Source organism: Pelodiscus sinensis, chromosome 30 (assembly GCF_052426305.1).
Source record: "Pelodiscus sinensis isolate ZL-2025 chromosome 30, ASM5242630v1, whole genome shotgun sequence".
Lineage (NCBI taxonomy): Eukaryota > Metazoa > Chordata > Testudines > Trionychidae > Pelodiscus > Pelodiscus sinensis.
In genome coordinates, this window is record NC_143081.1 from 2,796,886 (window position 1) to 2,866,941 (window position 70,056).

The 70,056-nt window shown below is 50.6% G+C and overlaps 3 protein-coding genes across 3 annotated transcripts; all 3 read left to right on the forward strand.

Annotated features, from left to right (window-relative positions):
* Nucleotides 1-6,868: 6,868 nt before the first annotated feature.
* On the forward strand, nt 6,869-16,833 carry LOC102450790 (duodenase-1-like). The gene is made up of 5 exons (XM_006126700.4): nt 6,869-7,050; nt 8,174-8,312; nt 12,173-12,308; nt 12,644-12,898; nt 15,289-16,833. Exons 1-5 carry the CDS (start codon nt 6,972-6,974, stop codon nt 15,433-15,435), a joined length of 756 nt encoding a protein of 251 aa, XP_006126762.3. The 5' UTR covers nt 6,869-6,971; the 3' UTR covers nt 15,436-16,833.
* Nucleotides 16,834-31,643: 14,810 nt separating this feature from the next.
* On the forward strand, nt 31,644-34,884 carry LOC112547170 (mast cell protease 1A-like). Its single transcript, XM_075911811.2, has 5 exons — nt 31,644-31,766; nt 32,654-32,801; nt 33,346-33,484; nt 33,803-34,060; nt 34,235-34,884. Exons 1-5 carry the CDS (start codon nt 31,709-31,711, stop codon nt 34,376-34,378), a joined length of 747 nt encoding a protein of 248 aa, XP_075767926.2. The 5' UTR covers nt 31,644-31,708; the 3' UTR covers nt 34,379-34,884.
* Nucleotides 34,885-41,554: 6,670 nt separating this feature from the next.
* LOC102455738 (duodenase-1-like) lies at nt 41,555-49,658 on the forward strand. Its single transcript, XM_089774339.1, has 5 exons — nt 41,555-41,702; nt 43,024-43,168; nt 44,605-44,740; nt 45,019-45,273; nt 48,127-49,658. The coding sequence occupies exons 1-5, from the start codon at nt 41,654-41,656 to the stop codon at nt 48,271-48,273; spliced, it is 732 nt and encodes a 243-aa protein (XP_089630465.1). The 5' UTR covers nt 41,555-41,653; the 3' UTR covers nt 48,274-49,658.
* The last annotated feature ends 20,398 nt before the right edge of the window (nt 49,659-70,056 follow it).

The following is a 70,056-nucleotide window of genomic DNA, read 5'->3' on the forward strand; positions in this document are numbered from 1 at the left end:
GCTGCTGTGTGGGGCCGTTTGCTCTTTCCTGAGCCATGCTGGCCATGGGGCAGGTGCAGAGGAACCCGGATCCAGGGCTGTCTGCTCCCCTGAGCCCCTCCCAGCCCCCGTCTCTCCTGATACCCTGCACCCCAAACACCCACCCTGCACCCACCCTGCCCTGACCCCTTCCCACACCCCATCTCCTCCCCAGAACCTGCTCCCCAACACCTGCCCTGAGCCCCTCTCACACCCCATCTCCTCCCCAGACTCTGCACCCCAACTCCTGCCCTCAATCTCTCCCACACCATGTTGTCTACCCAGACTCTGCACCCCACATCCAGCCATGAGTCCCCTCCCACACCCCATCTCCCCCTCAGGTCCTTCACTCCAACTCCTGCCATGACCCCCTCTCGCACCATCTCCTCCCCAGACCCTGCACCCCATCTCCCCCCACATTCTGCACCCCACTTCTTGCCCTGAGCCCCTTCCACACCACATCTCCTACCCAGATGCTGCATCCTCAGCTCTTGCTCTTATTTCTGCCTGTGTCTGAACCAGACACTGTTAGAGAACAGGATTGTGGATCTGCTCAGTGACTAGCACAGGAAGAGGTCCCTGACCTGGCTCTAGGTCCCACAATAAAGCCAATCACTGCCATTCCTTAAAGGGGAGATTTTTCCAACACTGCCGCCCGCCCACCTGGAGACTTCTCCGGAGAAGACCCCACACATTTTTTTTCCTTTGGGATATTTTCCTGTTGCACCTTCAACCCCCAAACTCATTTTTTTCAGTCCCCATAAATGTAAGATTGTCCCAGCACGGGAGAGAAAGAACCAGGAACAGAGGGGAGAAAAATCAGCCTTGTTCTAGGGCAGAAAGGGCTCCCTGGGGTAGGATTCATTCAGTAAAAACCACGTCCCCTGGCACCGGTATTTCGGTGAGTCGGGCGAGGAGCAGCCTGGCCTGCTCCCTGTGGGGGGATGGAGAAGCAGCCATGGAAGAACCGTCCGTGCCCTGCTGGGGACGGGCTGGACCGGCCTGGGGTGACTTTGGCCCACGGAGCTGTGAACATGAGGTAGGGTGATTAGTGCCCCATTCCCGGTGTGTTTGGCACCGACTCTCCACCCAGTCTGGTGGCAGCTGCAGATTTACTCTCCAGCCCAAGGCGTGTCCAGTGTGAGGAAGAGCTGAGCAGGGGGAGGGATCCAGACACAGGGGTCCCCCCTGGAGGTCATCACGGGGGTGGGATGCGTCTGAGGGCTCCCCTTTCGGGGTGGGGAGCTGGGTCCCAGCCTGGCCCCGGGAAACAACAGGGTCTGATCTAGGAATCTGACTTTCCCCCAGGGGAGATCATCGGGCGAAGGGAAGCCCAGCCCCACTCCAGACCCTGCATGGCCTGTCTGCAAATACAACATGGAAAGGATGAATGCGGCTGCGGCGGGTTCCGGTGAAGCCAAATGTCATGCTGATGGCTGCTCACTGCGATGGAGAGTAAGTGCCTCTGGGCTGGGACGTGGGGGGGGGGGGGGGAAGAGGGGAGCTAGAAGCTCTGGGGCAAGGAAGGGGTAGGGGGTGGCCAGGATGGGGCAGAAGAGCCCAAGGGTCTGACCTGCTCAGGGGGTGTTAGTGAGTCTCTAGGGACCTCTCAACCAAAGGCCCAGCCCCAGCACTGGGTAAATCGATGGGCAGTGGCCAGTGACCCCAGCTGGGGTCTGGCCCCTTGCCCAGTGTGGGGCAGCTCTGCAGGGTGCTGGGGTGAGGGCTGGGCATGGACCCTGCCCTGGATCAAGCTGGAGGGGTCACCCCCAGTGACCTCACCCTGGTGCAGGTACCGCCCCCATCCCATCCTCCGCCCCCAGTGACCTCACACTGCTGCACGTACCGCCCCCATCCCATCCCCCACCCCCAGTGACCTCACACTGCTGCAGGTACCGCCCCCATCCCATCCCCCACCCCCAGTGACCTCACACTGCTGCAGGTACCGCCCCCATCCCCTCCTCCCACCCCGAATGGCCCCATGGCCACATGCAACTTGTGTCTCCTTGGATTCCGTCTCCCCCATCAGCTCTGAGCTTCAAATTGACCTTGACCCTTTTGCTCTTCATTTTCTGTAGCTGCAGCAGCTCGCACACCTGGATGCCAATATCAGTCTCCCCTTGCCTCTGGCCCATCAGGAAGTGCCACCCGGGACCGAGTGTAGCATCTCTGGTGGGGGCCGGCCAAGTGCCAATAGTAACATGACGTCCAGCATCCTCCAGGAGGTGGATCTGAAAGTGCAGGATGATTGGGTGTGTCGGACTATTCCTGGTGTGAGACATCTTTAGCATAACCCCTCCACTATGATGTGTGTGGGGGACCCCAAACAGCATCAAGCCTCTTTTAAGGTGAATGAAAATAAATGCTCTTTTGCCAGGGCTAGCTGAGACCAGCTGTGGGCTGGCACACATGACCCACGAGGAGAGGCTGAGGGATTTGGGCTTGTTTAGTCTGCAGAAGGGAAGAGTGAGGGGGGATTTGAGAGCAGCCTTCAACTCCCAGAAGGGGGGTTCCCAAGAGGCTGGCGAGAGGCTGGTCTCAGTGGTGGCTAATGGCAGAACAAGGAGCAATGGGCTCAAGTTGCAGTGGGGGAGGTCTAGGTTGGAGATTAGGAAAAACAATTTCCCTAGGCGGGTGGGGAAGCACTGGGATGGTTTCGCTAGGGACGAGGTGGAATCTCCTAGAGGTGTTGAAGTCCTGGCTTGACCAAGCCCTGGCTGGGATGCTTGAGCCGGGATTGGTCCTTCTTTGGGCAGCGACTGGACCTGATGACTCCTGAGGGCTGTTCTTGCCCTGGGGTTCGATGGTTCCATGTCGGGTTGGGGCGTTGCTGAGATGGGCGAGGTGGTGGGGGGGGATGAGCAGACACAGCAGGGGCTGGGGGAAGACATCACAGAAGTGCTCCTCAGCGTTTGAAGAACACGAGCGGCTGAGCCGTTCTCCATTGGTGGCTTGTTCTGTGTTGCAGGGCGACTCCGGGGGACCCTTTGTGTGCGAGGCAATATCCCAGGGCAGCGTCTCCTGGGGATCTCCCTCTGGGGTCCCACCCAGAGTGTTCGTCCGAGTCTCCACCTTCATCCCCTGGCTTGAAGAAACGATGGGGAGGCTGCAGCCTTGACTCCCACTGACAATCGCTGCCTAGGCGGGACCGGTATCACTTCTGTCCTTTGGTTTGGCCCAGAGATATGGCCTGCTTTGCAAAGCAACTGAGGCCACCCTCTACGAAACAGAATCCCTTATGCTTCAGCCCCCATGCGAGAAGCACTACACCAGGGAGCCTAGGGGAGTTAGGAGCCACTTTCAAGTCCCTTTCCTGTTTGCTTCCTTGGCCATCCCAAGCCAGAGTTTCCCCCGGGAACAGACATGAGCCTCAGGCTGCCAATTCTCCTAACAGGATGGAACGGACGCCCTTTGTGGTGTGCAGTCTGGAAGAGTTGGCAAATTTACATGAGCCAAACCCAGGGCGTGCCTGGTGGTTGGTCACTCACCCCTCGTGTCAGCCCGTCATGTGGGTGTTTAGGGGAGATCCTCATCATTTCCTGAAAGGCTGAGTTGTGTAAAACCTGCCCCCCGCCCTGTGTTCTCTGGGGCTCTTCCACATCTTGGTTCCCGAGGGCGGGTACCCATTCCAAACACAGCTGTTCCCGGCGGGGCCCTGGGAGTTAGCTCACAGGACGAGAACTGAGCAAGGGGATCCACAGAACTTATTTCAGGTGCCGTGACCTCTCTGAGGGTCTCCTTCTGCCCTGCCCTGCCGCACGACCTGCTGCCTGTCGCTCGCTGCTTCAGAGCCAGCAACGAATCAACACGAAGTTGCAAAATGATGAGTGTGTGTCTTTTTGGGTCCTGAATGAACAGCACCAGCCTCCGAGCCCCCTGTTGTACCTAGGAGTTGTAACCAGGCGTTGGTTTGTGTCCCGTGGGGAATTCACGCCAAGGCTGGAGTAGTTCACACTGGCTACGTCTAGACTGGCGTGATTTTTCCGAAACGCTTTTAACGGAAAAGTTTTCCATTAAAAGCATTTTCGGAAAAGAGCGTCTAGATTGGCATGAACACTTTTCCGCAAAAGCGTCCATGGCCCATCTAGACGCGCGTTTGTGCAAAAAAAGCCCCGCTCGCCATTTTTGCGATTGGGGCTTTTTGGCGCAAAACAAATCTCAGCTGTCTACACTGGCCCTTTTGCGCAAAAGTTTTGCACCCAAGGGACTTTTGCCCGAACGGGAGCAGCATAGTATTTCCGCAAGAAGCACTGATTTCTTACAGTAGGAAGTCAGTCCTTTTGCGGAAATTCAGGCGACCAGTGTAGACAGCTGGCAAGTTTTCCCGGAAAAGCGGCTGATTTTCTGGAAAAACTGGCCAGTCTAGACTCAGCCACTGGGTCTGATAAAACACCAAAGAAAATGATAAGCACGAAAGAAAGAAACAGTTGTCGTTAGCTCTGTGACTCTGGATTGGCACAGCTGGCCCCCGGCCCACCTCCCTGCCAATGTACTTTAGGCCAGAAGACTGGAAAAAAGGCAAATATAATGCCCAAAAAGGGGGAAAAAGACTATCTAGGATGGTACAGACCATCAGAAGATAACAACAGCCATACTGGGTCAGACCAAAGGTCCATCTCGCCCCCTCTAAGCTTGCTTGTCAAATTTCCTGCGTAGCTGCTCCTGTTTCCTTAGGAGAAGGCTTTTTAAGGCTCTGGCATTCTTGAATTCCTATGCCCTCTGGTTAAGGCTTGATGGGCGTTAAAAGGATTCAGTCTCAAAGCCTCAGAGATTCAGGAGAATATTTCATAGCAATATTTTTGGGAATTGAAGATGGCTACCATGCCCCCCTGCTCTCCGTCGGCCTTCTCTGCTCCAGACTAAACAAAGCCAGTTGTTCTTTCCAACGTTCCTCGCAGACCACACATGCCAGACCTTTCGTCTTTTCTCTTGCTCTCCTCTGGCCTTTCTCCCGTTTCTCCACATCTTGCGTGTCGTGCCGTGCCCCCAGCTGGACACAACAATCCAGATGAGTCCCCAGTCAGTGCTGAGTCAAGCAGAAGAATTTCTTCTCGTGCCTTGTTGACAAGTCTCCTAGGAACCCATCCCAGGTTGACGTTGGCTGGTTTTGCAACACAATTATATTGTTGGCTCATACTTACATTGTTGGCTATGATCCCCAACTCATTATCTGCAGTCTTCTTTCCCAGGCAGTCACTTCCTCTTTCATATGTGGGTAACAGGCTGCCCCTTCCAAAGGGCAGGGATTTGCCTTTGTCCTTAGTGCATTGTGTCCTGTTTATTTCAGACCATTTCTCTGGTTTGTTGAGGTTCAACAAGGACAAGTGCAGAGTCCTGTCCTTGGGGTGGAAGAATCCCAAGCATTGGTACAGGCTGGGGACCGACGGGCTAAGCAGCAGTTCAGCATAAACAGGCCTGGGGATTCCAGTGGATGACAAGCTGGAGATGAGCCAACAGGGTGCCCTTGTAGCCAAGAAGTCTAAGGGCATATTGGGGTGCATTAGGAGGAGCATTGCCAGCAGATCTAGAGAAATGATTATTCCCTATTTTACTTCACTGGTGAGGCCACATCTGGAGTATTGCATCCAGTTCTGGGCCCCCCAGTACAGAAAGGATGTGGTTGCATTGGAGAGAGTCCAGTCGAGGGCCATCAAAACGATAAAGGGGCTGGAGCCCCTGACCTACAAGGAGAGGCCGGGGGATTTGAGCTTGTTCAGTCTGCAGACGAGAAGAATGAGAGGGGATTTGAGAGCAGCCTTCAACTCCCTGAAGGGGGTTCCCAAGAGGCTGGAGAGAGGCTGGTCGCAGGGTATGTCTACACTACCACCCTAGTTCGAACTAGGGTGGTAATGTAGGCAACCGGAGTTGCAAATGAAGCCCAGGATTTGAATTTCCCGGGCTTCATTTGCATAAAGCCGGGCGCCGCTATTTTTAAATATCCGCTAGTGTTCATTTATGCAAATGAAGCCCGGGAAATTCAAATCCCGGGCTTCATTGGCAACTCCGGTTGCCTACATTACCACCCTAGTTCGAACTAGGGTGGTAGTGTAGACATACCCGAAGTGGTGCCAGAATGAGGAGCAGTGGGGGAGATCTCAGTTGGAGATTAGGAAAAATGATTTCCCTAGGCAGGTGGGGAAGCGCTGGGCTGGGTTCCCTAGGGCGGGGGTGGAATCTTCATTCCTAGAGGCTTTTAAGTCCCTGCTTGACCAAGCCCTGGCTGGGTTGATTGAGTTGGGTTGGTCCTGCTTTGGGCAGGGGGCTGGACTCGGTGCCTCCTGAGGTCTCTTCCAGCCCTGGGATTCTAATATTCTATGATGGGGTCAAGTTAATGACGGGAGGGCTGAAGAAAACGCCTGGCAGGTTGCCGTTTTTGGCTTCTCCGTAAGACACGGGGAAGGCACCTGAGCTCGGGGTGCAAGGGCCGTCATGCGGAGGCTGCAGGGGACTCTCAAGTGCCACAGGGGAAGTCCGAGCAAAACCCCAGGGGGGAACCTCCAATCCACTGAGAAGGGAGGCCACTGGGTGGGACAGGGAGAGGGATTCATCTGGGCAACCGGCTTCAGGCTCTCCAGCCAGGGTCACGCAGATCAGCAGAATGTACCCTGCTGGCCCAGAACCCCTGTGGATCTAAAGATCCACAGAGACATGGGCAGATTCCTCCATCTGCAGCTGGGAGGCCTCAGCACTGGCCCCAATCCTGGACCAGAGCCAGGAGAACACCACTGCAGGAAGGAAGCACCCGGTGATGCAGGCGGGGATGTGGCAAGAGTTTTCCTCTAGAGGAAACCCTCCCCTTGACACATCACTGCTGGGAATTGCTTGGCAGCTGAGGAGGCAACTTGGCATGTCCCAGGTCGCCTCTTCCGGGGTCCCCTCCCCGCCGCCTGCTCTATATAAACTCCAAGGCTGGGACAGACCCACCAGTCCCGGCGTCTGGATTAGAAGCAAGGATGCTGCTGGTTCTTCTCTTCTCCACGGCCGTCCTCCCGCTCGCTGTGGACTCTCTCCAGCCTGAGCAACCTCATACTGGTGAGTACGGCTGAGCCACCAGTTCATGTCTTGGGCTTTAGTGGGGTTGAGGTGTGGGTTCAAAAACCTGGGCCAAAGCGAGTTTCATCCTCAAATGGATTTCTCTCTCACTGGCATGAAAACCCTAAGAAGACATGGTTCCAACGCTGATCGTTTTTTCCCCTGTGTCTTTTGAATTGTATCCTTCAGTTTGATTTTTCCCCCCTTTTTGGCTTCATTTGGGGTCCCATTCAGGTTTTTTGTCACCGTTATTTTCCTTCGTTAGCTGAATTTTGAAGCTATTTTGATGCAAAATGTGGTTCCGGGGCCGTTTCATTTAATTTTCATTTGCTTTCAGGGGCTTACATCTATCACCCAAAAACTGTCATTTTTATTTTTGGGGTTTGTTTCCATCCCCACCCCAAAATGAGGGGTGTTTTTTTTTCCATTTGATTCCAGGTTGATTTAGAGGCTTTATTACCACTGCTGTAAACATTTGTTTTCAACCAATAATTCACTCCATTTCTACACAAAACATTTCAAAACTAAAAAGTGTGATTTTTTTGTTTCCCACTGCCCAGAACAAAAGCTAATGAATTTTCCCAGGAAAAAAAAAATGTTCCCCCCCATTTTTGCAACCAAAAAAGCCAATCTGGGGAGGCCCCAAAGTTGCATTGTTTTGCAAATTTGTCAGTCGCTTAAAAACCTTTCCCTCGCTTTAGAGGTGAGACCTGGGTAGTTGGGGACCGCGAGTGATGCAGCCCACATCAGGGTAGTGGAGAAGAATTAGGTGCCAGGAGATGGGACTATGGGCTTGGGGAGATGATAGGGAACCCCTGGTCTAGTTCATTAAGTGGGGAGATGGCCATGGGGTGGCCCCACAGCCCAACGAATAGCTGGATGGCTCTGGATGTATGGACAGGTTCATGCAAGAAGATGTAGATTATAGCGGGGATGGGATAGACAGAATGGACTGGTGGAGGCCAAGCTGAGCAGGACTCCGAGATGCTGATCCCGTGTTGAGGCCAGGATGTGGGCCCAAGGGGCTGACCCAAGCCAGCAGAGATACTGAGGGATGAGGGTCTGGGTTCCACTTGTCTCCTGGTCCAGCCTCTCTTCTGACCCCCTCCCTGTTTCTCCCCAGCTCGAGTTATCAGCGGCCACGAAGCCTCGCCCAGGCCCTACATGGCCTATGTGCAAATCGGCTCCTCAGGAAGCTGCGGTGGGTTCCTGATCCGGGAGGACGTGGTGTTGACGGCGGCTCATTGCAACTGCAACCTAGGGTAAGACATGCCCCTTTCCCCCCTCCTAGTGGCCCCCGAAAAGGACCCATGCCAAGTGCCATTTCCCGCCTGCTGGGCCAATCATTCTCCCAGTAGGGGGCGCCATCCCTGATCCGACCCGAGGCTGGGAGTAAGCCCTGTTTCCCATTCTCCATCCCCTGAGCAATATGTTGACCAAAGACTAGACATATATGGAACATGAAAATTGTGAATTTCCCCAGGTGTCTTTTCGATGTCAGAGCCCAAACCCACTAAACACTACCTGCCCTTCCGGGAGAACATTCCAGCTGATGATTATTTTCAGTCGTATAACAACAACTCCTGTCACTAAGTCCACTCAGTGGCAACCTAGTGTCTTCTCAGGTCTTTTCCCTCAGCCGTTACTTCTCAAACTCTCGGCACTCGGTTGTTCTTAGCCAATCAAGAACTCTCCCAGTTGACTTTGGGGATTTGAAATCTTCCGAACAGAATCATCTTCTAGGCAATTGATATACATCAGGGATGGAACTTAATGGTTTTACCAGAGGTGGATCCAATCCTCAGGGTTTCCTGCTACCTTCGCTTATGATCCTCAGCCATCTATCCTTTTGTGCATCTAGCACATTTCTCATGCTGCCTGTCATTCATTCTCCAAGCACGAAAGACACCCTTTGCCTTGTTCTCCACAAATGTGGTTCTTGATAGTTCTCATTTGAAGGTCTCCTGAAGTCTCTTCCGGCTCTATGATTCTATGGTATCAACCATCAAGAGCATTCCCCTCGAGTTATCATTAGATGTTCTCGTAGGGTCCTCGATATGGGGTTGGGCTACATTACCACGGGAGATTGACCTAAATTAGAATCATAGAACACTAGAACTGGAAGGAACCTCGAGAGGTCATCGAGTCCAGTCCCCTGCCCTCAAGGCAAGACCAAGCACTGTCTAGATCATCCCTGACAAGTTATTCAACTGCAGCCACATAGACAACATAGCTGAAGCCAACAGACTTCAATCTACTTTCCCACAGGGCTTCACTGTGGTGTGCTGATGGGAGATATTCTCCCGTAAACTCCCCTTCTGTGTCTCGTTGAGGTGGAGAAACGTAGTCAACAGGAGAGCAATTGTCAACCGATTTATTGCATCTATGCTAGACCCCTGGATCGATTGCTGCTGTGTTGATCCGGCATGTAGTGAAGACATTGCCTTAGGTTACATCTACACTACACACTTATTTTGGAAGAAGCTATTCCAGAAGAAATACTCTGAAATAGCTTATTTCAAAATAGCATGTCTACGCTACAGGGAAGCCTGGAAATTAGTCTAATATGAACGCACTACCTCGATTTAGCACCCCAGGGAGCTCTGAGGAGTACTTACTGTGAATGGCCTGGGGGAGGAGCTATTTGAAATAACAGCAGTGGAGCGATCCCGCTACCGCTATTCCGAGATAACTATTTCAGAAGAGGCGTTATTCCTTGTGGAATGAGGTTCACAGAATCCGGAGGAATCCGCCCATTATTTCAACATTATTTTGAAATAATGGAACTGCTGTGTAGATGCTTGCAAAGTTATTTTGGAATAGTGTCCATTATTCCAAAATAACGCGTTGTAGACTCATCCTTAGCCACAGGAAGCAGAAAAAGACAAGGAGCCTGGGTAGGTAAAAATCCATGGTATGGTTCTTTCAGGTCTCAGTAGGCTAAGAACGGCGTTAAGAAGGGAACACCCAAGACTGTGATGAAAGGAAGACAAAACAATACAATCTCTGCTGTCAACTTTCACCACTTCCTCTCACCTCCCGCTAACCCCGGAGGGGGGAAGGGTCTATCTAGAGGGGCTGGGCCAAATATCTCTGGACCCTTCTGGACTTCCATATCTTTTGTGATGCACTCAGCAACCACTTCTGTCCCACACGGTGACCTTTCCTCCAGGGTCATCGGCTCAGCCAGGGCTACTTTCTGCTACTTTCTTGCACACCAGTAGATGGCGGTGGTGCACCAAAACTCCTTGAGCCTTTTCTTATTTGAATATTTCTGCCCAGCGTAGTCATCTCGGATTCCACCCTCCTCCCTCTTTGTAACTAACTCCGCACAGTGCCTCTCGGGATATTTGCGGTGGATATCCACCATCTTCATCTCATGTCTCCATACGTGGCCCAGCTATGGTGGTACGGCAGAGATCAACGAAAGCATATTGTCTTCCAGTTCGCACTGATCCAAGAGCAGACACGTCTGAGTGAGTCAAGGATGGAGTCTCAGCCTTCAGCTTCTATTTTTCATACCTGTCAGGTGGTTTCACCCTGACTCTTAATGATCATAGGACCACAGAACACTAGAAGCAGAAGGGTCCTTGAGAAGTCACCAAATCCAGTCCCTTGCCCTCATAGAAGGACCAAGCACCATCTAAATCATCCCCGACAGGTGTCTGTCCAACCAGCTCAAATATTTCCAGGGATGGAGATCCCACAACCTCCCTTGGCAACTTATTCCAGTGTTGAACCACCCTGGCAGGTAGGAAGTTTTTCCTAATGTCCAACCTAAATGTCCCTTGCTGCAATTGAAGCCCGTTGCTTCTTGTCCTATCCTCAGAGGCCAAGAAGAGCAATTTTTCCTCCCTCCTCCTTGTAGCACTGTTTTAGATACTTGATATTGTAAAATTTAATATTTCAAAGATACCCTCAAGTGAGTATCTTAGGGGTTTTCTTTCTTGCAATCAAATCAAAGATTTCTAGATTTCAAGATCGTTGTATGATCTTCTGCAAAACAGGCCAGAGAATTTGCTTCTCATAGTTCCTACTGATGTACACCAGGGCTACGTCTACACTGGCACCCTTTTCCGGAAATGCTTAAAACAGAACAGCAAAAGTGTTCCAGAAAAGTGTCCATGCCAATGTTGACGATCAGGGCTTTTTTGTGGAAAAGCAATCTGTGCTGTCTACACTGGCCCTTTTCCGGAACAGTTTTCCGGAAAAGGACTTTTGCCCGAACAGGAGCAGCATAGTTTTCCCGGAAAAACACTGATGATTTTACATTGGATCATCAGTGCTTTTCCGGAAATTCAAGGGGCCAGTGTAGACAGTGGCAAGTTATTCCGGAAAAGCGACTTATTTTCCGGAATAAGTGGCCAGTGTAGACACAGCCCAGATGTTTTCAAAAAGCCAACCTTGATTAAAACTGGCCAGCGATGGACAACCCACCATGACCTTTGGCAAATTGTCCCACTGGTTTGCTACTGTCCCCGTTAAAAATTCGTACCATGAAACAATCATCGAGAAAGGAAAACAAACAGAATCCTTGATAGACCCTTGGAATTTGAACTGAATTGAGCTTGAGTTTCTCCATGTAAGGCGGGTTTCCCTCTTTCGATCCGACTCCTGGTTTGTCAGTGACCTCTCTCCAATATATCAATGACTTTCTTGAGAGACGGACAACAGAGCTGGATGATCGGTAACACCGAATAGGAGAGCAGGGCACCGGTCAGTCTTTTAGCATCTCTTTGGCCAACAAGGAGAGGGAGAAAGTCTAGCCATAAGGAGATGGTCTCTGTGTTACTCAGTCACAGAGCTTTATGTAGAAATTGTCACCAGCCAGCAATGTTCTCCCTCTATTTTTTCCATGCATGTGTGGAATAATTTTATATATGCACCCAAGCATGTGTAAATGTGCACCACCGAGATAAACACCAAGGGAGCTGTGGGAACTCTGCTAATCAGCTGGGCAACATTTCACTCTCTCCTGAATGGCTATAAAATGACCAGCTTAGAGGGAACACTGCAGGACAAGAGCAGGGATGGAGTCCCTCCACAAGGGGATGTGGCATCCCCATCCTGCTCCCCACAAGACCTAATGCCCCTTCGTTCCCCTCCCCCTTGTCTTTTCCAGTCACATCTTTGTCTATCTGGGTGTTAAAGACTTTATGAAGCCAGGACAGGACTGGCAACGGATCCGGGTTCGTCGCTGGGTCCAGCACCCCGACTTCAACAACGAGAACTATGACAATGACATCATGCTGCTGAAGGTACCGCCCCCTGTGACCTCACACTACTAGGGCACCACCCCCATCCCATCATCCCATCCCATCCCCCAACCCCAGTGACCTCACACTGCTGCAGGTACCGCCCCCATCCCATCCCCCACCCCCAGTGACCTCACACAGCAGGTTCCACCTTCATCACATGACCCCACCTGGAGTGACCTCCCACTTCGAGGGTACTGCTCCCAGCCCCTCACCCTGCCTCCCGTCCACCAACACTCATTCCCTGGACAGAGAGCCAGGCTCCGGCTGGCTGGTGTTGCCCTACAGCATTTCGGAACCTGCCCTGATCCAGGTCCACTCTCTATTGTCCCCGGCAGATGACACACGGTGCGGATCTGAACGAATGGGTAGGGACCATTCCCCTGCCGGAGGCCAACGACCACCTCCTCCCAGGCGCCAAGTGCAGCGTGGCCGGGTGGGGTCGGACCGGCGTGAACACCAGCACCGACAGGCTGCAGGAGGCGGAGCAGGAGGTGGTGTTGGGGGATTTGTGCCAAAAGCAGTACCGGCATTACAACCCCACCACAATGCTGTGCGCCGGAAACTCCCAAACCAACGAATCAGCATACCAGGTACATATCCCCCTCCCCACCACTGGAGGAGCAGCAAGGTTGTGGGAGGTTGTGGACTCTCCATCTCTGGACATATTGAAGAACAGGTTGGATAAATTTCTATCAGGGATGGTCTAGACGGTATTTGGTCCTGCCATGAGGGCAAGGGACTGGACTCGACATCCCTTCCGGTTCTAGTGTTCTACGATTCTAAAGTTCTCCAGGGAAAAGAGCTGGGGGAAACCAATATGGCCATGCCCCTGGGACGATTCACTTCCCCAAGGAAGCATCCCATGGTGCATCACGGGAAATACAGCCAGCCAGGGAGACCAGCACCTAGGAGGTCCAAGCTGCTCAGGGTGGAAACGGGTTCAAATTTAAGTGGGGTTCCTGCGCCTATGAACATGTCGCAAAAGTTGCTGATGTGAGCTGGGGGCTCATCCGTTGGTAACCACAGGGGGAGAACGAGTCACAGGATGACTACAGGACACCTGTGGCCCACGTCCACACCCAGAAGAAAGGCCGAGGTGCTCCTACGATGGAGCAGGCGAGGTGCCTCCAGTAGAGAGAAGGCTCTGGACAGATCTCAGCAGGAACTTGGTGTAAAAATCTGGGCAGTCCCATTCCAGGAAGAGGGATCTCGGCTGTAGTAGGGGCGAAGAGTGGATGGAACTGTCTGGAGAACGGGTCTAAGGAGAGGGAAGAAATCACCTGGGCTAGGTTAGCCTAAATTCATCCTGAGAGGGGTCTGATCGGGCTATAAATACACCAGAATGGAGAGGACTCGGCAGAGGGAAATGAAGATAGAAATTAAAGGAGCAATGGGCTCACATTGCAGTGGGGCAGGTCTAGGTTGGATATTAGGAAAAACCATTTCCCTTCGAGGGCAGGGAAGCAGTGGAATGGGTTCCCTAGAGAGGGGGTGGAATCTCCATCCCTCAAGGTGTTAAAGTCCTGGCTTGACTAAGCCCTGGCTGGGATCATTGAGTTGGGGTCAGTCCTGCTTTGGGCAGGGGGCTGGACTCGGTGACCCCTGAAGTCTATGCCTGCCCTATGATTCCGTGATTCCATAAAGGATAAATCATACACCTCTAATTGATTCCATTAGAATTCACCTCCCTCCATTTAACAACCTAAAGACACCGGGTTTAACAGACTAAAAGGGTATGTCTACACTAGCCACCCTAGTTCCGACTAGGCTAATGTAGTCATTCGAACATGCAAATGAAGCCTGGGATTTAAATATCCCGGGCTTCATTTGCATGTTCCCGGGTGCCGCCATTTTTAAATGACCCGTAGTTCGAACTACCTGCCCGTGGCTACATGCAGCACGGGCTAGATAATTCCAACTAAAGCTCCTAATTCCAACTACCGTTACTCCTTCTGCAATGAGGAGTAACGGTAGTTCGAATTAAGAATGTTAATTTGAACTACCTAGCCTGTGCCGCGTGTAGCCGCGGGCAGGTAGTTCAAGCTACTGGGTATTTAAAAATGGCAGCGCCCGGGAACATGCAAATGAAGCCTGGGATATTTAAATCCCGGGACTCATTTGCAAGTTCAAATGACTATATAACTACCCTCGTCCAAACTAGGGTGGCTAGTGTAGACATACCCAAAGTGAATTAAGTCAATTAACCAAGTGCACGGGAATAAATAAAATGTGTCACCCTGGCATTTAAGCCGGCCCCCAGTTATTCTGTCATCCCTCTGGATCTCAGCGCCCAAACACTGGCTAGTATCCATGTGCTGGGAGACCAGCAGCTGGAGAGGAGACAGCCCTGGGCAGGAGGTGGTGTTGCTTGGACTGATGCACACACAACTGCACAATCCCTCTGTCTCTGGAGCAGGCCCCACCAGACACCAGCAGCTCTGGGGCCCTGAGCAGCTCCCTTGGCCACTCTCCGGCCCCACAGTCAGCCTGAAGCACTTTGCCAACAGCCCCGGTGACTTCCAGCACCTTCTCTGCAGGCCTCTCTCCTCTAGGGACAATGGCCACCGGCCCCTGGCCTGGAAATGGCCCCTCCCACTCTCTCCCTGCACTGCTTGGGAGAGAGCAAAAGTTTCCCTCCTTTTCTCCCAAGGCATCCTGGGAGTTGTAGTCTGTAGGCTGGATGGCAGAACCAAGGACCCTCCCAGGCAAAGTCGGTGGCTCCTACAGCAATGGAGGCCCATGCACAACTAGGGAAAAACAGCTTAACATTTTGCAGAACGGATTCCAAATGAAATGTTTCAGGCCCTTTTAGGAGAAACATTCTGATTTGAGTGGGACAATCCTGAAATGGAAAAAAAACACCCTTTCGATTTCCTGCAAGGGAAAAGGGAAAACGGATGGTTTTCTATGGAAAATTTCAATTGTATAGAAATTGCCTTTTCTGTTGGTTGATCACTGATGTTTTTCACCTTCCTGGCAGGGTGATTCCGGCGGGCCCCTGGTGTGCAATGGGACTGTCCGTGGCATCGTCTCCAGTGGCGATCTGAATGGGCACCCCCCCAGCATCTACACGAGAATCTCCCACTTCATCCCCTGGGTCAATGAAATGCTGCAGAAACTGAGTTAAAGGCGTCCTTCCCCTTGACAAGGCAAATTTTGCCCCCGGGGGATTTGTGTCTACGTGGGACCCAAGATGCTTTAGATCACAGTATTTTATATTTTAGTGTGAGAGAAATGTAGCAAAGGGCTCAGTTCTGAGATCCTTGAGCACCTAGCAATGCCCCGTCAATGTCGGAAACTTTATTCTGTTCTCTTGTTTCTCCACACGGCTGGTCAACATTCGGGACCATGAGGGTACTCGGGTTGGGAGCAGAATTGGACAATGGAGTCTGGGGTTGGCTTTGCTGTGCTCCAGTTGATTCACAAGGAATAGCTCAAGTCCTGTTTCCCTGACCACGGATGGAACCAAACAGCAGCAGACAGCGCCTCTGTTCACAGTCCGAAGCCCGCCTCTCCAGTCAAGACTCTGTGCCCAAAAAGCCACCGCTCTTAGCTGTTTCTCAGGGCCGCGGTACTGTGTCCCCCAGCTTGGTCAGCCTGGCTTTTTACTTTGCATCTGTCTCTCTTCTAGCCCCAGGTCGCCCTGCACCAGACCCACATACTCCACTACCCCAGAACAACATTTGGTGGCAACTTTTCCTTCTGAGTCATTAGAATTCCCCCCATAGGTACAGGGTTTTCCCATCAGCCTAGAGGATTCTGGAGCAAGGGTGACAAGTATCGAAAGGGTAGCCATATGAGACTGTATCCAACTGTGTCCTGGGACAATAGAACATAAGAGCAGCCATACCGGGTCAGACCAAAAGTCCATCTAGCCCAGTATCCTGTCTGCTGACAGTGACTAATGCCAGGTGACCCAGAGGGAGGGAATCCTCATGCCATCCCTCCTCTATCACCCACCTCCAGAGAAACAGAGGCTGGGGACACCATTCCTACCCATCCTGGCTAGTAGCCATTGATGGACCTTACCTCTGAATTTATCTAGTTCTTTCTTGAACCCTTAAAGTCCTGGCCTTCACAACCTCCTCTGGCAAGGAGTTCCACAGGTTGACTGTGCGCTGTGTGAAGAAAAACGTCCTTTGGTTTGTTTCATTCCATTGGGTGTCCCCTTAGGGTCCTTAAAGACTAACAGATTTATTTGGGCATAAACTTTTGTGGGACAAAAAGCCACGTTGTAAGCGGCATGGAACTAGACTGGAATTTTCCCTGTTGAATTATATAAGCCCTCTACAAATGTTGACCGTTTTTATATCCGTTATATTCTTCAGGAGTTTTCTACCCTCCAAATCCCTAATCACCCCTTGTCATTTTATTATTTATGATTCCGAGCCAAAGGACGGGAACCCTGGCAGTATTGCGGAGTGATTCTGGGGCCAAAACAAAGAATTGTGTGTTTCCAAATATTTGGGGGGAAAAAAACAGACACTTGTTCGAAAAAGAAACAGTCGAAACGGGGGGGGCGGGGGGGGGGGAGAAGCACTTTTTAATAAAAACTGTCTTGTTTGAACAATTCTCTCTACCGTCTCCCTCCTGGATTGGATGTTGTTGAAGTGTATGATCCCGGACCGAGCCTACATGTGTATGAGCATCTGAGCCCCTAGCTCCTCCAGTTAGGGCATCTCAACATGTGTAGGGTCATTAGCTTCAAATGGGGAAACTGAGGCACAGAGAGGGGCCATAACTTCTCCAAGGTCACCCACTCGCAGAGCTGGGAACACAACCTAGCCGGCTGGAGGCGCAGCCCCGTGCGCTCATCACTACGCCATACTGCTCCCCGGCAGCACACAGCACGTCGGTCAGGGCAGTCGCAGGAAAGGCAGCCCCATAGCTCCTCCCCCCAAACTGCTTGTTAACATCAGCGGCTGTCTCCTCTCCTCTGTGGTTTTCAGGGGCCTGACACAAATGCCCCCGGGTGAACAGGAACAGCTAGGGAAGGCCACAACTGTGTGTCAGACAGTGACCACAATCCAGAGATGCCGAACTGGTCGAAGGCCCCCATATCATTCCACATCCCTGAACCAGACAGACCCCTGCCATGGGGCCGGATCAGAGATGTCTTCATAGGGCAAAGACCCCCATGTCAGTACATCCCCCATGGCAGGGCTGGTGTCAGGTTCACCAATGCTGCAGCCTCTCCCTGCCCCAGTGCCCCTAGTTTTACAGCACTGCCTCCGCTCAGTTTTGCCCCACCAGTGTGTGTGTGTGTGTGTGGGGGGGGGGGGGGGGATCATGGTTCTGCATGCTCACTGTGTGGAGAGTCCCAGTTCACTCTGAGCCACACAATATCCTGTGTAGGGCCCCAAGTCTCCAGGACACCACCTTGGTTTGGAGCAGGGGGGGGGGCTATGTGTTGGGCTGGGTTCGAGAAGGCTACATCAGCTGGATTCACACGCAAGGGTGTGGCTGGACCAAGCTCACCCAGCACCCCAGATCGCTCCCCACACCAGCCCCAGAGGTGTCGGTATTTTCCACTCTTCCAGGAGCTCATCTCATGAGAACTTCAGCTGGGACACTGGAGTGACTCTGGTTTGGGTGTCCCACCTGAGACATGGTGTTTAGTCAGGACTGTCAGAGACCCAGAATCCCATCCTAGGATCCTAGAACGGGACCGGACCTTGAGAGGTCATCCAGCCTAGCCTCCTGTCCTCACGGCAGGACCAAGCACCATCTAGACCATCCGACAGGTGTCCGTCCAACCTGCTCTTAAATATCTCCAGAGATGGAGATTCCACAATCCCCCTGGGCAATTTATTCCAGTGTTTAACCACTGTGTTTAATGTCCAATGTCCGGTGTTTAATGTCCAGCCTCAACCTCCCTGGCTGCAGTTTAAGCCCATTATTTCTTGTCCTACCCTCAGAGTCCAATGAGAACAATTTTTCTCCCTCCTCCTTGTGACACCCTTTTAGATACCTGAAAACCGCTATCCTGTCCCTTCTCAGTCTTCTCCTTTCCAGACTAACAAAACCCAGTTCTTTCAGACTTACCACATCGGTCCCATTTTCTTGCTGCTGAGCGTGTTTATTTGTGTGACAAGTAACGGAGGGGAGACCGTGTTCATCTGAATCTGCATAAGCAACGAGGAGTCCGGTGGCACCTTCTAGACTCACAGATGTATTGGAGCGTGAGCTTTCGTGGGCAAAGACCCACTTCATCAGATGCGTGGAGTGGAAATGGATTTCTGTGGCTGTCCGTGTGCTGAGCGGGTTTGGAGGACCGTGTGCTGAGCGGGTTTGGAGGACCGTGTGCTCCGGCCAGCAGCCTGCTACATACGGCAGAGAGCTTCTTAAGGAGGCTTTGCGATCTCATCATTTTCACACCCATCAGGCCTTAACCAGAGGGCTATTCAGGAAGGTGAGGGCTTTAAAAAGTCTACTCCTGAGCAAACAGAGGAGCTAGCAAACAGGAGCAGCGAAGCAGAGAGTTGGGCGAGGGACTTTATAGGGGGCAAGTTGGACCTTTAGTCTGACCCAATATGGCCGTTTGTGTCTTATGGTCTTCCAGGGTTGTCTTTATGGGCTTTATGTCTTTATGGCTTGGTCTAGACTATAACCTTTTGTTGGAAAAAGCGACACCAATTGCTCTCCGCAATTGGAGCCGCTTTTTCTGATTCCTTTTCTGGAAGAGGCTTTCCCACCATTTGGGCCAAATTATGGAAAAGACTCCTCTTTTGGAGGAGCCCTTATTCGTCCTAGAACGAGGTAGACAGGGATCCCCGAAAGAGCGTCTCTCCTCTTCTGCAAAAAAAAGCAGAAGGGAAAATGCATTTCCTGGACGTGGCGGGGATTTTTCCGGGCTACATCTGGGATCCCAGAAAACCCCACAGTTTAGACATAACCTATATTTGCCCCTTTTTAGTCTTCTGGCCTAAAGGGTGTTCTGTTGGCAGGGCGGTGGGTCGGGGGCCCTCAGTGGCAAACCAGAGTCACAAGCGCTGAGCAGAAGTGTTTTATCCTTTTCACATATGAGTTTCTTTTTGGTTTTATCAGACCCCGTGTGAACTGCTCCAGCCCTGGGGTGAATTCCCCCCCAGGATCCTAACCAACTCCTGGTTACAGCTCCTTACTAGCGGGGGCTCAGAGGTTGGCAGCGTTCAAGAAGCTACAAATTTGCTGTTTGGCAACTCGGTTTTTATTCATTGCTGGCTCTGAAGCAGCGAGCGATAGGCAGCTGGTTGCTCAGCGGGGCAGGGCAGAAGGAGACCCTCAGAGCAGTTACTCGACTGGAAATCACTTGCGGATCCTTTGCTAGATTCCCTTCCTTTGAACTAGTTCCCAAGGCTCTGTTCAGACCGGGCCAGGACTGCCTTGGGGGGATGAAGATGGAGAAGATGGGATGGTGTAGACGGAGCTTAGTCCTGCCTTGAGGGTGGGGGGCTGGACTCGATGACCTCTCGAGGTCCCTTCCAGTCCTATTATTCTATGATATGATTCTAAGAGGCCCAGGGAGCACAGGGCAGACAGAAGGTTTCATACAACTCAGCAGGTCAGGAAATGACGAGGATCTCCCCTAAACAACCGCTCAACGGGCTGACATGGGGGGAGAGCTACAAACCACCGGGCCCCCTTAAGGTTTGGCTCGACTGAGGTTCTCACCTCTCCCGGACTGGATGCCACAAATGACATCCAGTCCATCCAGTGAGAAGACTTGGCAGCCCGGGCCCATGTCTGACCCTGGGGAAAAGTCTGAGATGGGATTGCCAGGGAATCGAACAGCAATGGGATTGAAACTGGCTCCTAACTCCCCTAGGCTCCCGGGCATTGTGCTCCTCGGTTGGGCACTGAAGTGTGGGGGGTTCAGCTTGGGGCGGTGGATTAGCCTTAGCTGTTTTGCAAAGCAGGCCATATATCTGGGCCAAACTTAAGGACAGAAGGGTACATCTACACTAGCCCTCTAGTTTGAACTAGGGAGGCAAATGAAGGTGACCAAAAATGCAAATGAAGAGCAGGATTTAAATATCCCGTGCTTCATTTGCATGTTCCCAGCTGGTCGCCATTTTGGAAATAGACTAGCCCGGAAGAACGGCCCGTGTCTACACATGGCAGAGAAGGGCGATTCCAAAATAAACCCCTTACTTCGCATGGAATGAGGTTTAACTGGTCATTCAAAGTAAGGGGTTTATTTCGGAATCGCCCTTCTCTGCCCTAGTTCTTCCGGGATAGTCAATTTCCAAAATGGCAACCGCCTGGGAACATGCGACTGAAGCATGGGATATTTAAATCCCGCACTTCGTTTGCCATTTCGGTCGCCCTCATTAGCCTCTCTAGTTCGAGCTAGGGGGCTAGTGTAGACATACCCAAAGAGACAGAGCTCCGGGTCTAGGTTGCGATTCCTAGTTGGATTAAGGGTTGCAGCCTCCTCATCATTTCCTGAATCCAAGGGATGAAGGTGGAGACTTTGACGTACACTCTGGGGGGCTTCCCAGAGGGAGATCCCCAGGAGACGATGCCCTGGGCTACTTCATCGCACACCAAGGGCCCCCCGGAGTCGCCCTGCAACACAGAACAAGCCACTGATGGAGAATGGATCAGCCAGTCGTGTTCTTCAAGCACTGAGGAGCACTTCAGGGATGCCACCCCCTGTCCCTGCTGTCTTCACATGGATCCCCCACATCCTAGTCTGTCTCAATAGCATCCCAACCCTTCATGCAACCATACAATCCTAGAGTTGGCAGAGACCTCAGGAGGCCATCGAGGGGGAAGGACCCAACAACTACTCCAGCCAGGGCTTGGTCAAGCAGGGACTTCAACACCTCTAGGGATGGAGATTCCACCCCCACCTAGGAAACCCAGATCCCTCAGCTTCTCCTCGTAGGTCATGTGCGCCAGCCCCCAGCTGGTCTCTCCCTCCCTGGCAAGAAGAAAGCTATTGTCAATTCATTTGTACAGCACCTAGCGCAGTGGAAACTGATCCCGGATTTTCCTCTTGGACCCAATGGCAGCAGAAAGACCCTCACTAGTAATAACAGTGTATCAAGGTGGCGGGTGAGTTTTACCTTAAAAGAGGCCTGGGGCTTCTTTGGGTCCCCCACACACATCATGGTGGTGGAGTTGTATTTGTGATTTTTCACTTCAGGAATACGCTGACACTCCGAATCATCCTGCACCGTCAAATTCACCTCCTGGAGCATCTCTGAGCCCCCTTTTCTATTTGCTCGTGTCCGGCCCCAGCCAGCGACGCTGCACACAGTCCCGGGCTCCACTTGCTGGTTGGCAGGGGGCAAGCGGAGGAGTCCGACTTCGCTGTTGAGGTGTGCGGGTTTCTGCAGCTATGGAAAAGCAAGAGCAAAAGCACCAGAGTCAATATGAAGCTTCAAGGTAATAGGGGAGACAGAATCCAAGGAGAGACAAGTTACAGCTAATGCACGGCCATGCGGCAGTCCGAGATCAGAGGGGATGGGACTATGGCTACCTGCAGCCGTGTGAGGTCACTGGGGGTGGGAGATGGGATGGGGCGGTACCTGCAGCCGTGTGAGGTCACTGGGGGTGGGGGATGGGATGGGGCGGTACCTGCAGCCGTGTGAGGTCACTGGGGGTGGGGGATGGGATGGGGTGGTACCTGCAGCAGTGGGGTGGGGGATGGGATGGGGGTGGTACCTGCAGCAGTGTGAGGTCACTGGGGGTGGCGGATGGGATGGGGGTGGTACCTGCAGCAGTGTGAGGTCACTGGGGGCGGGGGATGGGATGGGGGTGGTACCTGCAGCAGTGTGAGGTCACTGGGGTGGGGGATGGGATGGGGCGGTACCTGCAGCAGTGTGAGGTCACTGGGGGCGGGGGATGGGATGGGGCGGTACCTGCAGCAGTGTGAGGTCACTGGGGGCGGGGGATGGGATGGGGGCGGTACCTGCAGCAGTGTGAGGTCACTGGGGGCGGGGGATGGGATGGGGGCGGTACCTGCAGCAGTGTGAGGTCACTGGGGGCGGGGGATGGGATGGGGGCGGTACCTGCAGCAGTGTGAGGTCACTGGGGGTGGGGGATGGGATGGGGCGGTACCTGCAGCAGTGTGAGGTCACTGGGGGTGGGGGATGGGATGGGGGTGGTACCTGCAGCAGTGTGAGGTCTGGGGGTGGGGGATGGGATGGGGTGGTACCTGCAGCAGTGTGAGGTCACTGGGGGTGGGGGATGGGATAGGGATGGTACCTGCAGCAGCATGATGTCATTGTTTCCAGTCTCACTATTGTGTTGCCGGTGGCGGATCTGCCGTCGCACGGGGATCACTTGTTGGCTTGATTCTTGTTGTTTGACGTTCTGGGCTCCCAGGATAACAGTGATGCTGCTGTAAAAACCAAGAGCAGCACTTGGGGCATTAGGGGCAGGGGTTGGACACATGTTGGTTTGGCTCATCCATTCTGATCGTGGGGTTGGGGTGGGGGCAGGGCAGTCTGGGACTCAGATCCCTTCATTCCCCTCACCCCCTGCAGAGCTGCCCTAGGGCTGTGAGCCCCTCCCTACCTTACTTTGCACAATGGGGCAGACCCCAGGTTGGGTCACTGACTTACCCAGTGCTGAGTCTGGGCCGTAATTTGCAGAGGTCTCTGGAGACTCATCGACCCGTGAAGCTGATCAGATACCTTGGCCCTACTCTCCCAGCCTGTCCAGCTCCGTGCCTCAGAGCTCCCGGTTCTCCCTGTCCCCCGACCTGCCCCCACATCCCCATCCCAGAGGCACTTACTCTCCCTTGCAGTGAGCAGCCGTCAGCACGAAGTTTCTTGTCACCAGGAACCCTCCACAGTGCACGTTCTTTATTCCACGTTGTATGTTCAGATAGGCCATGTAAGGTCTGGAGTGGGGCTTGGCTTCATGCCCCCCGATGATCTCACCTGTGGGGAGACCAGGCTCACACAAAAAGCCACATCCTCTTGCTGTGATGGGAGCAAGTTTCCCATTCTGAAATAAAGTCCGTACAACCTTAACCTTCACCTTAACTGTTATCCTTAACCATAACCTTAACCCTCCAATGCTGTCCATGGGGGATACTTGTGTTTGGAAACCTGCTCTCTCATCAGCTCTGCCACACCTTGGACATGACATGGGGCCAGAGGGTAAATTTACAGCTCTCACCAGGCTGGGCGTAGAATCGGTGCCCAACGCAAGAGGAGCAGGGCAGTAATCATAATGACTTGTGTTAATATCTTTGGGGACCAACTTCCACCAGAAGGGGACCATTACATCCCCTGTTGTTTTTTTGTCTTCTCCTTCAACCCCAGTGACAATCAGGGCTGCTCCAAACCCAACCGTACTTTTTGGAGCTAATGAACGAAAGAAAGAAACTGATCCTGCAGCTCCAATTGATCGGTACTGGAGAGCTGTGTGTGGCGGGTGGGTCTGGGGCCTGTTGTGGATGTGCGGTGGGGAAGGTCATGGAGCCACTGCTATGTATGCCAGGTACTTACAGGGGTAGGGGTTAGGGTAGAAGGCGGCCTGCCTTCAGTCTGCTGCTTGCTGTCCCACTGCTCCCAGGGTTGGTGGGACTTGAATCCACCACCCTGCACTCCCCAGGGAAGTGCCCTATCCCACTCCAGAAAGAAAGAAAGAAAATGGGATTTTCTACACCATGAAACATTTCCCAGAAAGCGTCTCTTTACCTCCCACATTCTGGCTTTTTGCTTGGGAAAATGATTTTGAAAAGTGCTCGTTTGGGGCAGTTTTCAGCAGAAAATGTGTGGTCATCATAACCGTTTTCCTTTGGGTCATTCTGGAGCGGAAGGAGGGGCGAGGTGGGCACCGGATACACCCAGAGCCTAGGGGGCCTCACAAAATCTAATAGCCCTGGGCCCTCAGAATCCGACCCTTTTCCGCAATCCTACTTGAGATCCTTCGTGTGTCTCTGCTGCTCTCAGCATCTCTCTCTCAGGGGCTCTATGTTGTTTCTAGCTCTACCACCCAGGCTCCCTCACCCCCACCTTCAAACCCTCCCCTAGCTGGATTCCAGGAACCACCCATCACCCTGGCAGAAACATCTGACTCTGGGGAGGAGCCAGAATTTGCAGACAGCCCAGAGAGCTCCTTGCTCTGTTCCCCACAAATGCTGATCCCCCCACACTCACCAGCCCCAACCCCAGGGAGCAGGAGAAAAGCCACGGGCACCACGATCAGGAACAGCATCGTCACCGTCTGTGGAAAGCAACAGGGCTGGTGTCTCAGCCCTGGGGGATTTATAGACCTAGCAGCAAACCGCAAGTCACGTGCGGTCTGCTCACATGGGACACGAGGACCTCACAAGGACTCTTAGAAAGCTCAGCATGGCCTTGCTGTCATGTTGGAGGCGGGAGACCAGCCTCTCTCTAGAGGGAGAGCAGGGCAGATCCTTTTTGGACAAAGCATCCTCCATTCCTTGGCGCCTGCCTGGACCCCATTCACTCTTCTGCAGCTCACCCACCTCCTCTCCTCCAGCAGCACATCTGGTGGAGAACGCGGGCGATGCTGAGTCACCCGCTGGCTTGGCTGGGCTCCCTACTTCCTCCCCAGAGCGTGTCTCACAGCTGCAAGCAGGGGACAGGGACTCTCCTGGGGGTTCCTGGATCCCGGCCATGAAGCCCAGGGCAGAAATTCTCCCAGAGGGTGGGGAGCACGTCACCCATAAAGCGGTGCACCTGGGGGAGCACAGTTGCCATGGTGATGGGGCAGGCCCTATGTGTTCAGTGCTGGAGCTGTGCACTTCTGGGTCTGCCCCATGGCTGGCACAGCTCAATACAGAACACACACACAATGGGCTGAGCGCTTGGAAACGAGACCCTGCCTCTCCAGATCGTCAACTCTCTCTCATACCCACAATTCTGGGCCCCAGAAAACCGCTTAAAATCACCGTGAAGCCCTGGCCCAATTTCTCCACCAAGATCTGAGCCCCCTGACATGGCTGCATGTTTTTTATCCATCTGCAGTGTTGGGACTCAAGGGGTCACTTGCAAATCTCGGGTTTTCTTGTGGTAAAATAGCGTGTTTGAGTCCCTCCAGGCTGTGGGGCAGACGTTGAAGACCTGACGCCTAATTGCATAAAGCACCATAGCCTTCTCCTCCCCCGTCCTACTCCCTTGGGGTGCCTCTGTACCCCTAGAATGGCAACCACAGAGCGTGAGAACCTCCAGTCTCTCCCATGGGGTATTCTCCAACTCCACCACACGTGGCATCTTCATGGCTCATATAAGGCTTATATCTGGTCCAGGGTGGATGGGGGTAGAGGGGTGTTACTTGTGGGGCAAGAAACCTCATATGTGTGTATCTGGTCATTATTCACTTTTTGGTGACCATGCAAACAAACCCCACATTAAATACATCAGTATGGTCATGCAATGGGTTACTTGTTCTCCTTCGCAGGTCAGCAGTGGGACGACACTTTCCTGGATCTTTCTTTTGCTCCTCAGGCATTTCAAGACCCTCTTCCCATTGCCTTTTCTGTCCCTTAGTTGATGAGCCTCATTTTGTGCCCTCGTCCGTCTCATTTTGTTCCTGTGATCTTGCCCTAGGCTTCTGTACTCCCCTGACGGGCCATTGCCAATAGATTTCCCTGCACCTCCGCAGGTATGGGGGTTTGCAACTCCCATTGGCCAGGAATGGTGATTTGCAACCAATGAGAGGTACAGCTAAACACCGTCATATGGAGACCCACCAGCGGCTAACCCTGCCAGACCCAATCTAGCCCCTGGGCTGATGTTTGCTCAGCTCTTGGCTAGTATATCCTAAACATATTTATGCCCCTGAACTTCTAGAAAATATTCCTAAACAAAAATCTTTGTTGTGGTACGGCCCATGCAAAACTGGTCTTTATGACTTCCTCAGGGCCTATGTTTCTTCAGCCAATCAGGGTGGAGGGTTGATTTAGAAGAGGTGTCTCCTTTTTGTAAATAATAAAGTTTCCCCTTGAATGTTTTTTTAAAAATACCCGTTTTTGGTATCAGCTGCATTTTTAATGCCCTCCGATATAAAAACTGCTCCTGCCGGTTCTTTTGAACTTTTATTGTCCACGATGAGGAAAAGGACATGCTGGAAAAAGTTAACAGCTAGTGTCATGTTGTGGTGTGCGGCCTTGCAGAAGGGTTGTGTTTTTAGGACTGGGCTCATCGGGCTATAGCTTTATCTCCAAAGAGGGATCTTTGGTTAAAAAAAAAAAATCTTTACACAAGTTCTCTTTTGAGCAAGTACAACGTCCGTTGTTAGCAGCTGTGTCTTTGTGTACATGGTTAGGCAAAAAATTAAGAAGCGGGTTTATCTTCAAAAACGGTTTGATTTTATCTTTTTTCTTTGCACAGTTGTCTACTAGGTCTAATTTTCTTGCTAGATAATTTCTCCCTTTTATAGTAAAATATCTCATTGAATGTTTACTGTATACGAAATCTGTACTAAATGTGAACATACGCTGGGATATACTGTTATTTCTTCACAATTGACATGTCTGCAACAGGGGTTGATCTTGTAAAATTGTGACTGCACTGAATTAAAATTGTTGTGTGTTCTGTAAAACTTGGCAGCCCTGTAGGATTACAGATATTTTTTTATGCAACACCTATACAAATTCCCCTCAATTGACAGCTTGCATATACTACTCATACATTCTGAGTGTTCACTACAATTTGGCATTGCAATTTACAGCTAAATTTTAAAACTGGACTACTCCTCTTAATGGACAGTTGTTTAAGGTGAGTGTATCTTAAACATGTTTATCTCATCCAACTTCTGGTAAATGCTCCCCAAAATATACTTGTTGTGTTACAGCAGTGTTCATCTTGGAACAGATGTCTTCTATTTTAAAATTATGATGTTTTCCTTTCAATTTTTTTGGAATAAGTAGCTATTTGTTGAATAAGACACCATCTTGGTGTCATGCAATATACAAACATGCTCATATAGGGTACATCTAGGCTACATGCCTCTGGCGACAGAGGCATGTAGATTAGGCTACCCGGCAAAGAAAAATGAAGCAGCAATTTAAATAACTCCTCATCCCAGGAGGCATACCTGGGAGGTCAACAAATGCCTTTGATGTCCACCACAGAGTGTCCTGACTACCGTGCTGAGCCAAACAGCTGATCGGCTCAGCGCAGCAACCATTTAAATTTAAATGAAGCTGCGATTATTTAAATTGCCGCTTCATTTTCCTATGCCGGGTAGCCTAATCTACATGCCTCTTTCACCAGAGGCATGTAGTCTAGACGTACCCATAAGTTGTTGTGCATGTTCCTTGTCAGGGATGGGAAAAGGACTTTTACAGTTTACAAAGTTTAGAGGGTCTGTGTTGTTCAAGTTGAGATTGTCCTTCTTTAGCTTTATCTTAGCAGAGGGCTTTTGGTAATCAAAGTTGTACAATTGCTCTACAGAAGTTTTCCTTTAGCAAAAGTTGAAAAACGGAGCTAGGGTTTTATCGTGGGAAGGAGGCAGTTTGTGGTTAGCACGTGTATTGTCGTCTTCACTGTTAATCTTGTTTCTTAATTATTTGGTTATCTTACAAACTGTTCGAAGGGAGTTTTATCTATTTCCCTTCCGTAGAAGAACAAAAAAGGGAAGAGGACCTAGTATCTAATTTCTCTCCTTAATTGTAAAAGAACCCTTTAAATGATTTTATATGAAACGCCGTACGAAATAACTTTTAATGGGGAGTACTGTGATTCCTTCAGAGCTGACGTATCTGCAGACAGGTGTGGCTCCTTTAATTTTAATTAGATCATTACGATTAAATCCTGCTCAGTAAAATCTGGCAGCCCTTTAGACCAACCGCTATTTTTTTAAATGACACACAGATGCAAGCTCCTCTGAGTGCTGACAGTTTTCATGTTCTCCTCACTTGTTGTTCACACAACTGTTGAACGCTTAGGCTAGTGCAGAGGCGGGCACTAGAGGTGGACTCTGGCGGCAGGTATGGACTCTTGCAGCTCCCATTGGCCAGGAAGGATCTCCTGGTTCGTCAGTTCTGGTTCCTGATCATTTTCCTGTCCCCTGACTCCGGGACTGTCTCCTCCAGCTATGCGTTCCTTTCTTCCCTAATCGCTCCAATGGGCAGACACTGGACATCAACTGGGTTTGATGCTTCCTTCCACAGTGCTGAGGACCCCAATTTACTTGTTTATGTGTCTGGAGATGGAGCAAGAATCCTCCCTGCACAACTCCATGAAGCTCTCACAGAGGAACTCTTTCATCCTTCTCACAAAGTTTCTGGGGAGGCCTTTCTGCCTCCTCCCTCCATCGTACGACACCTTGCCATGCCAAGCCAACAGTATGTGGTCTGGCAACACTGGAGTACAAAGCATATCAGTGAAAGTCTCAAGTGGGCAGAGTCACCAGTGGGTTTTGTGCCAGATGGACAGCAACCAGAGCCAGGGCAGTGCCCGTCAACCTTGCTGCTGTTCCCACTATGTTGAAAAGTGATGAGCTAACGTTTCAAGAAGTACGTCGTGGTGGGTAAAAGTGAATCTGCTAACAGAGAATGAAGGCCTTTCTACAGACAACAGGGATGTGTTCTGCGCAAAGCTACCAGTATGCTTTTAAGCGACCACCATGCAGCAGGAACAACCCAGAGTTCTCAGGGGAGCAGCTGGACTTTGTTTCTAGGCAGCCACATTATTGGACAGGCTGGGGCATGAGCCTGTGGGTGGGATGGGGGACAGAGTCCAGACATGGCCCACCAGAAGTGCCTGTGCCAGGTTAAATGCACGACTGAGAGACATTCTGAGAGGTGAGGACTGTCTTCAGAAGAATGAAAAGTTCTTGGCTCTTGGCAACATAGGTTGCCCCGGTTGACTATTGACTGCCGAGGCTGTCAGTGAGTCCTTGGAAGAATCTGCCGCCTGGCCTTGGAAGCTTATTGGGTCCCCCCCTAGGATCCCACACAGGTGGTCACAGAAGTGGCACATTTGCGATGATGCTCCTGACCATACGTGTGCCTCCTTTGCTTTCTGGTAGGTCTGCCTCACCACATTTGTTTTAATGCAGCATTGTTCGCCATCCCGGGCATATCCTTTCTCCTCCATGCTCTTGGGTATCTTGGCATCGAGATCGGCATTCCTTTTGCTCAGCTCTAGCTCTGGAAGAAAGGATTCCTCTTCCCACACAATGATGAGGTCCAAGATCTCCTGCACGCTCCATGCTATTCCTCTCCTTCCCCCCTCTAGCTCTGGAAAAACAGTTTCCTCTTCCCACACAATGATGAGGTCCAAGATCTCCTGCACGCTCCATGCTTGTCCTTCCCTTCCCCCCCCCAAGCTCTGGAAGAACAGTTTGCTCTTCCCACACAATGATGAGGTCCAAGATCTCCTGCATGCTTGATTATTTACAAAAAGGAGACATCTTTTGTAAGATAAACAGACACCCCGGCTGTCGGAAGAAAAACAGGCCCTAAGGAGCCACAAAGAACAGGACTGAATAAGCAGCGTCTCTTATTTAGGAGTACTTTGTAGATGTTCAGTGACATAAATATGTTTACGATACACTAGCCAAGGGCTGAGGGAATCCCAGGCAGTAGGCTGGATTCGGTCTGCCAGGGTTAGCCCCAGCAGGCGGGGCTAACATGGCCTTATTTACTTGTGCCTCCACCGGCATAGGGTATCTCCGCTCCCATTGGGAGACAGACTAGGGCACAACATGAGTTTCACCTACTAAGGAACAGAAAAGGAAACGAGAGGAGGGTCTTCAAATGCGTTAGGAGCAAGAGAAAGATACAGAACAGTGTCAGCCCACTGACAAAAGGGGAACAAATAACCCATCACATGACAATACTGAGGTGTTCAGTGTGGGGTTTTCTTCCATGGTTGCTAAAAGCTGAAGACTGACAAGATACATGCCACACTTATATGAGGTTTCTTGTCCCCATATAGATGGGGCTGCAACCCCCAGGACCAGGCCACCTCCTATGAGACATGAAGATGCCATTTGTAGGGGGGTTGGAGAATACCCTATGGCTACATCTACATTGACATAATCTTGCTCAAATACTCTTTAATTAAGAATTCTTGCGTTAAAGTATTTGCGCAAGAGAGCATCTACACTGGCATGTGCCTTTGAGCAAGAGATGTGCTTTTGCTCAAGAGCATCTGTGCCGGTGTAGATGACCTCTTGTGCAAGAAAGCTCAGGTGTCCATTTTAGCTATCAGGCTTTCTTGCGCAAGAAATTCATGTTGCCTGTCTACACTGGCCTCTTGCGCAAGAACAGTTGCTCAAGAGGGCTTCTTCCTGAGCGGGAGCATCATAGTTCTTGCTCAAGAAGCACTGATTTCACACATTAGAACGTCAGTGTTCTTGGGCAAGATCTCGCGGCCAGTGTAGACAGGCAGCATGTTTTTGTGCAAAAGCGGGCGCTTTGGCGCAAGATCGTGCCAATGTAGACACAGCCTATGGGAGAGACGGGGTTGGGGGGGTCTCATGCTCTGTGGTTGCTGTCCAAGGTACTGGGGTGGCCCAAGGGAATGGGACAGGGAGAAGGCTACAGAGCTTTACGCATTTAGGTCTCGGGTCTTCAACTTCTGCCCCACAGCCTCGGGGGCTCCAAACACGGAATTTTACCCCAAGAAAAGCTGAGATTTGCACAAAGTCCCTTGAGCCGAGCACTGCAGCTTTATGAAAAATAACGAATCATTGCTGGGGTTAAGGACTGGATGGAGAAATAGGGCCAGGGCTGAGGGTGATTTTAAGTGGCTTTATGGCAGCCAGAATTGTAGCTATGTGAGCGATTTGACAATCTGGACAGCCAGGGTCCGGTTTCTAAGCACTCAGCCTGTACCGTGGGGATGTTTGCTCTGTATTTAGCTCTGCCAGCCATGGGGCAAGCTCAGAGGAACATGGCTCTACCCTGTCTACTTAGAGCTTTTTCCATCACCCATCACCATGGTATCTGTGCTCCCCTAGGTGCATCAAATTGTGTGTTATGTGCTCCCCACCCACGGAGAGAATTTTTGGTCAGGGCTTTGTGGCCGGGCTCCAGGAATTCCCAGAAGAGTCCCCGTCCCCTGCGCACTGCTGAGAGACAGGCACTGGGGAGGAAGCAGGGAACCCAGCCAAACCAGCAGGTGACTCAGCATCGCCCGCGATCTCCACCAGATGTGCTGCTGGAGCGGAGGAGATGGGTGAGCTGCAAGTGAGCCAGATGCCAGTTATGCAGGATCTAAGGAATGAGAGGTCGGAGGAGAAGGATGCTCTGTACAAAAGTGACCTACCCTGGGCTCCTTCCTCTAGTGAGAGGTTGTTCTCCACGCATCAGCTCTCCCTTTTGTCTCCCCCTGCAAGTGACAGCAACATGACACTGAGGTTTCTGTGAGAACCAGCATTGTGTCAGCTCCCCACGTGATGTCCAGTTTGCAGCTGGCTCTATAAATCCCCCAGAGCTGAGACACCAGCCCTGTCGCTTTCCTCAGACGGTGACCATGCTGCTCCTGATCCTGCTGCTCGTGGCTTTTCTCCTGCCCCCCGGGGCTGGGGCTGGTGAGTGGGGGAAAACTGAACTGTGGGATTGGTCTCACAGGGTGACATGCCCCATGACAGGGCCTGTACCCCGTAACAGCCCCATGTTCATATCCTGCTCCTTGAGTCAGTCTGACCAGCCCTCTCCTTTTCCTGTACCCCATCTTTTACAGCCCATTCTCAGGCCAGCTTTGCCCCAGCAGGTACTGCTGGTTCACTGTGAGCCCCCCAAGATCCTGCATAGGGCCCCAGTTCTCCATGCTGCCTTGGCTCTGGGGAGGGGGCCCTGTGCGTTGGGCTGGGCTGGAGAAGGCTGATCGCTTGAATTCATACCCTGGGGTGTGGCTGGGCTCAGTTCACCAAGCCCCGCAGCCACCAAAACCAGAAAATTTTCCCTTATTCCCCACACACGAGGGAAAGAACCAGGTTGCAGAAGAAATAAATCCAGGCAAGCTGAAGGGCAGAATTGCTCCCTGGGGTCAGATTCCTTCAGTCAAAGCCACTTCCCCTGGCACCGGAATTTCAGAGAGATCAGTGAGGAGCAGCCCCGCCTGGTCCCCGTGGGTGGGTGGAGAAGCAGCTACAGAAGCCCCTGCAGGGGACGGGCTGGACTAGACTGGGGTGACTTTGGCCCACAGAGCTGTGAACATGAGGCTGAGCAATCACTGCCCCTACTCTGGGTCCGTTTGGTACCAATTCCCCACCCAGCCAGATCAGATCTTCTGATTTGCCCACCAGCCCCATGTGGGGCAGAGCAGAGTCGGGAGCAGCAATCCTGGCACAGGGATCCCGCGGGGAGAGAATCATGGGGGTGGGAGGAGGCTGTGGGGAATCCCTTTTGAGATGGGGAGCTCAGTCCCCGCCCGGAGAGGGGATGGGCTCTTTGAATGAACTTGGTCTCCCCCCAGGTGAGATCTACGGGGGATGGGAAGCCCGGCCCCACTCCAGACCCTACATGGCCTATCTGGAAATAGAACGGGGAGATAAGATAGCTCGCTGTGGTGGGTCCCTGGTGGCGGAGAACTTCGTGCTGACGGCTGCTCACTGCCAGGGAGAGTAAGTGCCTCTGGGCTGGGATATGGGGTCATCAGGGGAGCGGGGAGCTGTGGTGCTGTTATGCAGGACAGGGGGTGGCCAGGCTGGGGGAGCAGAGCCTAGGGGTCTGACCTGCTCTGGGGGCGTCGGTGAGTCTCTATGGGCCTCTGTAACCCACGGCCCAGCCACAGCGCTGGGTAAATTAATGGGGCTATGGTCCTGACACCAGCTGGGCTCACGGTCCGCTGCCCAGTGTGGGGCAGGGAGGGGTCACAGCCCCAGGGCATCTCTGCAGGATGCTGGGCTGGGAGGCTGGGTATGGACCACTGCCTGGATCCAGATGGCCCAAAACAATGAATGAAGGAGTTCAAGGAATACCTTGAGAGGCTGGTGGTCACCAGTAGGGACCCAGCACCATTGGGCAAGGATTATGCCCAGCTGAAGCAGTCAGCCCCCCGCACTGCCCCCCAACGCAGCATTTACCAGTGACACCCACAGACGCTGTGCCCCTACCTCCTGTACATGACTGTCCCTAACGGGCCGTGTATTGCACCTGCTTTTACAGAGCGATCACTGTGTTCCTGGGAGCCCACAACATAGACAAACTAATAGACTTGAGACGACAAAAGATCAAAGTATCGAAAATGTTCCCGCATGAAAAATACAGGAACAGAACCGTGATTAATGACATCATGCTGCTCAAGGTACCACCCCCATCCCATCCCCCACCCCCAGTGACCTCCCACTGCTGCAGGTACCGCCCTCATCCCATCCCCCACCCCCAGTGACCTCACACTGCTGCAGGTACCACCCCATCCCATCCCCCACCCCCAGTGACCTCACACTGCCGCAGGTACCGCCCCATCCCATCCCCCACCCCCAGTGACCTCACACTGCTGCACATACCACACCATCCATAAGCTGCCGTTCCCAAGGGGTTTCGGGTGCTGCTGGGCATGGTGTACATTCCTTTCCCCGTCAGTGCAACCATTCTCTTGTTCTTCCTCACTGCTGTGTCCCAGCTGGCTCATCCTGCAAAGCTGAATGAACATGTGAAAACCATCCCCATGGCCGGTCCCTTTGAGAATTTACCGCGTGGTACCAATTGCAGTATTGCTGGATGGGGATGCACCGTTCCAGGGGACAACTCCTCTGTGGTGAGCAGGCTCCGCGAGGTGGATGTGGAGGTGCTGGATGATGATAAATGCACATCTGCATTCTACTTCCCCATGTTAATGCTGTGTGCGGGCCGTCCACAGGAAGGCAAGGATGCAGGACAGGTACCTCTGCTCTTCGCAAATCCTTCTTATGCACGAGTGTGTCCATATTTGTGCCGTTATGGTGAGAAATCGGGGCTGGGGGGAGGGAGAGTGCCGTGTCACTGGGCATTCATCGGGGGGTAGGGGGCCGATTCACTGAGCTCTGCTCCATCGGTGGCATGTTTTGTTCTGCAGGGTGACTCCGGCGGCCCCCTCGTGTGTAAGGATAAAGTTCAGGGGGTTGTCTCTAAGGGATCTACATCTGGGACCCTCCCCGGCACGTATACGAGTGTCTCCTTTTACAGCGACTGGATCAAGGACACCATGAGGAGAGCGTAGCTTTGAGCCTGCCAGGACCCACTGCCTAGACCAGCCCTGCGCCGCTTCAGTCCTTTGTAAAGGCCCAGATGTAGGGCCTGCTTTGCAGTGGGGCTGAGTCCCCACATTCCCTCTTGAGTCTCCTACCCCACCCTTCAAGATAGAGTCCCCTCCCCCAGCTCCAAGGCAGGAGAGTTAGGACCCAGGTTCAGGGCTGGCTGCTTCTTTGGTTGGGAACACCTGGGTCATGTCAGTTAGAAGCCAAAGCTTGAGGTGGACCCATTGGGTTGTTGCTCTCCGCAGGGTGGGCCCATCGAGTGCCAGCTTGTGGGAGATCCTCCCCATAACGTCCACCAGCACGTTCCTGCTGGATCTGACCCCAGCCCTGACCTCTCTGGGCCTTCCCCACGTGCTGGTCCTCTAGAGTATCCACCGCCCAGATTAAATAGCTGAACCTCTACTGCGTAGCGCGCCTGCCCTACTGGGATTCTCTGCCTGCTCCGTAGCCAACAACTAATAAAGATACACACGCAAAAAGTCTCGCTTCCTGATGCATCAGCCCAGAGCTTTGCCATCCAGAGCAGCTGCTGTCCACCGTAGCTTGATCTAAATACGTCTCTAACCAAGGAAGGAGAGCGCCAGGGAGGGAGGGGAGGAAGGCAGGGGAAGGGAGAAGGTTCATACCTTTCCCACCCCCACACATACACTAGACATGGGGGCTGACTGGCATGATTTTCCGGAAATGCTTTTAACGGAAGAGTTTTCCGTTAAAAGCGTTTTCCGAAAAGCACGTCTAGATTGGCAGGACGCTTTTCCGCAAAAGCACGTTTCGCGGAAAAGCGTCCGTGGCCAATCTAGACGCGGTTTTCCGCAAAAAAGCCCCGATCGCCATTTTCGCCATTGGGGCTTTTTTGCAGAAAAAACGACTGTGCTGTCTACACTGGCCCTTTCGCGCAAAAGTTTTTCGGAAAAAGACTTCTGCCCAAATGGGAGCAGCATAGTATTTCCGCAAAAGCACTGACAATCTTACATGAGAGCATCAGTGTTCTTGCGGAAATTCATCCGCCAGTGTAGACAGCTGGCATGTTTTTCCGCAAAATCAGATGATTTTGCGGAAAAACTTGCCAGTCTAGACACAGCCAGGGTGGGAAAGGCAGTGGAGTGGGAGGGAGAGCAGGCAGTGAGGAAGGACCTGCTCAAGGAAGGGGGGGGTAGCTAGATGCTGGGGGAGGACCCAGCAGAGTGGCAGGACCCAGCAGAGCAAAGGGAGGCAAACAGTGGGGCCAAGAATGGAAAAGGTCACTGCAGCAGCTGAGGCTGGGGAGGAACAGCAGCCATGATGGTGACCGTAGCAATCACAGCACCCCACATACTGGGCCCTCTGTGTTCGGACGCTAAAAGCTGGTGTGGTGCCATGACTCTCCCTCGGCACCCGGAACGGTGGGAAAGCTTTGTCGTCTCTCTCTGTTATTTGTGGACGTAGTACTAACCTTTAAGGCTAACCCCGGGCCATAGCACTTCCCCATTCCTCCAAGCTGTTTCCAGGCATGGTGTTCGGTCGTACTGGGGCAGGTGCCAGAAACCCCTGTGAGCGGGAGGATTTTGGTCCAGCATCTCGCAACCAAATAAGGAGGAGGAGGGATAAATGCGAGCAGGCAAACTCTTGATTCATTGACCCGCCGAAGAAAATAGCGTGAGCAGGCGAACTCTCGGCTTGGTGTCTTACAGAGACTTTCAAAACGCGCGCGGAAAATTCCGTCTACAAGAATTCCAGTGCCCTGGTCTTCCCTAGTATAGGAGCCTCATGAAGTCTGATATTAAGTGATGGGGGTCTTAGGGCAGCACCACTTAATAGAAACCCCTGGGAACTGGACAATAAAGAAAGATGCATCTAAATGTGGAAACTGTAGAAAAAAAGGGTGTGTGGAAAAGGAGTATGAATGTAATGAGTGACGTATGAATGCCGCTGCATAGCTCTGAGACTTAAGCTGATCCCAGCTGCACCAGGGCTCTCCCACGAGGGAGTTCTGAATGCAAAGGGGGAGGGGTCAGCTGAACCTCGAAACTCAGCGGATATGTGAGGGAGTGACGACTCCCCTTATTTCACGAGCTGCTAAGGTCTGACACTCGAAACCGGGCAGACTCAAAAATCCGCCCTGCCGTGAGAAATGTAACTTACAAGCAGCTACAGCCGAACAACGCACAAGAAGTGGGGGAAGAAAAAGAAAAAAAAGGATTTCTCAGTTGGCACACCCGTATCAACCAAGCTTAGGGGAGGGAATTCAGCACATCACCCCTCTTCCCCTCTTCATGACGCATACACAGAGAGAGAGGAAACACGGAAAGTAGCTGAAAGGAATTAGCTCTTCCCTTTGAAAACACGGGCTCCTGTAACACACTTGCCCAACCCAAAGCAAAACACCAAGTTTAGAATAAGTTTACCAGTTTACGGGAAGTGTTCCTCCAAATTCTAAAGAAAAGCAATTAAGCAATATTGTAACTTGTAAGGAGGAAAACATGATTTCAAATGACTCCTTGTTTCTTGCAGCCTCCTTTAATCATCTAGGCAAACGAAACCCCCCACACAATCCAATTTAAACATTTGGCTACAGACTGTTAAACCTACTAAAGAGAAATAAGAACTTCTACTGAAACTTAAGTGGTTAACTGCATAAAAGAATAAAATGGATACATTGTACATTTGTAAAAGCTGCACCCCAAGGGTTAAATTTGCCTTCCAAGGAAACAAATTATTCTTTTAAAAATCCAAGCCCAGAAACTTCACTGCGTCTTTGTTCAAGGCTAAGCTGATAGCACTTTTGGCTTGCTTTCAGATCCAAGGTTGTGTGGGTCTGCAAACTGCCCGTCTGTTCTGGAAGGAGAGAGGAGGGGCCACAACTCCCCAGGACCAAGCACCATTATATTATCCCTGACAAGTGTCTATTCAACTTGCTCTTAAGTATCTTCAGGGGTAGAGATTCCACAACCGCACTAGGAAATTTGTTCCAGTGTTTAACCACCTGGACAATTAGGAAGTGTTTCCTAATGTCCAACCTAAACCTCCCTTGCTGCACTTTAAGCCCATTGCTTCTTGTCCTGATGTCAGAGGCTCAAGAGAACCATTTTTTTCCCTCCGCCTTCTAACAACCTGTTAGGTACTTGAAAACTGCTCTCATGTCCCCTCTCAGTCTTCTTTTCCAAACTAAACAAGCCCAAATCTTTGGCTACGTCTACACTGGCATGATTTTCCGGAAATGCTTTTAACGGAAAAGTTTTCCATTAAAGAATTTTCAGAAAAGCACGTCTAGATTGGCAGGACGCTTTTCCGCAAAATCACTTTTTGCGGAAAAGCATCTGTGGCCAATCTAGACGCGGTTTTCCGCAAAAAAGCCCCAATCGCCGTTTTCACAATCGGGGCTCTTTTGCAGAAAACAAATCTCTGCTGTCTACATTGGCCCTTTTGCTCAAAAGTTTTTCGGAAAAAGACTTTTGCCCGAACGGAAGCAGCATAGTATTTCCGCAAAAGCGCTGACAATCTTACATTAGATCGTCAGTGCTTTTGCGGAAATTCAAGCGGCCAGTGTAGAGAGCTGGCAAGTTTTTCCGCAAAAGCAGATGATTTTGTGGAAAAACTTGTCTAGACACAGCCTTTCAGTCTTCCCTCAGCTGTTAGGTACTTGAAAGATGCTATCATGTCTTCTCTCAGTTTTCTCTTTTACAAACGCAACAAGCCCGGTTCTTTCAGTCTTCCCTCATCGCTCATGTTCTCTAGACCTGTCATCATTCTTGTTGCTCTTCTCTGGAACGTCTCCCATTTCTCCACATCTTTCTTGAAATGTGGTACCCAGAAGTGGACACAATCCTCCAAATAAGGTCGGAACAGAGCCGAAGAATGACTTCTCGTGTCTTGCTCACGAAACTCCTATTAATCGCAGAGTCATGTTTGCTTTTTTCGCAATGGTTGACTCATATTTAACGTGTGGTCTACTCTGACCCCTAGATCCCTTTCTGCAGAACTCTTCCCTAGACAGTCACGTCCCATTCTGTGTGTGAGAAATGGATTGCTCCATCCGAAGAGCAGCACCTCGCATTAGTCCTTATTAAACTCCATCCTATTTACCTCTGACCATTTCTCCAATTCGTCCAGCTCATGTTGAATTATGACCCTATCCTCCAAAGCTCTTGCAAATCGGTGGTAGGAGAGGGATCATGTGAGGATTCCCTTTGGGACACCTGGCATTGGCCACTGTCATCAGGTAGGAGCCTAGACTGGAAGGACATTTGGTCTGACCCTGTCTGGCCCTTCTGATGTTCTTGTGTGATCCCTTCCAGCTTGGTACCACCAAATGCTGTTCAGTAAAATTTGGCAGCTCTTTAGACTGGCGGCTCATCGTTTTATTGACACACTGATGGGGACTCCCCGGATGGTGACAGTTTCCATGTTCCCTTCCCTCATACTCCGGGTTCTTTAAAAAACGATCTTTAATGATCAGGGTAGCGCACAGGTGGGCAGTAAAATGACAGTAGTTCACCAGGCTTAGCCACCGCGGCTTGTATTTACCTGCACCTCCGCAGGTCTGGGCCATCGCAAGTCCCATTGGCCGAGAACGGTCATGCGTGGCCAATGGGAGCAGTGAGCCCTGTACCAGCAGAGGCATGGATAATACAGAGTGGGATGTACTACTCAAGGGGTAGGGCATAGAATCATAGGGCTGGAAGGGACCTCGAGAGGTCATCGAGTCCAGCCCCCCGCCCTCAAGGCAGGACCAAGCTCCGTCTACACCATCCCTGACAGATGTCTATCTAACCTGTTCTTAAATATCTCCAGAGAGGGAGATTCCACCACCTCCCTTGGCAATTTATTCCAGTATTTGACCACCCTGACAGTTAGGAATTTTTTCCTAATGTCCAATCTAAACCTGCATTGCTGCACTATAAGCATAGTGAAGTGGTTTGAGCCTTGGTCTTTTAAACCCTCAGTTGTGAGTTCAATACTTCAGGGGGCCATTTAGAGAACTGGGGTCACTTTGTCAGGTATGGTACTTGGCTCTGCCATGAAGGCAAGGGACTGAGTTTGAGGACCTCTCAAGGTCCCTTCCACCTCTATGAGATTGGTATGTCTCTATTATAAATACCAGCCTGCCAGCTGGGTCCAGTCTGTGAGGATTAACACCTGGTCCCCACACTCTGGATTCACCTGCATGTCCATGGGTACTGGCAATCCCAGTGTAAATATTATCTAGACCATCCCTGACAGGTGTCTGTCCCACCTACCCTTAAATACCTCCAAGGATGGCGATTGGACAACCTCCCTAGGTAATTTATTGCAGTGTTTCACCACCCTGACAGTTAGGAAGTGTTTCCTAAAGTCCAATCTAAACCTCCCTTGCTGCAGTTTAAGCCCATTACTTCTTGTCCTGTCCTCAGAGGCCAAGAACAAGAATTTTTCTCCCTCCTCCTCCTCATGACACTCTTTTAGATACTTGAAAACCGCTCTCCTGTCTCCTCTCAGTTTTTTCTTTTCCAAACTAAACACACTCCGGGTTTTTCTCTTTCCTCACAGGCCACGTGTTCTGATCCCTTAATCTTTTTTGTTGCTCTGCTCTGGACTTCCTCCGATTTCTCCACAACTTTCCTGACGTGCCGGGCCCTCAGCTGGACACCATGTTCCAGAGGCCTTATCAATGTTTCATAGACCAGAAGAATTTCTCCCCGATTCTTGCTGACAACTTTCCCGCTACAAATGAAGTTCCTTAGTTTTGCAAGAGAATGCCACTGTTAGCTCATCGCTAGTTTGCAATCCACCATGACCCCCGCTCCTTATCTGCTGTCCTCTGTCCCAGGAGGTTGTCTTCCTGCTTCATATGTGTGCGGCTGGTTCTTCCTGCCTCAGGACAGTGATTTGCAAGTGTCCTTAGTGAACCATGTCCTGGTTATTTCCGAGAATGTCTCCGGTGTATCGAGATCATTTTGAGTTCTCTTCTTGGAAGTGCTTCCGACCCCTCCCAGCTTGGTGTCATTTGCCTACTCGATCCATGTGCTTTCTACACCATTAGCTAAGTCATTTGGGAAGTTATTCGACAGAAGCTAGTGACACAGAGGTGAGTGAACCCCCCGGGCCCACCCACACCCACCCCTCCATGTGCAGCTATATGTGACTCTCCGTTGGCAGGCAGAAGATGGTTTATTCGTTGACAGCGTAGAACAGCCGTGTCAGCATGGGAGGCAGAAGAAACTGGCACCATCCACCGTGGGGAGTGAGGGGCCCAGAGCCAGGGCCCTGCCCCTATGTCCGCCCCACAAGCCAAAGATATTCACTCACCCACACAAAGCCTGCTCAGCCAGCGCCGCCTCCGGCCCGTGTCCAACTTCTCTGGAAAATGTGTCACCGGCTTACACTTCCCCCCCGGCTCAGGTTACAAACGGCTTCGGGCCTTCTGTACGTGAGGGGGACACATTGAAATCCCCTTCTCCATCTAGGTGTGTGTGCAGTGCCCAGGGAAACTGAGGCACGCCAACGGGGTAACTGCAGGATAGTGGCAATCACATGCCACACCCCCAAGTGAGCGGAGTGAACCCAATCCACGCCCTATCCACGCCAGGGTGACTCTTGCAGGGACCCAGGGCTGTTGGATGTTGTGGGGCCCCCAGATGGGGCAGAAACGAGGGGTTCTGGGAAGCACGGGAGGGCAGCAAATTGGAGCTGGGGCCAGGCCGATGAGTAAGGGGCTGGAGAAAAAGTCCTGAGAGGGAGAATAGCAAGTTCTCGCTCTGTTTGGCTTCTCCACAATTCACGGGGGCTTGAGGGATGAAGAGCCTTGTGGGGAGACACAGCTGGGCTCTGGGAGGGGGTGGGGGGGGGCAGGCTCTGCAGTCCAAGGAGGGAAACTGAGTCATGAGCAAATCCAACAGGAAGGCAGAATGAACCCTGGAAACCTGCAAATCGAGGAATCCAGGGGTCACACAGATGGGGTGGAGTGGGGGTGGGAGAAGAATTCATCCATTGGGCACTGCTGGTCCTCAGCACCATCCCTAACCCCAGCCAGGAAGGAGGGAGGCTTGGCCCCGTGCCAGGGAAGGAAGCAGAGCAGGAAGGAGCCCCTCTGTGGCCGGTGGTTTCCTTTCGCGGAATCTCCACCCCCACACATGGCAGCTGGGGAATTCCTGGCCGGCCGGGGGCCTGACCCTGCCCTTCCTGGGTCACCTCTCCCCAGGGGCCCCTCCCCGCCACCCGCTCTATATAAACCGCTGGACGGGGACAGAACACCAGTCCCGGCCCCTGGATTTGCACCAAGAATGCTGCTGCTACTGCTGCTCTCCACGGCTTTTCTCCCGCTGCGCTCCTGTGAGTAGAGCCGAGAGGCCGGCTAATTCCCTGGCCCCTGTGGGAGTGGGGCAGGCACACCCTGGAAGAGGGGAGGAGATTGTAGTTCAGGGGCCAAACTGAAAAACCCCTTAAAAACACAAATTGCTCCCCAAATCTTTGTTTTGTTTTTTCTTCCCAAAGAAGCCCCCTAAAACATCATTTCAAATCTAATCTGGGGGTGTGACTTGATTTGGGGCATTTTCATGGAATAGAAACCATTTTTTTTCTGCATTTTCATGCTGTTTTGGACCCCCACTGTGTGCTTTTTTAACCCCTCTTTTTTAAATGTGTTGCGTTTGGAACACAACATGCAAGTTTTATATAAATTGTGATTTGGAACCTTATTTCTTGCCATTTTTTTCCAGGTTCCACCTTCCAAGTAAAAGAATTTTTAGGGGGTGTTTCTTGCTTTGATTTCAGTTCAGTTGAAGGAATTAATTGCACTGTAAAAATAATTTTATGGGGCGTTTTTTTGTTTTGATTTCAGTTCAGTTGATGGGATTAATTGCACTGTAAAATATTTTAGGGGGTGTTTTTTTCCTTTGATTTCAGTTGAATTCATAGGATTCATTTCACTGTAAAAATAATTGTATGGATTTTTTTGGTCTGATTTCAGTTCAGTTGATAGATTACAGTGAAATTAATCCTTTTTTAAAGCAATTCACTCTACTGCTAAATGACACTTTTCAAACCAGAAAGGAGAGACGTTTCATTTCCCAATGGCAAGAAAGAAACTTCTCTACTTTTTCCAGAATTTTTATTTTATTAGTAGTAGTTTGCAATCTAAACAATTTCATGAGTTTTACTGGAATTTGCAGGTAGTTTTGAGACATCAAAATTGCTCTATTGTTAATGGCAAATTTGCCAATTGTTTATACATGTTTGCCTGGCTCGGGACATGAAATAGCGGGGATCCAGGCTGGTGGGCCACCCGCCCACCCCAGGAACACGGGGTACCATTAGCCATGAGTCTTAGGAGATGGGGCCATGGGACAAGAGGTAGTGATAGGGAATCGGTAGCCTAGTCTTCTGAGTGCCCGGGGGAAGAGAGATGGACGGGCGTGAGTGGGGTAAAGGATGGATGGATGCAGAGGTCTACGTGGGAATAGGCAGGTGCATGGGACAGAAAAGTCTGGGACTAGGTAGATGTAAAAGGGCACATGCACAGGCTGGAGGGGGGTGGCGGGGGGGAGGGGTTGATCAGAGGGAAGATGGGGACAGGGCTGAGGGCTGCGGGTCCAGGTTCCCCTGGGATACTGATTCCACCCTCCTGTTTGCCCCCCTCCCTGTCTCTCCCCAGCTCGGGTCATCGGGGGTAAGGAGGCCTCGCCCTCCTCCAGACCCTACATGGCCTACGTGCAAATCGGCTCTGCGGGGAGCTGCGGGGGCATCCTGATCCGGGAGGACGTGGTGCTGACAGCGGCTCATTGCAGCTGCAACCTGGGGTAAGACCCCCCCTTAGCCTCTCCTGGTGCCCCCCCGAAAGGACCCGCGCCAAGTCCCATCCCCTCACCCCTGCCCCGAGCCAACCGTGCCCCCAGGCTTGGGGCTGGCCCAAAGTTGGTGCCTTGGGAGGGATCCATTTCCCACCCCCAATGAGACAGCCAAGCCCCAACTTGGAGGCGGGATCAGAGCTGCTCCACGTACGACACCTTTATGGGACATGAAAATTGCCCTTTTTGTAGTGGGGGGCCCAGAACTGGACACAATACTCCACGTGGCCTCCTCAGAGCCCAATCAAGGGGAATAATGACATCTCTGGGTCTGCTGGCAATGCTCCTCTTAATGCACCCTAATACGCCATTAGCCTTCTTGGCTACAAGGGCGCCCTGTTGACTCATATCCAGCTGATCTCTCTTCGCTTCTTCTCATGAACTGCTAACCCTGGAGGAGGGAACCGTCTGTCCAGGGGAGCTGGGCCAAGTGTTGGGGCTGCTTTCTGGTCTTTGACATCTTCTCTGATGGATCCAGCAAACCACATAAGGAGGCCTCTCCAGAGATCCTTTGAACTGGCAGATCAGAGCTTCCTGTTGTTGCTGTCCATTGCCAAGAGATGGCAGTGGTGCATTAAAAAAACCTCTTCTATCTTCTTAATTTGTATGTTTCACGCATTCACACACCCTGATTTCTGTCTCGGCCCAGCCTCCTTGTCTGAGATCCCCGGTTTGAAACAAATGCTTACCGATAACACACCAGCTGTGACTTAACATTTTTATTTTTCCATGGACGTTTTCCTCCCTCTCCCATATGCACATCAATGATTTACAGATTCCAAGATTATTTTGGTCATTCTGCATGACCTCCTGCATCACGCAGAGCTGGGAACATCTCATTTTTATCTACAGCAGATCCTTCAAAATCCAATCTGGGTTCAAAACTGCCTGAGATGGAGAATCGAGCAGGGTCATTGGTAAATTGTTCCCCTGGATAGTTTCTATTCCTGTGAAAAATTCATACAGGAAAACATGACTGACAGAAAAACCAATGGATTACTAGTCACACTGGTTGTGAAGCCATCTGCTCTAGAGTTTCTCAGTATCAGGCGGGTTTTCCAATCTTTTGATCAATCTCTTGGCTCACCTTTGCGTCCTCTCCAATTTATCAGCATCTCTCTTGAACCATCAATAACTGAAATGGACAACAGGTCACCCACATGGGGGAGCAGTCTACCGGTCAGTATTTTCAGGTCTCTTTGGAAAGGAGGAGAAGTCCAAAGACACACACAGGTCAATCTGATGGTCTTTGTCTTCTTCAGTTGCCCAAAAGGAGGTAGAAATTTTCACAGGCCAAGAGCAAGGCCATTTCTAAGGGACTGTGACAATGCCAACCCTATGTCCAGTGGGACGTAACACCCCCAATATTCTCCCCTTGGATTTTCCAGCGACTTCTTTGTCTACCTCGGAGTTCATGATTTCATGAAGCCAGGACAGGACTGGCAACGGATCCAGGTCCGTCGCTGGGTCCAGCACCCCGACTTCAACAACGAGAATTTAGACAATGACATCATGCTGCTGAAGGTACTACCCCCAGTGACCTCGCGCTGCTGCGGCACCACCCCCATCCCATCCCCCACCCCCAGTGACCTCACACTGCTGCAGGTACCGCCCCCATCCCATCCCCCACCCCCAGTGACCTCACACTGCTGCAGGTACCGCCCCATCCCATCCCCCACCCCCAGTGACCTCACACATCCCCTGGACACACAGTCCTATGCTCTGGTTGGCTGTTGCTACCCCTTCCCAGATGTTATCCCTGCTCTGGTCCAGGTCCATTCTCTCTCTCACCCCCACGGCAGATGAGACACAGTGCGGAGCTGAACGAATGGGTCGGGACCATCCCTCTACCACAGGCCGATGTCCCTGTGGTCCCGGGCTCCAAGTGCAGCGTGGCCGGGTGGGGTCGGACTGGAGCCAACACCAGAACTGACGTTCTGCAGGAAGCGGAGCAGGAGGTCGTGTCCGACAATGTGTGCAAGGACCGGTACTGGCATTACGACCCCTCCCTCATGCTGTGTGCCGGAAGCCCCCTCGTCAAGAAGGCAGCTTTTGAGGTACCTATCCCCACATCCAGAGCTGCTAGAGGTGCAGGAGAGGGAGCTGGTAGAGACCAATATGGGTCTCATGTGCCAGTTCCCCAAAAAGGGAGCCCCTGGTGCATCCTGGGAGATGCAGCCCAGACAGACAGCCTAGCTCAGTGAGTATCTCCAAGGAGACATCTCTAGAGTTAGTGGCCTAGGACAAGGCAGTAGAGGAAACAGGATGAAATTTCACATGAACCCAGGTCTATAGGGACCCATAAACCCTTGCTGCTCTGAGTTGGGAACCATCCTCTGGGAGTGACAGAGGAAGAGGGAGACCTGGGGATGTCACTCCATCACATGAGGAACGTCGGTGACCAACGGGAGACTTGTGGCCAAAGAGAAGCCAACCCAGAGGTGGCCAGTTCTGGGCAGACCTGACCCAGAAAGAGGGACCTGGGCAGGCTCTGGTGTGGAGAAGATCTGGTGGGAGACTCAGGGGAATGGGACCAAAAGAGAATAAAATACCTGGGTGCGTGTGTGTAGAACACAAGCAAAGGGTGGTCTGATTGTCCTGTAAATTCAGAAGAGCGTGTGGGGAGACGCTCGGGAGGGAGACAAACGTTGAAGTTCTAGAACAAATGAAACGGGGGTAAAGGAAGCAGGAATAGAAGGCGGCAGGAGGTGAGAAGGTTTCTAACCACCAGAGCGGGGAGGTTCTGGAGGAGTTAAGGGAACAACCTAGCAAAGACACAGATAGACCTTGATAAGTTTATGGAGGGGATAACAACGGAGAGAACAGGGATTTCATTTCATGTCTTCTTAGGGCCCTTGTAGTGCTGCGTTTCCATGATGGCACGAGGCATCTGAAATTTTCTTAGGAGGGTGGGGAAGCACTGGGGTGGACTCCCTTGGGATGGGGTGGAATCTCCATCCCTAGAGGTTTTGAAGTCCCGGCTTGACAAAGCCGTGGCTGGGATGACTGAGTTGGGTTGGTCCTGCTTTGGCCAGGAGGTTGGACTTGATGACGTCCTGAGATCTCTTCCCACCCTAGGAGACTATAAAATACAACTGCCATGATGCACCAGGATTAGGAAGTGTCAGGTTTGGATTTTGAAACAAACCATTCCTGGGAAGATGTTAAGGAAAAAGGGGAAACTCCCGGCCCCTTTCAGCACAACATTTTGTGAACTTTTCTGCTCTTCCCCACCACTGGAAAGTTCTACTGGTGTGCTCCATCTTGAGGTGCAAGCAATAGACAAACCTTGGGTGAAATCCTAGTCCCAAAAGTGTGGAAGAGCTTTTTGCAGCAGGGTTAGGATGCAACTGGATCTGGGAGAACTCAGTGTTCCTGCCCAACAGGAAATAGCCACATTTCACTCTTTGCTTTCAAAGAAAAGTTGAGATGGCGACATGCTGGTCTGACTGGAAAATCCAAAAAACCAGGTTTGACTCAGAAATGTGGCTTTCAACATTTTCCATGAAAAAGGACCAGGCTAAGAGGTGAAGGAGATCTTTCCTTCTATGTGAACTAAGAGAAACAAGGAGGAAAAAAAATGGTAAGAGATTTAGAAACTTTGATCGGGGGGAAAGATGTGTCATGCTTAAGCTAATGAAGAAGAGGAGACGGAGGGGCATGATAAATATCAGATATTTTAACGGCTTTTCTAAAGAGGACAGGGAGTAAATATTGTCCATGTCCACTGAAATTAGGACTAAAAGTAATGGTCTTCATCTACAACCCTGGCACTGTAATTTGGATATTATGAAAAACTTTAAGGACACGTAAGCTCTGGGAAAGATTTATTAGGAAGGGGGTGGAATATCCATCGGTAGACACGTTTTAAGACCAGGTTGGACAAACACCCATCAAAGCTGGTCTAGGCCAGCGTTCCTCAACCTTTTTTTCATAAAGTACCCCTTTAAAAAATTATAAGTGCCCCCAGTACCTACAGTTTTCAGACACACAATTTTTTTTTTCCTATTTAAGCAAATGTGTTGCAATAACCACTTAAATTTTGGGGGTGTACAAAGTAAAAAATAATAAAGCGCTGTAAAGCTTACAACAAAAAGCTTTTTTCCAAATTTCACGTGTTGACCGAGCCCCCAGACTTCTGTCGAATACCCCGGAGGTACTCGTACCACTGGCTGAGAAACACGGGTCTAGGCTCGTTTTGGCCTGTCCTCCAAGCAGAGAATTAGATGAACTCTGAAGGTTTCTTCCAGCCTGGCATTTCTATCAATCTAGAAATTTGATTGTTGAGTTCACCCAAAATTTCAAGCCTTGTCAGCATTCAGCATCAGTTTAATATCATCGCAATGTCTTCTGGGAGCTATCGCTGAGACCCCCTCATTTCTCTTAAGTAGCTAGAACTACATCTCCCATAATGCTCTGAGTCATTCCATTCCTACCAGGTCCCAAACTGCTCAGTCAGAGGCAAATCTGCGTGGCAGGATGGGAGAGGAAGTCCCTGAATGTGCCAAGTCCTTAGGGGGGAATGAAGACCTGAACTACAACACCCATAAGCCACAGCGCCGATAGGAAAAAACAGTTTGATATTTTGTTCAGCTGATTCCAAACTATGGAAAATTCTGAATTGGGAGGAAGTGACACAATATCATGGAAGCAGAGAGCACTAGACCTGGAAGGGTCCTCAAGAGGTAACCAGATCCAGTCCCCTGCCCTCATGGCAGGATCAAGCACTGTCTAGACCATCCCTGACAGGTGTCTATCCAACCTGCCCTTAAATATCTCCTGAGATAGACACTCCACAACCTCCCTAGGCAACTTATTCCAGTGTTTCAGCACCCGGGCAGGTAGGAAGTTTTTCCTCATGTCCAACCTCAACCTCCCTTGCTGATCACCGATGTTATTCTTCTTGGCAGGGCGATTCCGGCGGGCCCCTGGTGTGTGACGGCGTGGTGCAGGGCATCGTCTCCAACGGAGATCCGGACGGGCGCCCCCCCAGCATCTACACAAGGATCTCCAAATTCATCCCTTGGATCAATGCAACTTTGGAGAAGTTGAGTTGAAGGAGACACTCCACGTTCAAGGGCCCAATTGCCCAGACGGGTCTCCATACCTGTGGGGAACCCTGAGGGAGTTTGTTAGAATATTTATAATAGCGTTAGAGAAATATCAGGAATGGGTCCTTCGTGAAACACTTTTGGGGCTGGAAAGGCCTTTTGATATTAGAAAATTTGTTCTGTTGTATTGTCACCCCAAATGGCTGGTCAATATTTGGGTCCTACCGATGGCCCGGCTGGGAGCAGAAACTGTCAATCATTTTTGGTATTTACTTTGATGCAATCTGGTTTATTGGCGAGGAATATCGGAAGAATTCCCTCAACACAGCGGGACTCAAACAGCAATTGAGTCGTCCCCCGTTTGCTGTCCCAAGCCCAGCCGAGACTGTGTGCCCCAAAAAGCTACCTCTGACGCCACAATTGTGTTTGCCTGGCTGTTTGACTCTGCATTTCCCTTCCTTCCGTTCTCGGGTCTCTCTGTCTGTGCTGTGACTGTCCAATGCAAATGCCCATGGCCCAAGACCAATAATCGGTGATTTTTTTTTCCTCCTGAGTTGATAGAATTCCCACACTTCTATAAAAGGCTCAGAGAGGGAGCCACACTGGTCTGTAACTGGAAACACTTTTAAAAAGTAACAAATATTCTCGTCGCATCTTAGAGATGAACAAAACATGTCGATGGGATCATGCGCATTTGAGGGCACAACCCACTTCTTCAGATGTATTGAGGCTTCAGAGGGGGAGCCGTGTTAGTCTGTAACTGGAAAACCTTAAAAAAAAAAACAACAACAACTTTTCAGCTTGTTGTAACTTGAACCATCTAATTCACTATTTTTTTTCTTATTCTTTCCTCCCCTCCTTCCCTTATTTATTCTTGGATCTGGCTTTTAATACTCCAGTCATCTGAAGACGTGGGATCTCATCTACAAGGGTTTTCCACCATCAAACTCCCTACCTGGCTTAAAAATTTTCTTTTCACTCAGACAGAGACGAGCAAAGCAGCCGTGTGGCTTAGAAGGCCAACCTGCCATCACAAAGCATGGACAGTCGGATTTCACAGCACATCCACATTGGGTCCTCAAATGGCCGCGTTAAAAAAAAAAAAAGGTGAAATTTCAAAGACTTTGTTTCAGACGTTTTGAGCCGGACCCAACGTTGGCTTGTTTTAAGGGCTATTTTTTCCTGTTTTCCTCTCCTAACCCCCATGTCTATTTAATTATTTATTATTGTGATTCTGATGCGAGGGTGCAAACCCCGCAAAGGACAGGAACCCAGAAAGTGTCGCTGGAAGAGATGGGGACAAGAGAAAGACTTGGGTGGAACAGGTCCAAAATAGATGCTTGTTTGAAAAAACAAACGGTGCTTGAAAGGGAGAATGAAAGTCATTTTTTTCTGAATAAAATATTTTCTTTGAACTGTCTTGTCTGTCATTGGCCTGCAGCCTGGATGCTGATGGTGTGAATGAGCCAGGCTTGTGGGGAGACCATGGGGCAGTGGGAAGGATGGCAGGAAAAAATTTGAGCTAAATGAGATAATTCAGGCCCTGATCCTGAGAGCTGTTTAGACACCTCAGTCTCAGTGAATCAGCCAAGAGCCCCACACTGTTCCCTTCAGCAGATCTCAAATCATTTTAAGCACCATTAGGTCCAGATGGGGAAACTGAGGCACAATGCCTTGCCAAAGCTCATCCACCAGGAGATCCAGGAACAGAATCCAAGCGGCTTAAACAACAAGCCTGTGCAGTGGCCACTAGGCCACACTGCTGCCCCACCCCTCGCAGCAGCTCAGGCAGGCAGTCCCAGATGCCATGCTCTCCTCAGCCCCTCCACCCCACCGCTTGTTAATTTCATTTCCTGTCCTGGATCTGCTGCTCTCCGACCCAAACGTCTCCAGCACTGACCCAAGACTTCTGGGGCCGGGTTCTGGTGGAGAGTGCGGGGACAAAACCTCCGCAGGGCTGAAATACACCCACCCCCCACATCCAGCGGCTGTGGGGCAGATACTGACGGAACTGGTCGGGGTGTCTCCTCGTACACCTCCCCTCTGGTACCTGGGGCAGGGCTGGCCAGCCATGTGGCTGATCCTTGTGTGGGTAGGGGCCAGATGTGTGTGAGCCAGGGAAAAGGGGGGAGATTCCCAGAGCTGCCCCCAGATGCCCTGAGTCCCCCCACTGGGTCTCAGGTTCCTTCCTTTGTGCTTGGATGCCATCGCCCCACGGCCAACTCCTCCCTCCCAGATACCTCCAGATGCCCAGTCCCCCAGCCCAGAACCCTGCACAATTGCCCTGGGACTGTGACCCCTCCCTGCCCCATGCTGGGCCATGGGCCAGACCCCAGCTGGGCTCACTGCCTGTAGCCCCACGAATTTACCCAGCACTGGGGCTGGGCAGTGGGTTGCAGAGGCCCCTAGAGACTCACCAATGCCCCCTAAGCAGATCAGACCCCTTGGCTCTACTCCCCCAGCCTGGCTGCCCCCCCCACTGGGACCAGAGCTCCCAGCTTCCCCTCCCCTGGTCCTACATCTCAGCCCAGAGGAACTGACCCTGCTTGGCAATGAGCCGCCGTCAGCACAAAGTTCTCCTCCAGCAGCAACCCACCGCAGAGAGTTGTCTTTGTTCTTTGTTGTATTTTCAGAGAGGCCATGCAGGGCGTGGAGTGGGGCTGGGCTTCCCGGCCCCAGTGATCATACCTGGAAGGAGACCAGGTCCATACAGAGAGCCCCCTCACCTCTGTGCGCTGGGACCCTGTTCCCCATCTGAACTGGGAACCTCAAAGCCTCATCCCCGAGACGTTCCCCTAGGGGATCGGTGTCCCTGGATCCCTACTCTGCTCTGCCCCACACAGAGGGCGCCCTATGGGGTCAGAGGGTCAATCTGCATCTCTGACCTGGCTGGGTGCAGAGTCACTACCCAGCACACGGAGTGGGGCACTCATCGCCCTGCCTTGTGTTCTCTGCACTGTGGGCCAAAGTCACCCCAGGCTGGTCCCGCCAGTCCCCAGCAGGGCACGGACAGGGCTTCTGTGGCTGCTTCTCCACCCACCCACAGGTGCCAGGCTCCTCTGCTGACTCACGAATTCCCGGTGCCAGGGATACTGGGTTTGACGGAAGAAATCCCACCCATGGAAGCCTTCTGCCCTTCAGCTTGGCTGAATGTTTTTCTTCTACAACCTGGTTCTTTCCCTCCCGGGCTAGGAATTTTCTAAGGTTTTGGTGGCTGAAAAACTTCCTTTGGGGGTTGAAAACGCAAAGTAGGAATGTCCCTCCGGAAAACAACCAACCTTCTGGCATCTGCTCGGGAGAAGGCGCCAGGCGGGTGGACGGGAGTGTTGGAAAATCTCCCCTTTAAGGAATGGCAGCGATTGGCTTTATTGTGGGACCTAGACCCAGGTCAGGGACTTCTTCCTGTGCTAGTCCCAGCATGGATCACAACCCCTTCCCCGAGCAGTGTCCGGTTCAAAATAACAGAATCATTTTCATTCTTAAAAGGGGATTCTGAGGCCCCAGGGGTGTGTTCCTAGCGGGTTTAGGTGCCCGATTTCCGTCAGCAACCCATGGAAATAGGAGCCCCATGGACAAGTTGAAGTTCCCCCCAGAGATCCTGGGCTGAGCTGGGAAAGGATCCCAAGTTTCTTAGCTCCAAGCCCGTCACCTTAGCTCCCTGCTCTTGCCCCTCTCCAGTATCTGCTCCTTCCGTCTCTCCCCAGCCGCCCTACCAGCAGCTCGTTGCATCTCCAAGTAGGACACACGGCTTGGCAGTGGAGTCCCACAGAAGCCCTGTGGGCTGATCCCCCCCATCCGCATAGGCGGAGAGCCTCAGAGGTACTCAGGAGAGGCTGCAGGGGTCCCAATAGCCCCTCGGCCCCAGGTAGTTCAGGGGAAGACCCTCAATCACCCCACAGTCCCCTACCCTGCATGGGCCCCTCTCCGCACACCCCCAGCACCCTTCTCCCACTCACCAGCCCAGCACCCGGGGGCATGAGGAAGGCCCAGGGGAGCAGCCCCAGCACCAACCGCTTCATCGTCAGATCTATCCTGGGCATGTCATGCAGCCTCTCCCTCCGGCCTGAGACTTTTATGGACCAGGTGGGGACAGGGCCACATACTCTCCTGTCTGGGAACATCCACTGGAGATAGGCCATGGGGGGAGATGCCCATTGGGGCAATTCTCAGGTCACGGCCACACCCACCTAGCGGGAGGTTTCCTCTCTGTTCCGGTCCCTGGCCTGGCGCCATGGCCAACAGAGTCCCTGCCCATCCATCTGCCTGAGGATGTGGCTAACAGCGGCTCACAGCCTGGTCCTGGCTGTGGACGTGACTAACGCTGCCCCACCCTAGCCAGCAGTGTCAGAAACCCTCCAGGGCTGTTCTGCAGCAAGATTCCTTAGCCCCTAGATTTCAGGGACAGGCCAGGAGGGACAAGGCCTGAACCTACAGGCCAGACACACACTGTGACAGCAGCCTCCAGCCCCGCACTGTGGGCAAAGCCAGGGCAGATCGAGAGTGCGGAGATCTGCAGACCTGTCCAGCCGACAATGGTGCAAGGAGATGGATCTTCTGAGGGTTTTGGAGATGGAGAGGGGACTCTCCTTTGGAGCTGGGCCTAGTAGATTTGGGGGACCCCTGTGTGCAAAACAGCATGATCACCCCATGACGGGGGCACCGGCTCCTGGCTTCTCTGGACTCCAGGATGGTGCCAAAAATGTGGGGGTCTGGACTGAGGCAGGAGTTGGGTGCAGAAGGGGGCAAGAGCTTCAGTGGGAGCAGGAGCCCGGGGGTGCAGCTGTGGCCAAGAGATTTGGAGTGCCAGGGAGGTTGGTGGCAGGAGTGCGGTGCAGAGTCTGGGTTTGAGTTCTGGGAGGTGGCTGAGGGATGGGCCAGAAGGTTGGGGGTTGAGGCTCGGGGAGGGCATTAGGATGCAGGACAGGCTCAGGGATTGGGGTGCAGGGCATATACCTGGGAAAGTGCCCCTTTCCTGATGCAAGTCTCAGGGATCTGCCTTTGGCTGGGATGTCAAAGGGAGTTAGGCACCCAAACCCCTCTGAGGAGCAGGGCCTAGATGGTCTTATTCCTTCTTGTGATTACGGCTCTTCCCTGGTTCTCTGAATCCTGTCAGCCACCCCATGCTCCTCCCCCAAGCCTGGGCCTTTCACACACCGAACCTCCCAGTGGCCAACATGTCAACCCAAAGAGCCCCAAGAAAAGGGTTGCATGTGATTTCCTTCCATAGAGCGATAGAACTCTAGGGCAGGAAGAGACCTTAGAAGGTCACCGAGTCCAGCCCCATGCCCAAAGCAGGACCAAACTTAACAGAATCCTCTCCCTGTTGGGGGTGGAAGCGGGGCGGATTTGCACACACATAGTAGTGAGCATCACAGGTCCAGCCATTTCCGCATCCCATCTCCCACAGGGGCTAGTCTCGGATGCTCCTGGCCCACATTCCAAACGGCTGTGGAGCCCTGTTCAGGTGGGTCCAGCACTGGCCAGATTGGGGAGAAGAGCCTAGAACGATGCATGAGAATCCTGAGGTAACTAGAATAGATCTCTCTGGACAGGGATGGGGCTAGGACAGATGTGTGGGGGATCTAAAGGAAATTCAGTGTCATATGGTCTGGTCACATGCTCTCGCGTGATTTGCTGAGTGACAGCTGCCATTACTCACAGGTTGTCTGAATGGTTCCTAAGAAGGCTGAGCTCTGGCATGGTCCATTGTCTTGGTTGACGGCCCATCAGCTCTCTCTCGCTCCGCCGCTGGTCGTGGGTTAGATTCATTGTCCGTACTCCTCTCCTCAGACAGAAAGATGACACACGCTCAGAAATAGGACATATCCTATTGGGCCGATCCTCACGCTTCCAATGACCCCTTACATGGCCAGTCTTGTATAAATCTCTCCCCCAATCATGGAGCTCTATATTGTAGAGGTTCATGCGTCTGTCTGTCTGAGTCTGTTCAAGGACTCCTCCTACACTGTAAGAGCTAAGCCAGGGGTGGGCAATTAATCTGTGGCAATGCACCAGGGTTCACCTCCATTCCCTCCCCATGGATCACTTATGTTCCTCTGAAGGAACAGGCAATCGCAGCTCTCATGGGTTAGGAAGGTTGATCCTTGGCCAATGGGAGGTGTGATATGCTGTATGTGCAGAGAAAATAAGATGGGATGGGCCCTGACAGAGGGTAACCCTGGCCGATAAGCCCCACCCCCCACATCAGTTGAGACTTCCGTATTGGCTTCATGAGAAGCAGCCCGATCTTCAGCACTCCGTCAGCCCTCCCAATTTCTCTGCATGGGGACGTCCCTGCTGCGTTGACATCTTCGGGCCTGTGACGGCGCGTTGGGTTTTTCCCGTCTCCTGCACGCCCGTAATGGCACGAACAGACTCCACCGGCCAGTAGAATAGAAGGAGTTTGCAGTGCTGTATCCTGGAGAAGCAATAGAGAGGTAATCTGGTTATAACAACTGGGGCTAGGAGGCCTCAGTACCCCCCCCTTGTGATGGGGGGTGGCTGGGCCCTACAATCCCAGCCCTCTCCCTAGCTCCTTCTCCCCTGCTTCCCAGACTGAAACTAACCTTCCAGCCCTGCCCCCTAGCCAGGGGCAGCATTTCAGCTTCCTTTCTTTCTCTCCCTGGGGGGTAGCTGGTCAGACAGGTTTGGAGCCCCCTTTGTATAATGACTCACCTCCTGCCCTGCTGGGCCATGCTACAGACAGCAGAGGTCGCCCACAGCCCACTGCCCAGCATAGCAACCAGCAAGGGCCGTATTCTGGTATTCACTACGTCACAGGGCCGTATTCTGCTGCTCCTGCTCCTGCCTCTCCTTAGGATCAAGGATGTGACCATTTCGGGATCTCTTTCACCTCCATCACCTTTCACCTCCCAAGTTGCAACTAGTCCCTCCTGGTCCGTCAGGGGGATTTTGACTGGTTTGGATGCCAAGCTATCAAGCACCGATACTTCAGTTGCCCTTCCACCCACTGTCCTGATGTTCGTGCCTTGGAGCGGCCCCCCTGGGAAACTCCTCCTTTCCGGACTGGTTGTGGGAGGGAGAAGAGGGGGTGCTGATGTCAGGGTGTCCCTCCCCTCCCACGCCTGTATCCCATCTCCACACAGAGGGAGGGGGATGGAGGGATCTTGGCAATTCAAATCTCTACCATTCTCTCACATTGTGTGTGTCTCTGAAAGTCTCACAAACACACACTGCCCTCCCCTTGCATCTCCCACTCACCAACACACACATAGGGGACTGTGGTTACTCCTGGTACTGCTCACAACATGGGCTAGTTTGGGTTCATGACTGGTCTGGGCATTGTCTCAGTTTCATTTCCTCTCTTATGCCTGAATTGAATTTCGAGGAGTGAGTTCTAAAATGGAGAAGTAGTACAAGGGCCCTACCATCAATCAAACATTAGTCCCGCCCCGTCACCAGAAGTCCCGCCCTTGGGGGTAACACATCGGGGGTCAAGAGAGACAGGGGACCGGAATTAAGGGGTGTCATGTGACCCTCTAAGGACTCGCCCCGCCTCCCTCTACCAATCCGGAAGGTATTTTTCCCTGTGGGACCGCCCTGCAAGCTGCTTTGACCAATCGGGGGGGGCAGTTCCAGGACCCATTGACCAGACCAGAAGCAGGTCGTGTGACCCCTCTAAGAGCTTCCCATGACTCCCTCTGCCAATCAGAGCATAGCACTTCCCCATAAGTTCTAGCACCACACAAAAGGAGGCCATCTTGTTCCAAGAGCGCATGTTTCAGAGAGCATGCAAACGCTGAGCGGAAACATGGCTTCTTTCACCAACTTTGTTTTGGTGCCGAGAAGAAAGCGCTACATCAGCGACAGTTCCGAGGAGGAAGGAGAAGTTGAAGGGAGCCCTTTGGCCCAGCCACTGATGGATACACCGGAATCTGACGCCGAAACCCAACCGCTCACGAGGCAGCCCGACGAGCTAGATGGCCTGCAGGAGGAAGGTGACCACGGCTCCCAGAAGTTGGAGAAGATGCATGGAAAAGAAGCCAAACAGGTAAATTAAACATCGAAGTTGGGACATCATGGCGTGAGGAAACCGCGATTTAGTAAATTTAAAAAAAAAATGACCAGAGCGTCTTACATTATTTCTTTCTGGCAATTTCTCAACAGCTCGACGATACCTTTCTAGCTGACCCTCAGACCCAGGACAGCATTGCATCGGACAAGGAAGACGAATCAGGCCCACCTTGTTTTTGCTCAACACCGATACAAAGCATTGAAGAGAACGCCAGGGACGACGGCCATGAAGAATTCAGGGGGTGGCTTGGCATTGACCTAGTTGAGCCAGTGCCACATCCTAAGCGTAAAAAAGTTATGCGCTCTATTGTACGCGTTGGTGTTTATACCGTCCTTAGCCACTGTCTTAGGGTATGTCTACACTACCACCATAGTTTGAGCTAGGGTGGTAATGTAGGCAACCGGAGTTGCAAATGAAGCCCGAGATTTGAATTTCCTGGGCTTAATTTGCATAAAGCCGGGCGCCGCCATTTTAAAATGTCCGTTAGTGCGGACTAGGTAGTTCGGACTAGGCTTCCTATTCGGAACTACCTGTACTCCTCCTTTCACGAGGTTGCAATTTAAAACCCTGTTTTTTACAACTGTCACAAGGAGGTGCAATGTTGCATTGAGGTGCAACTATTTCTCTGGAACACCTTTGCGGTCTGGTTTAAAAAAATCCTCAGCAGACAGTTCATCCCTAGTTCTTCTGACCGAAAACAAAGGGTTAGTTAAATTACGGCTCTCTAAACGTAACTGAACATAATCATCAGGGCCTACCCTACCATTAACGTCATCTAGAACTAACTGTATTCCCCTACGCATGGCTTCAATAACCTGTTTAACTGAATTTATTTGCTCAAGATTGACAAAATGAAATGCCTCACAATACACTTACCCCACAAATCTAGGTACTTCACGTTGCCAACTTCTCGCTCTCTCCACATACAACTCTGGATTTTCACAGGCACTTGAGGGTTCCTCTTCGGGCCCATCAGGGGCATCTTCTGCCTCAGATGCTATTTCAGAGTCAGAGCCGTCTCCGTGAAATTCATCAGGACTAGCCAGGGACCGGTATACAGACTCACCACCCCGCAGGTCAGATAAGCCATTTTGTGAGCCTCCAGCAGGGGGCATCTCTTTTTGGTATTTTTTTCCTCATCACCTGTTTAACCTTTTTTAAAAAATTTGCAGTGATCTTGGCCTGGCACTTATTGGCGGCCACCCATTTATCCGCCAAATGCTGTCCCCCCTCTTTCTTTTAGGCTCCCTGAGGATACAGAGTTCCTCAGTTTTCTGAATGAAGCATCAAACTCTTCCCCCATAATAGAATATGGGGGAGCTGTGATGAGCTTATGGTTTTGGGAGAATGGTTTGTCAGTCCTTGGTTTTTTTATTCACAACCCCTAGAGCGCGTGCTCCGGGTTTGTGAATGTGGGCGTTTTTGCTCTCAGTTCTCAGGGCTTGGTGTGGCAGTGGCCGCTGAGGAACTGGAGTTGTGTTTGTGTGGGTGCAATGCCTCGGCATTACAGGAGTTTTCAGTCCTTGGTTTTTTATTCACAACCCCTAGAGCGTGTGCTCCGGGTTTGTGAATGTGTGTGGTTTTGCGCACGTTCAGAACCCCTAGAGCGCGTGCTCCGGGTTTGTGAATGTGGGCATTTTCCCTCACAGTTTCCTCAGGGCTTGGTGTGGCAGTGGCCGCTGAGGAACTGGAGTTGTGTTTGTGTGGCTGCAATACCTCGGCATTACAGGAGTTTTCAGTCCTTGGTGTTTTTTTCCACAACCCCTAGAGCGCGTGCTCCGGGTTTGTGAATGTGGGCGTTTTTGCTCACAGTTCTCAGGGCTTGGTGTGGCAGTAGCCACTGAGGAACTGGAGTTGTGTTTGTGTGGCTGCAATACCTCGGCATTACAGGAGTTTTCAGTCCTTGGTGTTTTTTTCCACAACCCCTAGAGCGCGTGCTCCGGGTTTGTGAATGTGTGTGGTTTTGCGCACGTTCAGAACCCCTAGAGCGCCTGCTCCGGGTTTGTGAATGTGGGCGTTTTTGCTCACAGTTTCCTCAGGGCATGGTGTGGCGGTGACCGCTGAGGAACTGGAGTTGTGGTTGCATGGTTGTTTCTTACCTGAGTCTTTTGTTTTGTCCTTGGGTTCGACGTATGTGAGGTGTGGACCGCCCGGATGCTTCATCTGCACTCGTGCTGGTTTGCGTTGTTAAGGGTCTCAAAGCAGATTCCTGGTTCTTTGGCGGTTCTGGAGGAGGTGTCCTTGTAGCTCTGACTACAGCATTGCTCACAGTTCTCAGGGCTTGGTGTGGCAGTGGCCGCTGAGCAACTGGAGATGTGTTTGTGTGGCTGCAACACCTCGGCATTGCAGGAGTTTTCAGTCCTTGGTTTTTTATTCACAACCCCTAGAGCGCGTGCTCCGGGTTTGTGAATGTGTGTGGTTTTGCGCACGTTCAGAACCCCTAGAGCGCGTGCTCCGGGTTTGTGAATGTGGGCATTTTCGCTCACAGTTCTCAGGGCTTGGTGTGGCAGTGGCCGCTGAGGAACTGGAGTTGTGTTTGTGTGGCTGCAATGCCTCGGTATTACAGGAGTTTTCAGTCCTTGGTTTTTTATTCACAACCCCTAGAGCGCGTGCTCCGAGTTTGTGAATGTGGGCGTTTTTGCTCAGTTTCCTCAGGGCTTCGTGTGGTGAAGACCGCTGAGGAACTGGAGTTGTGTTTGTGTGGCTGCAATGCCTCGGTATTACAGGAGTTTTCAGTCCTTGGTTTTTTATTCACAACCCCTAGAGCGCGTGCTCCGGGTTTGTGAATGTGGGCGTTTTTGCTCACAGTTCTCAGGGCTTGGTGTGGCAGTGGCCGCTGAGGAACTGGACTTGTGTTTGTGTGGCTGCAATGCCTCGGTATTACAGGAGTTTTCAGTCCTTGGTTTTTTATTCACAACCCCTAGAGCGTGTGCTCCGGGTTTGTGAATGTGTGTGTTTTGCGCACGTTCAGAACCCCTAGAGCGCCTGCTCCGGGTTTGTGAATGTGGGCGTTTTTGCTCACAGTTTCCTCAGGGCATGGTGTGGCGGAGACCGCTGAGGAACTGGAGTTGTGGTTGCATGGTTGTTTCTTACCAGAGTCTTTTGCTTTGTCCTTGGGTTCGACGTACGTGAGGTGTGGACCGCCCGGATGCTTCATCTGCATTCTTGTGCTGTTTTGCGTTGTTAAGGGTCTCAAAGCAGATTCCTGGTTCTTTGGCGGTTCTGGAGGAGATGTCCTTGTAGCTCTGACTACAGCATTGTCAGAAAAGTTGTCCATGCCTTTGAGGTGGGGGAAAAACATTTTTTTTTGTAAAAACACAACAACAACTTAACATCGCTCTCACCCACACCTGTGTATTTACTTAAAACCTCAGAACAACCAAACCGACAAGCAAAATATATTTACCGGTCTTCATCCATCCATCGGTCACTGATGCTGGGGAATTTTCCTTTTCAGCTGTCTCTTTCCTTTTTCTTTTGAGCTCCTTTTCCCTCTGGTCTAATGACCTCTCATGTTTTGACTGTACTGTGGAGCAAACAACATTATTATAAAACACGTGAAACCCTCTTGTAAACTTTAAAATCATTAGCGTGTTTTTCTATTTAAAAAGTTATCGCTTTAAAAACAAAATAATCCATTTCAGGCTGTACAACAAACACCAGTTTTGAGTTTATTTCTACCACTTAAAAAAAACAAACAACAAACAAACAAAAACCCACAAAATTTTCTTAAATACATCTCATTTTGCAGAATAAAAGCCAAAACTGCTTTTAAAACCCCTTGTTAGTTTCAACAAACCAAGTACTTAAAAAAACCCTACACCTATGCCTTGCACAGCCCCTTCCCCCTCCCTCCACACACATACACTAAACAGCAGCTTTATAACACACACCAAACCAAGTTGGCAGCCATATACTTTTCAAAACCCACATGCATTTAACACATCACATTTTGCACAGAAAAAGCAACCCACCAAACACTCTATACCAGCAGTTTGCCAATGTCAGGGCCATGAAGAATTCAGGGGGTGGCTTGGCATTGACCTAGTTGAGCCAGTGCCACATCATAAGCATAAAAAAGTTATGCGCTCTATTGTACGCGTTGGTGTTTATACCTTCCTTAGCCACTGTCTTAGGGTATGTCTACACTACCACCATAGTTTGAGCTAGGGTGGTAATGTAGGCAACCGGAGTTGCAAATGAAGCCCGAGATTTGAATTTCCTGGGCTTAATTTGCATAAAGCCGGGCGCCGCCATTTTTAAATGTCCGTTAGTGCGGACTCCGTGCCACGCGGCTACACGCAGCACGGACTAGGTAGTTCGGACTAGGCTTCCTATTCGGAACTACCGTTACTCCTCCTTTCATGAGGACAGAATTTAAAACTCTACAAGCACCCCCACCCCTGTTTTTTTACAACTGTCACAAGGCGGCGCAATGTTCCATTGAGGTGCAACTCTCTATTACTCTGTAACAGCTTTGAGGTCTGGTTTAAAAAATCCTCAGCAGGCAGCTCGTCCCTAGACCTTCTGACCGAAAACAAAGGGTTAGTTAAATTACGGCTCTCTAAACGTAACTGAACATAATCATCAGGGCCTACCCTACCATTAACGTCATCTAGAACTAACTGTATTCCCCTACGCATGGCTTCAATAACCTGTTTAACTGAATTTATTTGCTCAAGATTGACAAAATGAAATTCCTCACAATACACTTACCCCACAAATTTAGGTACTTCACGTTGCCAACTTCTCGCTCCCTCCACATACAACTCTGGATTTTCACAGGCACTTGAGGGTTCCTCTTCGGGCCCATCAGGGGCATCTTCTGCCTCAGATGCTATTTCGGCTTCAGAGCCATCTCCGTGAAATTCATCAGGACTAGCCAGGGACCCGTCTACAGACTCACCACCCCGCAGGTCAGATAAGCCATTTTGTGAGCCTCCAGCAGGGGGCATCTCTTTTTGGTATTTTTTTCCTCATCACCTGTTTAACCTTTTTTAAAAAATTTGCAGTGATCTTGGCCTGGCACTTATTGGCGGCCACCCATTTATCCGCCAAATGCTGTCCCCCCTCTTTCTTTTAGGCCCCCTGAGGATACAGAGTTCCTCAGTTTTCTGAATGAAGCATCAAACTCTTCCCCCATACTAGAATATGGGGGAGCTGTGATGAGCTTATGGTTTTGGGAGAATGGTTTGTCAGTCCTTGGTTTTTTTATTCACAACCCCTAGAGCATGTGCTCCGGGTTTGTGAATGTGTGTGGTTTTGCGCACGTTCAGAACCCCTAGAGCGCGTGCTCCGGGTTTGTGAATGTGGGCATTTTCCCTCACAGTTTCCTCAGGGCTTGGTGTGGCAGTGGCCGCTGAGGAACTGGAGTTGTGTTTGTGTGGCTGCAATACCTCGGCATTACAGGAGTTTTCAGTCCTTGGTGTTTTTTTCCACAACCCCTAGAGCGCGTGCTCCGGGTTTGTGAATGTGGGCGTTTTTGCTCACAGTTCTCAGGGCTTGGTGTGGCAGTAGCCACTGAGGAACTGGAGTTGTGTTTGTGTGGCTGCAATACCTCGGCATTACAGGAGTTTTCAGTCCTTGGTGTTTTTTTCCACAACCCCTAGAGCGCGTGCTCCGGGTTTGTGAATGTGTGTGGTTTTGCGCACGTTCAGAACCCCTAGAGCGCCTGCTCCGGGTTTGTGAATGTGGGCGTTTTTGCTCACAGTTTCCTCAGGGCATGGTGTGGCGGTGACCGCTGAGGAACTGGAGTTGTGGTTGCATGGTTGTTTCTTACCTGAGTCTTTTGTTTTGTCCTTGGGTTCGACGTATGTGAGGTGTGGACCGCCCGGATGCTTCATCTGCACTCGTGCTGGTTTGCGTTGTTAAGGGTCTCAAAGCAGATTCCTGGTTCTTTGGCGGTTCTGGAGGAGGTGTCCTTGTAGCTCTGACTACAGCATTGCTCACAGTTCTCAGGGCTTGGTGTGGCAGTGGCCGCTGAGCAACTGGAGATGTGTTTGTGTGGCTACAACACCTCGGCATTGCAGGAGTTTTCAGTCCTTGGTTTTTTATTCACAACCCCTAGAGCGCGTGCTCCGGGTTTGTGAATGTGTGTGGTTTTGCGCACGTTCAGAACCCCTAGAGCGCGTGCTCCGGGTTTGTGAATGTGGGCATTTTCGCTCACAGTTCTCAGGGCTTGGTGTGGCAGTGGCCGCTGAGGAACTGGAGTTGTGTTTGTGTGGCTGCAATGCCTCGGTATTACAGGAGTTTTCAGTCCTTGGTTTTTTATTCACAACCCCTAGAGCGCGTGCTCCGGGTTTGTGAATGTGGGCGTTTTTGCTCACAGTTCTCAGGGCTTGGTGTGGCAGTGGCCGCTGAGGAACTGGACTTGTGTTTGTGTGGCTGCAATGCCTCGGTATTACAGGAGTTTTCAGTCCTTGGTTTTTTATTCACAACCCCTAGAGCGTGTGCTCCGGGTTTGTGAATGTGTGTGTTTTGCGCACGTTCAGAACCCCTAGAGCGCCTGCTCCGGGTTTGTGAATGTGGGCGTTTTTGCTCACAGTTTCCTCAGGGCATGGTGTGGCGGTGACCGCTGAGGAACTGGAGTTGTGGTTGCATGGTTGTTTCTTACCTGAGTCTTTTGTTTTGTCTTTGGGTTCGACGTATGTGAGGTGTGGACCGCCCGGATGCTTCATCTGCACTCGTGCTGGTTTGCGTTGTTAAGGGTCTCAAAGCAGATTCCTGGTTCTTTGGCGGTTCTGGAGGAGGTGTCCTTGTAGCTCTGACTACAGCATTGTCAGAAAAGTTGTCCATGCCTTTGAGGTGGGGGAAAAACATTTTTTTTTGTAAAAACACAACAACAACTTAACATCGCTCTCACCCACACCTGTGTATTTACTTAAAACCTCAGAACAACCAAACCGACAAGCAAAATATATTTACCGGTCTTCATCCATCCATCGGTCACTGATGCTGGGGAATTTTCCTTTTCAGCTGTCTCTTTCCTTTTTCTTTTGAGCTCCTTTTCCCTCTGGTCTAATGACCTCTCATGTTTTGACTGTACTGTGGAGCAAACAACATTATTATAAAACACGTGAAACCCTCTTGTAAACTTTAAAATCATTAGCGTGTTTTTCTATTTAAAAAGTTATCGCTTTAAAAACAAAATAATCCATTTCAGGCTGTACAACAAACACCAGTTTTGAGTTTATTTCTACCACTTAAAAAAAACAAACAACAAACAAACAAAAACCCACAAAATTTTCTTAAATACATCTCATTTTGCAGAATAAAAGCCAAAACTGCTTTTAAAACCCCTTGTTAGTTTCAACAAACCAAGTACTTAAAAAAACCCTACACCTATGCCTTGCACAGCCCCTTCCCCCTCCCTCCACACACATACACTAAACAGCAGCTTTATAACACACACCAAACCAAGTTGGCAGCCATATACTTTTCAAAACCCACATGCATTTAACACATCACATTTTGCACAGAAAAAGCAACCCACCAAACACTCTATACCAGCAGTTTGCCAATGTCAGGGCCATGAAGAATTCAGGGGGTGGCTTGGCATTGACCTAGTTGAGCCAGTGCCACATCATAAGCATAAAAAAGTTATGCGCTCTATTGTACGCGTTGGTGTTTATACCTTCCTTAGCCACTGTCTTAGGGTATGTCTACACTACCACCATAGTTTGAGCTAGGGTGGTAATGTAGGCAACCGGAGTTGCAAATGAAGCCCGAGATTTGAATTTCCTGGGCTTAATTTGCATAAAGCCGGGCGCCGCCATTTTTAAATGTCCATTAGTGCGGACTCCGTGCCACGCGGCTACACGCAGCACGGACTAGGTAGTTCGGACTAGGCTTCCTATTTGGAACTACCGTTACTCCTCCTTTCACGAGGACAGAATTTAAAACTCTACAAGCACCCCCACCCCTGTTTTTTTACAACTGTCACAAGAAGGCGCAATGTTCCATTGAGGTGCAACTCTCTATTACTCTGTAACAGCTTTGAGGTCTGGTTTAAAAAATCCTCAGCAGGCAGCTCGTCCCTAGACCTTCTGACCGAAAACAAAGGGTTAGTTAAATTACGGCTCTCTAAACGTAACTGAACATAATCATCAGGGCCTACCCTACCATTAACGTCATCTAGAACTAACTGTATTCCCCTACGCATGGCTTCAATAACCTGTTTAACTGAATTTATTTGCTCAAGATTGACAAAATGAAATTCCTCACAATACACTTACCCCACAAATTTAGGTACTTCACGTTGCCAACTTCTCGCTCTCTCCACATACAACTCTGGATTTTCACAGGCACTTGAGGGTTCCTCTTCGGGCCCATCAGGGGCATCTTCTGCCTCAGATGCTATTTCAGCTTCAGAGCCATCTCCGTGAAATTCATCAGGACTAGCCAGGGACCCGTCTACAGACTCACCACCCCGCAGGTCAGATAAGCCATTTTGTGAGCCTCCAGCAGGGGGCATCTCTTTTTGGTATTTTTTTCCTCATCACCTGTTTAACCTTTTTTAAAAAATTTGCAGTGATCTTGGCCTGGCACTTATTGGCGGCCACCCATTTATCCGCCAAATGCTGTCCCCCCTCTTTCTTTTAGGCCCCCTGAGGATACAGAGTTCCTCAGTTTTCTGAATGAAGCATCAAACTCTTCCCCCATACTAGAATATGGGGGAGCTGTGATGAGCTTATGGTTTTGGGAGAATGGTTTGTCAGTCCTTGGTTTTTTTATTCACAACCCCTAGAGCGCGTGCTCCGGGTTTGTGAATGTGGGCGTTTTTGCTCACAGTTCTCAGGGCTTGGTGTGGCAGTGGCCGCTGAGGAACTGGAGTTGTGTTTGTGTGGGTGCAATGCCTCGGCATTACAGGAGTTTTCAGTCCTTGGTTTTTTATTCACAACCCCTAGAGCGTGTGCTCCGGGTTTGTGAATGTGTGTGGTTTTGCGCACGTTCAGAACCCCTAGAGCGCGTGCTCCGGGTTTGTGAATGTGGGCATTTTCCCTCACAGTTTCCTCAGGGCTTGGTGTGGCAGTGGCCGCTGAGGAACTGGAGTTGTGTTTGTGTGGCTGCAATACCTCGGCATTACAGGAGTTTTCAGTCCTTGGTGTTTTTTTCACAACCCCTAGAGCGCGTGCTCCGGGTTTGTGAATATGTGTGGTTTTGCGCACGTTCAGAACCCCTAGAGCGCCTGCTCCGGGTTTGTGAATGTGGGCGTTTTTGCTCACAGTTTCCTCAGGGCATGGTGTGGCGGTGACCGCTGAGGAACTGGAGTTGTGGTTGCATGGTTGTTTCTTACCTGAGTCTTTTGTTTTGTCCTTGGGTTTGACGTACGTGAGGTTCGGACCGCCCGGATGCTTCATCTGCACTCGTGCTGGTTTGCGTTGTTAAGGGTCTCAAAGCAGATTCCTGGTTCTTTGGCGGTTCTGGAAGAGGTGTCCTTGTAGCTCTGACTACAGCATTGCTCACAGTTCTCAGGGCTTGGTGTGGCAGTGGCCGCTGAGCAACTGGAGATGTGTTTGTGTGGCTGCAACACCTCGGCATTGCAGGAGTTTTCAGTCCTTGGTTTTTTATTCACAACCCCTAGAGCGCGTGCTCCGGGTTTGAGAATGTGTGTGGTTTTGCGCACGTTCAGAACCCCTAGAGCGCCTGCTCCGGGTTTGTGAATGTGGGCATTTTCGCTCACAGTTCTCAGGGCTTGGTGTGGCAGTGGCCGCTGAGGAACTGGAGTTGTGTTTGTGTGGCTGCAATGCCTCGGTATTACAGGAGTTTTCAGTCCTTGGTTTTTTATTCACAACCCCTAGAGCGTGTGCTCCGGGTTTGTGAATGTGTGTGGTTTTGCGCACGTTCAGAACCCCTAGAGCGCGTGCTCCGGGTTTGTGAATGTGGGCGTTTTTGCTCAGTTTCCTCAGGGCTTGGTGTGGCGAAGACCGCTGAGGAACTGGAGTTGTGTTTGTGTGGCTGCAATGCCTCGGTATTACAGGAGTTTTCAGTCCTTGGTTTTTTATTCACAACCCCTAGAGCGTGTGCTCCGGGTTTGTGAATGTGTGTGGTTTTGCGCACATTCAGAACCCCTAGAGCGCCTGCTCCGGATTTGTGAATGTGGGCGTTTTTGCTCACAGTTTCCTCAGGGCATGGTGTGGCGGAGACCGCTGAGGAACTGGAGTTGTGGTTGCATGGTTGTTTCTTACCAGAGTCTTTTGCTTTGTCCTTGGGTTCGACGTACGTGAGGTTCGGACCGCCCAGATGCTTCATCTGCATTCTTGTGCCGTTTTGCGTTGTTAAGGGTCTCAAAGCAGATTCCTGGTTCTTTGGTGGTTCTGGAGGAGGTGTCCTTGTAGCTCTGACTACAGCATTGTCAGAAAAGTTGTCCATGCCTGTGAGGTGGGGGAAAAACATTTTTTTTTGTAAAAACACAACAACAACACACCTAAACTTAACATCGCTCTCACCCACACCTGTGTATTTACTTAACCTCAGACCAACCAAACCGACAAGCAAAATATATTTACTGGTCTTCATCGATCCATCGGTCACTGATGCTGGGGAATTTTCCTTTTCAGCTGTCTCTTTCCTTTTTCTTTTGAGCTCCTTTTCCCTCTGGTCTAATGACCTCTCATGTTTTGACTGTACTGTGGAGCAAACAACATTATTATAAAACACATGAAACCCTCTTGTAAACTTTAAAATCATTAGCGTGTTTTTCTATTTAAAAAGTTATCGCTTTAAAAACAAAATAATCCATTTCAGGCTGTACAACCAACACCAGTTTTGAGTTTATTTTTACCACTTAAAAAAAAACAAACAACAAAAACCCACACAATTTTCTTAAATACATCTCATTTTGCAGAATAAAAGCCAAAACTGCTTTTAAAACCCCTTGTTAGTTTCAACAAACGAAGTACTGTAAAAAACCCTACACCTATGCCTTGCACAGCCCCTTCCCCCTCCCTCCACACACATACACTAAACAGCAGCTTTATAACACACACTAAATCAAGTTGGCAACCATATACTTTTCAAAACCTACATGCATTGAACACATCACATTTTGCACAGAAAAAGCAACCCACCAAACACCAGTAGTTTGCCAACATCTATTTTAAAAACACACCTGTGTCTGTGTCAAACTCCATCTCACACACACACCTTCAAAAACTCCCCACAACGGTTTTAAAACCATTTGCAACTCTATTTTTTTAAAAGCAGCAGTATGCAACAAACTGTTTTTTAAAAACCACTTATCTGTAGCATAAGCCCCTGAATCACCCACAACTTAACCCCTACAGACAGCTTTTTTAAAATAAAAACCCCAGGTAAAAACACTCCACCTTTTTGTAACCATCCCAGATACTTTTAGCCTAACCCCACCACTTCCTCCCCCAACTCAGAATTGAACATTTATTCTGAAAACACATTTGGCACAGAAAGAACAACCCACCACCCAGCAGTTTGCCAACATATAGTTTAAAAACACCAATAAGCTCCCCCACAATTAAGTTTTGAAAAAAAAAAACCACTCACAATTTAAACATTACAATTAGTTAAAAGAAAAAAAAATAACCCGCACGCTTTAAAAATGATTATGGCTAGTTACCTTCTACCACAGGGTAAAGGCATGCTGGCACAGGGCTACTCTATTTTCCCCTATGTAGATTTGGGACTAGGGAATAAAGAACAAGCAAAAAAATGTGAGTTAAGATTACCCCCAAATGCTTTAAACCCCATTTTAAACACACACCTAGGTCTTGCACAGACCTCATCTCTCTCTCTCTCACAAATCACACACACACAAACCCTGCATAAATTTAAAAGCCAATTGCAAAAAAGTTACCTTTCACTATGGGCACATGCTTGTTCCGTCAATCCCCCCCCCCTCCCAATGTGTGCTTGGGCCTTAAGGTTAAAGAATAAGCACAAATATTAGTTAGTATTACCCAGGGGTTTTTTTTTTAAACAGTATTAAGCACAACTACAGTTAAAAATGGTTTTTACCTTGGCCTGGTGGGGAACTGCAGCTTAAAATTACTGGTTCCATGTTAAACAGATCACACTTTAATTAAGATAGCCACCATTATTTTACTAAGAGAGCATGGCCAAAGAGTGGCATTATAGAATATATATTTTCAAAGTTAAAAGCAAGGAACACACCTTCTCCTGTTGCAGTCCAGCAGCCATTCAAGAAAGTTTCTGTTGAAAAGGACAGTCTCCAAACTACCTAGGTTTTTGATACCTTCCTAACCCATTGTTTCAAACAACTTCAAAGTAGTAACTAGCAGGTGAATTTGATCACTGCAACTCTGAAATAATAGATCCTTAAAGACTTTAGGCACCCCTCCCTAGCATTGCCCTTTGTGATCTGGGAGTGAAAGAATTAAGCTGTCTCCACAACTGAGTTGCTTTTGGCTACATTTTTTTCCTTTTAGTTACAATATATTGTTTGTAGGGCTTTCTTACAGTATTAACAGTAAAAGCACCAATTCTTAATGCAGCTGTACCCATTTCCACCTGGAGACCTTTTGCAGATATCAATACATGTCTTGGGGTTTGTTTTTTTTAAACATGCTTCTTTCATGCTGAAGGCTTGGGGTTTAAATGAAATGCTTTTAAATGTTTGATTGTCTTTAGAGCAAATGCTTGTTCTAAACTATGGGTAAAAGTTGGAAACATTTCAGTTTGGGGTTAGACCCTTAATTTTTTTTAACTTTTAATGGCTAGAAAAAGTGGCCCCTATCATTTAGCCAGCTCCTGGGTCATATTTAAACTGTCCAATAGCATTTCTACCAACTCCTGTGTCCTTTAAACTGTCCAATCGTGCTCTACCAACCCCAGGGGTTATATTTAAACTGTCCGGTAGCATCTGCAAACTCCTGAGGTGTTATTTAATTAGATATTCATTAGAGCCCACCCATCCAACCCATCAAATTTAATTACTGAACATTACCCTCACTTAAGGGTAAGTGGTCACACCTAATCCAAACCATTGACTAGAGCCCCTGGCTATTCAGTGAGGTGCGGTTAAACCATTGAGTTTTTGTCTAATCAATCCTAACTGGGAGGAGGGGGGGGATTTTTTTCTTTTATTTAAAAAAACATAACATTTTGAGGGGTTTTTCCTTCCCCTGAGTTTCTACCATACATCTTTCATAGTCTTTTTCTTAAGCAGGGTTCTGTAACTTTTTGTACGCACCAGACATTCAATATAACCCTCTAAGCAGGCGTCTTTTGGCTTGGTCATGGTCTTTAAAACACTGTGAGGATCTTGATTGAATTGCACTGCATTTACCAAAGTTACCCCTTGTGCTAAGTGTTCTTGAGTTAAGCACAGACATTGCATAGCATAACCTACGGCGAGAACAGTATTTAATAACGGACTATGGAGCACTTTAAAGACTAACAAGATGGTTTATTAGATGATGAGCTTTCGTGGGCCAGACCCACTTCCTCAGATCAAATAGTGGAAGAAAATAGTTTCAAGGGAATCCTCTGAACTGTCATTCATGTTAAAATTCGACACTCTCCCGGAAGGAATGAACAAAGGCTCAAACTATCTTACCCATCACCTCTAATACCATTAGCTCACAGACATCTCACTCTCCCCACCTCTAATATAATTAATTCACAGACACTTACCTTCCTTCCTCCCCCGCATTCCCCTCCTGTTCTGAAATGTGATTTGTCCTTTTCATATGTGTTCATTTTTTTTAATTGTATCCTTTGGTATATATGGTTGTGACTATTTTCTTCCACTATTTGAT

Coding starts and splice junctions, on each gene's coding strand:
- LOC102450790 (XM_006126700.4), top strand. CDS start 6,972: ATGCTGCTGGTTCTTCTCTTCTCCACGGCCGTCCTCCCGCTCGCTGTG. Junction 7,051..8,173: donor GCCTGAGCAACCTCATACTG/GTGAGTACGGCT, acceptor GTTTCTCCCCAG/CTCGAGTTATCAGCGGCCAC. Junction 12,899..15,288: donor CCAACGAATCAGCATACCAG/GTACATATCCCC, acceptor CCTTCCTGGCAG/GGTGATTCCGGCGGGCCCCT.
- LOC112547170 (XM_075911811.2), top strand. CDS start 31,709: ATGCTGCTCCTGATCCTGCTGCTCGTGGCTTTTCTCCTGCCCCCCGGG. Junction 33,485..33,802: donor ATGACATCATGCTGCTCAAG/GTACCACCCCCA, acceptor GCTGTGTCCCAG/CTGGCTCATCCTGCAAAGCT. Junction 34,061..34,234: donor AAGGCAAGGATGCAGGACAG/GTACCTCTGCTC, acceptor TTTGTTCTGCAG/GGTGACTCCGGCGGCCCCCT.
- LOC102455738 (XM_089774339.1), top strand. CDS start 41,654: ATGCTGCTGCTACTGCTGCTCTCCACGGCTTTTCTCCCGCTGCGCTCC. Junction 41,703..43,023: donor TTTTCTCCCGCTGCGCTCCT/GTGAGTAGAGCC, acceptor GTCTCTCCCCAG/CTCGGGTCATCGGGGGTAAG. Junction 44,741..45,018: donor ATGACATCATGCTGCTGAAG/GTACTACCCCCA, acceptor CCCCCACGGCAG/ATGAGACACAGTGCGGAGCT.